This window comes from Sander vitreus, chromosome 5, assembly GCF_031162955.1.
Source record: "Sander vitreus isolate 19-12246 chromosome 5, sanVit1, whole genome shotgun sequence".
Classification (NCBI taxonomy): Eukaryota; Metazoa; Chordata; class Actinopteri; order Perciformes; family Percidae; genus Sander; species Sander vitreus.
This window is the reverse complement of record NC_135859.1, coordinates 27,234,649-27,306,248: the sequence shown is the minus strand read 5'-3', so window position 1 is coordinate 27,306,248 and position 71,600 is coordinate 27,234,649. Positions and strand designations below refer to the sequence as shown.

Sequence of the window (71,600 nt, the reverse complement as noted above, 5' to 3'; positions counted from 1 at the left end):
CTCTACTTGGTTTGGTTCAGGTAAAGATTATGGATTGGGTTAAAACAAATATATGTTACCTACATAAGTTAAAATATGTCTATGTTGACTTTTGTTTTTTCTCAGGACACAAACAGCAGCCTCCTGGGTGAAAGGGTTACCAAGGGGAACCAAGACTCGGATACCTCCGTTGGTCTGAGATGCTGCAGCATTTATTTATGCTCAAATTGCAGACTCTAGCTAGTGTACACTACATTGGCTGAAAGTAGACACGCATACCTACATTTTGATGTACAGTATGTTGTATGACAAGGAACAATTGTGGGTGTGAGAGCAAGTTATAGAGAAGGGACTAAGATGATTTTTTTAAGGCTCTGTGCTCTAGCGATGACATCACCCACTGTAAGTCATGCAATACACACCCATTATAAACTTCCTGAAAGGAACACTAAACTTAAACTTAATTTTCACAACAACTGTTAAAGATATCAAACTGATGAGATAGAGCCTAATAGCTGACGTTTTTGTGAATGTATGTATGTAGTATGATTGGTGTCTGTAGGTGAAATTATGAAGTAGGAGTAGCATTTTAAAGTAGAAGATGATTTGAAGCCTGCTCTCATTGACTTATTTAAAAAAAACAAAGTAAGTATAAATAGCAGAACAAATGTTGAAGAAGTCCCATCATATGCTTAAAGAGCTGAACATTTTGATATTTTAATGTTTTTTGTAGCTGAACGTATGCAGAAGTTAGAGGCGACCAAAGAAAGTTGAAGAATGAAGAATCGAATAACAATACTGTGAATGCTGCTGACTCAGCATTCACCCAATTAAGGTGCTCACAACAATAAAATACTTTGCAGAATGTCACAAATATTTTCTTTGTTTAAAAAAAAGAAGAGGAGTAAATTGTGCATTTTGGGTGGTTATTTTCAGCTGCAACGGTGTGGCTCACTGATGTGTTTTTAAAAGTTTTTGGTTAAGAATGGTGGTCTATGGCACAGATAAATAAACTATATAAGGCTTTGGCTATTTACAGGAAATACTTAGTAGGATCAATTCATAAGAAAAAATATAGAATATCACTAGCCTTGTACTTTAATTGAAAAAAGATTTTTATTGAGTGAACTAGTCCTTTAAACAATCATGATGTATTAGCTACTTGTCATCACAGCTTTTGAATGAAGCTGAACTGCAATCAATTTGTGAGCTCATTGTTTAGCCACCTGGGATTAAGGGGACAGGAACATATCCAGGCTCTTGGCAGGGCCAGCGAGCTTTCCACCATGAAAGATTACTGAAATAAGGGATGAGGATGTCACTGTGATGTCTTCGATATTTCTACCAGCTGGTGCTTAGCACATGCTCGTTGGTCACATTTTGTGATAACCTCTGAGCTGCACCAAATCATAATTAAGGTGACGACAGACTCACCGTACCCGAGCAGACGACAGGCTACGCTGCTGTATTGTGGAAAAGACGTGAAGAATAAAACTTCATCAGAATTCATTTTTAAAGGATGCTAAAAAACATGAGGGAAACAAATGTGTTTAGTGAGATAGAGAACATCCCCAGACTATCCAAGGCTATTATTCACCACACTCCACCAAAGAAAGGCAATTTGATGAGGCGAAAGGTGCGAGAACCTGCTTCAGATGTGACCACTGTGTCTCCAGAAGGAATTTCTATTCCCTTTTTCACCACCAGCTGGTTAACCTTCTTCCTCTCCTACAATAGAGTCCATACTCATTAAAACAGGATACAGGAGAAGCTGAATAAGTCAGAGCATCGTGGTGAACGTACAGTAGAGAGATTGGGGAGTGTAAAAGCAATAAATACAGAACATCAGTCAGACTAGTGTCACTTTAAAATAGCTATATATAAGCTTGGCATCAGGACTGTATCACTATATCTGTTGACCATAAATACTATACATATAGAGTTGTAAGAGAGAAGAGACGAAATATTGAACAATTCTCTGAGTAGCATTTAAAGCAAATCAATACAATAGGTATAGGATTAATTAGGATTCCTTGGTATAATTACTGCTAACTAATGAGAACAAGGTTGAGAAGATCATCACTTTAATGTTCACAGCTTTAGTAGAGCTAGTGTTTCTCACAATCGCCTCATTTTGTCAGTGTCTGTCTGCATACATTTGTTTTCTCTTAGGCTTTACTGGAGAGGATACACATGTTGAAAGTGACTTTTCCATGAGCACTTTGCTTGTCTCAACATCTGCCATTATGGGACAGCTTTACCTCTGTTTGCACAGAAAGACTAGTCAAAAAGACAAACCGTCACTTGGTACTCTTTCCTGTTGTGTGCTTTAAATCCCATTTTATGGAGTGTAAAGTAATCTTTAAAATCTGATCTGATTAAAAAAAACAGCATTTTCTCAATGTTGGAGAAGCCAAACCTAAACAAGATCTGCACTGTGATCTTTCAACCAAACCCTGCAAATGCTTCCACGGTTTATAATATATTATATGATGGTGATTATTAGTGAAGACATGAAAAGTGGCCTGAGCTGGCAACAAAAGAAGTGAAAGCAGCAGTAATAAGGCATCACAGGTACAGACAGACAACAAACAGACTGGGAAAACCACCCTGCATTTATAAACTGGGACAAGGTAATGAGGGACAAGGGCCAGCTGGGCAGGCAAATTAACAAGATCGTGGTGATTAACTAAGGAAGAAACCTCAAAGAGGGGAAAACGATAAGTGATGTCATGTTTCCTGCCAAATTATTACATCACAACTTTCAGATTTCAGAACATTTTTATGATAACCACATACACAGCAAATTACACACACACACACACACACACACACACACACACACACACACACACACACACACACACACACACACACACACACACACACTCAGTTACCTCTTTACATTACTTCTGTCTGGTCGCAGATACAAGACTAAATGAAACTCGCAATATGTGTGTGATGTGTGTCTACACAGATATTTAAGTACATCTGTAGATATATTTAGGGGCACAACTCTATACGTGTAAATGTGTGGTGTGTATCTGCATGCTTTTCAGAGAAGACCTAAAAGACTCAAGCATGTGCCAGCTGAGGAAATACATATGTCTGCTGTATTTCCCGATACCTCTTGTTTAGAACCACTTAGTAAACTGTTGTTTTGTTGTATTTTATCTTTGTGCTAAGCACCAAACCGAGCTGCCTCATCACCAGTAACTCCACAAGGTCACACAGGTAAAATTCATGATAGATTGAGCATTTTAAATTGAGGTTAAAGGGTAATGGCATCATGTAAGATCTTGTATGTGTTTGGTGCCACTTTGATGAAGGTACACTTGTTTCAACCCCTTTAGTGTTCAGATTTAAATATAAGAAAAGTAAATAGGTTTTCCATGTTTCTTTTTTGCAGCAATATGTGACCTCACGTTCCTTTTGAGCACCTACTTCCACATAAAGTGGTAAGCATAGGCCTGCATTACATCCTCCATTTTCTGTTCTCCATGAACAGTGCAGCAGCCACTGCAGCTTGTTGTTTTCTGAATGTAAAGTAGAGCAGAATAAGCATGTTGGATCACAGAAACTGTGACTCTCGCAGTTTGTTGACTACTTAGTGCACTACACGTTAAACCATTTCTCACCAGCAAAGGAATAATAGAGCACCAAACATTAGCTGTAAGCTTGTTGTGAAAACAAGTGTGACATCTATAGTGGCTTAAATTCTATCCAAACAGAGGGATAAGATGTGTAGACAACAAAATGTGAAATCGATTTCCATGTTGACACGACCAGGAGTTATAGATCATCAAATAATACATCATCATATTCAAGTGCGGACAGGCATAACCTTTATTATACTGCCAGAGGCTTTCCTGATCAGGACATGTGTAGCATTATAATCTGTTCTCATTGGACTTTGCAGCATGGTCAAATGCTCGCCATCCTTCTTTTGGTTGCTGACTGCCACTGTGTGGTCACACATATTCAACACAATTCTGCTGCAGTCAGACTTTAACTCTTTCACTTTGCTAGCCTTAAGAAATTTGATTTGTGCATCCCACTCATCAAACTGTAATGGTATCATATAGCCTACTGTAGGAACAACTTAAAGTTAAATTGGAAGAATTTAAAGTCTCACATTGTTCCTTCCAGGATCAAAACAACAGGTTACTCTACACGGGTAAACACTAATCTTGTATCATGGGCTGAAGAAAACCGAATCTACCTTGGTAAAAACAATTCTGTTCTACCAACACTCCAGCCTCCATTATCCATCATCATTAAAGAAGAGGAAAAAAAATGAAACCCTTTATAACAATGTTTGATAAAAGCAGCTACTGGCAATGTACTGCCTTGTATTTCTGAGGCCGTTTTTTTCTTTGATGGTGTGTTTTGCTGTGTTTTTATGTTGCAACATGACACTTTGGCTGACATGGTGTCAGGTTTTGACATTTAGAGTCGGGCTAAAACTGATGTTTTTCATCTTTTTAAAACATCAACAGCAAATGTCAGGATTTTTCTGTGTTCTTTCTAGAGCTGTCATTTTACACACATGATCAGAAGTCATACAGGAAGATATGGCACACATACAGTACATTTCTGCACAGTGGCCTCAAAAGACCAGAATGCAATGCAGTCACATATAGATTGACAGAACACAGTTTTTACAAATTAGTTGGATAATTGTATTTAAATGCTCACAATTTCAAATAACAAACTCACATTTGTTCTCCAGCAATTGCAGGGAGGCATTTGGGGAAGCACATAATGCAGTTTTCGAAACTATAAGTAGACAAACAGTACTGTAAATTAGAGAGACAAGTGTAAGGTTAATTGGAAAAGGAAATTTTGACTTTAATGGTACATATTATGGGTGGGTGACATGGGCAGCACACTGCGGTGGTAGGGCAGCCCGTAGACAGGGCTCAGCCCTGCGTGGCGAAAGCTCTCCACCTTGCCAAACTGGCGCAAATGGAAAAGCAGTGTGAGCTTTCGGGTCATGGTCCTGAGAGCCAGGAAGGAAGCCAGGATCTGGACGAGCAGGAAGAGGAGGTAGAGGGAGTGCACAGCTCTCTCTAGAGGCAGGATGATAATTCCTTCATCAGTCAGGAAAAACAGCAGCACTGGCAGCTGAAACATGAAAGACAGGAGCCAGAAGGCTGCCAGCTCTGGCACCTGATGACAGGGAGGGAAGGAGAATTTTGGGTTAGTGGATGGAGGCGATGCAAAGATAGAGCAGTCAGGCATCAAGTGCTTCGCTTGTATCCACACGAAAGCAAAGACACGCACACACACCTGAACACACACACACGCACACGCACACACACACGCGCACACACACACGCGCACACACACACACGCACACACACACACACACACACACACACACACACGCACACACACACACACACACACAAACTTAATAGACAGTTGTAGCCAAGAGCTGATTGTTTACACATGCAGACAGAATACTTAAGTAGCCCCTTCCTCCACTATGTTATTATGGAGACAAGTCTATTAAAGAGCTCTGCGTTGTGGTTGAAAGAGGATGTTGGTTTGAATTACCTTTTCCTTAAGGTTGCCAATGTAGCCCAGATAAAGTCTGACCGCTTCAGTGACTGTGAGGAGGATCATCCCGGTTATAAGCAGAGCCTGGTAGTACCCGGGAAGATAATAGAACTGGAAATAAAGCAGAGCTGGACTGTCAGGAAGGTATGACTTGCAGTTCAAAACACTTTAAACAGTATGCTATTTAGGGGGCAAACACACATAAAAACACTTATGAAAGTATGATGTGACTTTAACATCTTTCAAATGATTCTGATAGCATAAGTTTGGCTTTACAGAAAGATGAGACAATCCCGGTGAAAAGTGGTGCAGTCTTCTGTAGGCTGTGTTGCTTTCACTCCAGTGGTTTTTTGGTTTGATCTGAGGGAGTTACCATGGAGTCTTTTTTGCTACTACCACTAGATAGCGCCAAAGTCACTAGTTTTCCAATTTGACACAGTGGAAGTTGAATAGATTCAACACACCTCTGAATACATTAAATTATGACATTAGTGATGCAACATGCAGGTCATCCAAACTGTCCAATGAATTATCTATCAATTCTGGAAACACTAACCTTGCTATGGACCAAGAGTCTGTGAGTTGATTGAATGACTCCTCTTTTTAAAAGGATTTATCTAAGGTTTATCTTATGAATGGTATCGCTTCCCTACCACCCAACTGACCTTGACTTCCAACATGAAAACAGCAGAAAACCACCAACAGGGAAAATAAAACATGTTGAAGTAAAGAAGCATCTGCAGGGGAAGGTAAGAAACCAGCTCGTTGACCACTGCAAGACAAATACAAGTCTACTGTATAAACACTCATATTCATTACATCCAACGTTTTGCTATTATGAACACACACTTACGAAAATAACGTTTTCTTTGCACAATACAGACAGTTGCATCTAATACAATGTTCCACAATTTAGATTTCAGGGGTAGCCTATGATTTGTCTGTGTACAGAAGGTAGACACAATAATGTACACGTGAAAAGGGACTTAACTTTGAATCAAACATAAAGGTGCACTATGAGTTCCTGCATGGTCACTTCTGTTGACGTTCCAAGTAAATTTCAAACTAAACAGAGCAAGCTCGCCCCTCCCTCCATGTTTCCGTAACTGTCATGACTGACTGTCACTAACCCCCACCCCCTCCCCCAACCATCTTGTCTATGATTGGCTGGAGTGGTTTGTTGTATTTTGGTGCACAGCCTGTGCCTCTGGTGTTTGTTTGACATTTACGACCCCAGTGTTGTCTCCTGAGGCCGGGCTTTTTCACAGTGTATTCAGGGGGCAGGCACCTAGCGGATCAAGGAGAGATGCCTATGATTTGAGACAAAAATGAAATCGCGTTGAAACCATGCAGGAACTCATAGTGCAACTTTAATCAAAATAAGGGGCACTGCAAAGGTTGATTATAAGTTCAATAGCAGTAAGCAACATTTGTGAGCTATAAATGAGGTCCGGACAGCAAAACCTTGGCGTGTGACTTTTAGTGGCATAACACAGGTAACAAAAAATTCAAAACATACATCAATAATTGCAGGAGCATCATTTTATAAAAATATAACATAATATGGCAATAGAAACAGTATTAAAAATGTTGACAATGGTGATCTACCTTGAAGTTAAACGTAGTTGTTCTTAAGTGTTTACATTATTTTGTCTACCCCTCACATGAGTTATATATCAGAACTTGTTTCAGTTACATATACACATGTTTTCCATATACAGTATCACTATTATACTATAATGTATTCTAAAATGTGATCTTATATTGCAGTAAACTATAATTGTAAACAGTCTGTGGAAGCAGTAACCAACCAGACGCGTCCTCCTGCTCCCTGGTGAAGTCACTGTCTGCTGTCCTGTTGTTGGTGAACACAGAGCCTCCCATATAGGCCAGACCCATCTGCAGGTTCTCGGGAACAGGTGAGTAAAACACAGGCATTGTGGGTAGAGCTGGTGACCATGACGGAGCCAAGGAGTCAGGAAGTGTAACGGTTTAAAACTGTGTTTGTGTTCCTGCCAAATCTTGTTGTTTTAAGTCACACAAGTACACAAATGCATGAAGGCACAGATATAAATGAACACACTCAGGCGCATGCTGGCAGACTCCACTGCTAATCAGATTATAGTGAGGTAGGCGGGCTGAGGATTAGGCTGAGACAGCCGCATGGCAGTTTGTTACTAAGTAATCAAGCGGCCGTTCATGATGCCCAGTAAATTTGTTTATCTAATTAGAGAATGTAACATTCGTTAACGCTTTACAGAAATAAAGGGACCAAAATGAAAACCAGAACAATGCATGTTCATTTAGGAAAATACAAATCTTCCCTTTTTGCACACAAATACAATTGTTCTCCCAAATACATATAAAACTCATTCAAATGTCTGTTTTCAGTGTGTGCACATTTTCTGCATTATGTTTTAATGTATACCATTCCAAGTGACTAGTAGCTTAAATTAAATGGAGACATCAGGGACATTAAATGCATCAATCCATTCGTTGTGGTGTTTTATGGCCTTTTTTATTTAAAGCACATAAACAGAGTTACACAGCAATGCCTAACACACTGCACGCCGCACCCGGCCAGCGAGTCCTCAGAATGGTGCCTGGCTTATCGTTTTGGCCTTGGGGCCCCACTCGTCATTAATGTGACGGGGTGCAGCGGCAGAGTTCGGCCACAAGATGTCATCACAGCTCGTCCCTAGGGGTGCGCAGGGGAAAATGCTGGAACTCCTCTGGCACCTCTTCCCCTTTCTGGGACCTCTTGTAGAAACCTAGTGAGTCCAACAGGCTGCTGATCTCGTCTGCCTTCATTTTCTTCACAGGAACAGTCTGACGTGTCGGGAAGGAAACACACATGCATTTAGACACATGGATAAAGGCCTAAAATCAGTAATGCAGTGTAAGTTAGATGTAGGCAGAGAAGTATATGTTTTTTTTATTCTGATACATTAATTTGGTTGCCCAATAATGGATTTTTATTAAAACATGTTCAGTCACTGATATAGAGGTCCCTCCTTGCACATTTATTTTCATTTATTATTCAGTAATTTAGTCTCTGAAATACATCTTCATATGAAGTTAAATAACATTCTCAAAGGCCGCCCACATTATCCAATAAATGGAAACAAGAAACAATAAACCCTGAATGTGACAAAATAAAAACCCCTATATAAGCATTATGAGGGAAAATTGTGTGAAAAGGTGAAAACCCCCAAAAAGCAGTAAAGTATGTGAGAAGTTTACTTTTAAATCACAGCAGGGGCTCTTTGCGCATTTAGAAGAGGCTAACGCTAAATGAATTCATTAGTATTGGTTTCAATGGAGGGTTTAATTGTCTCCTACTGTCTTGATTGCAGATTCACAGGCTTTTTCTACTCTGACAAAAATAAAAGTCAGTGGGAAACACTGAACAGTTGTAATTTCAAGGCATAACAAACAATTTCAGTTCAAATTCATATCATTAGTCATACCAACTGTCCTATTTCAGTACAGAAAATATTGCTCAGCTGTCAGAAACCCTAATTTATATACTTTCTTACTGTCACTCTTTCTTTCCATCTGTTTTTTTTTGTAACTCTGTCTCGCTCTTTCAAACACACTCGGTCTGTGTGACTTGAAATCTGACAGATGATCCGATATCAGGTGCAGCAGTCATAAAACTTCCCTACATGAATCTGTCTTGACATCCTGGAGCTCCCTAGATAAGCCCCATCACAAGGCGGATGTGTAAAAGATCCCTGAACTCACATCTCACCTTTACAACCTCGTCCTTTTCGTTATAGAGTATCAGACGGGGATTCTTCTCCTCCGATGAATCGTATTCCAAGTTGTGGCTACACAGGAAAGAACGGATCAAGGGAAACAACAGGTAGGCAGTGAGGAATAAAGCACATTGCTATTTTAGGCTCACTCAACATGATTTCAACTTGGAAGAGCACATTTTTTTGGAAAGCTCACAGAGCTGGCACCGGACTTGGCAACTTGCTAAAAACATTGTTTTGTGTGTAAATGAGGTCGTGAGAAAGGTTTTTTTTCTTCTTCTTCTTTTTTTTGTAAAGGTCAGGTCTTAACAACCAGCCTGAGGAACAGAAGAGTAAAAGGATACTATAAAGCCCAGCGCTCCAGAAGAAAATGATGGAGCTCGGGCATTTTCTTTATGCCTCATCCCACCACACTGGGAGCCTGCGGGGAAAACGACAGACAGTTAAAACAGCATGACAAATAGCATTGTGCACGCTTTGTTATTTGTTGGATCAAAGGTGCAAGAAATAGGTTTCATATCTCAACATAAGGCATACTGACATGACAGCACATGGCTTATCCTCCCATCTTACTCATTTGCTTATTTACTTAGGCTACTGTGTTCCTATCACAAATTCCTAAACATTTTAAGGACATTACAAGATAGCCACATTGGAAGTTTGAAGTTAAAGTACGTAAATGATTTCAATCTGTACTCACCAGCAGTTTACCTCTGGCTATATCAAGCTTTTCTTCAGCCGCTGTGTCGTTGTTAGTGTCTGATGCTCTAACAGCGAGGGCAAAAGTGAGCACCAAGAAGGCCCACATTTTTTTCTGACAAATTAGTACCCTTGAGTGCTTTTGCCTAAGTTATTACCGGCAATATCTAACCCTTTAATCCACTTGGACAGTTTCTCAAGGTGGACAAGACCACGGCACATTCCTGTTGGGGGGCAGTGCCCTCCTGTGTTAGATCGTACTTACTTTTTCTTAGTGTTTTTCTATCACAAATTATTTGTAATCTGAAAAGCAGGTCAATGGTTAGACATATTGTTCTTTTGCTGTTAGCTCTTCTTTATTAGGCTATTTTTAATTTTCCAAAGGCCATGAAGAGGCCCCTGGCTTTATAGTTTATAGTTTCTTCCACATCAGATGTCATTGGGGGTCCACAGAACATCTGTTCTCTTATCATTTTTTCCCATACAATGTAACTTGCAGGTGGCTGAGGGCCACTAAGAACCAGCCACACTCTCATAGCTGCTGAAAAGCTAATTTTAGCTATACTGGTTTTGTACAGGTGTCCTTAAAGAAAGAAAAAAGGACTTGCAATAAAAATAATGATTTAGAAACTTTGTCGGAGAGTATCTGTATTAGGGGAACATATTACCTTCTCTAGCTTAAACTCTTAGATTTGTTTTGGACTAGTGGTGAAGACAACATCCTAAATGATGTCACTGGGTGAAATTTTTTTGTACTTTTTGTATCAGCAAAGTACCACAAATGGCCACTCATTTTGAAGTCTGAAACACATGTGAACATTATGCCCTGGTTAGTATAATCAGTTAAGTAGCCTACATTTTTAACTTGCTGAAATACACTTATTTCGTTTTATTTTTGAGAGTTAGATGAAAGGATTGATACTACTCTCATTTTTATTAAGGCTGTTAGCTTAACATAAAAACTGGAAACATGGGGAAAGAACCAGCCAGGCTCAGTTCAAAAATATGCTGACACCTCTAAATCTCTCTAATTAACATTCATATGTTGTTTATTCACACACAAACAGCAATGGAAAAAAAAATATATATTTTTTTTACGGGAAGTTACATTATGTAAGTAGCCTATGTCTTGCCAAACAGCCAGGCACAGTGATCCCCCCGAGACGCTGCACAGAAATGCAGCAAGAAAGCAAATAAACATATTTTCCAGAATATTAAACTACTCCTTTAACTCTAAACTCTGTATGCAGAACCTAATTTAATGACATCCCATTTTTCATGTTTTTGTCCAAAAATGTTTATCTTACGATACAGCTGTTACATTTTCATAATTGCATTCTGGATATTCTAAAGTAGTATTGCAAACAAAGTCAGCAACAGATACAAAATAACATTATGGCAAACCTCCAGTGCATTTCTTTCTCACTGTTTAGTTGCATTAGAAGTAATGTTTAATTCCATTGTGTACTCATGTATGAAATCAGACCTCATGACAGCACAGCACATTTGCACTTGTGTTAACACCCTGAAAAAGGAAAACATCTCTCGCCTCCAAGTTTACTCAACTCTGTTGTGAAAAAGCAAATACGTCAGGTCACCACAAGAGGGCAGCAACACCCACATGTACACTTTATGGCAGTTTGGCGGGTAAAATGTACTTCCAAAATCCAAGCCACAGACAATTATGTTTCCAACAAAAATAAGCCATTCCTGCCTGGAATGCTGAAGCAAAACCATCTCTCTGTCTCTATCTTTTCCAGACACAGAGCTCTGCAGCTCAGCCCTGCATTCTGCATGTACTGTCTGAGATTATGTGTCAAATGGCAGTAAAACAGTCCCCTTTTTTAACAGGGTTTCCTCCCCTTGGCAGCCATCGTAAATCCACGGGCCTGTACACTCCTCTTGCTGGGGTTTTACATTTGCATCTTTGAGTTTTAAAATTCCATTCCAGATTGGTTTCTCACAATGTATGTTTGGCCTGAAAGATCTTAAAAAGTTGATTGAGAGAAAGAAAGAGCTGATGAGAGAGGAGAGAAAACACAATGAGCAGTGGGGGTGGGGTGATCTCACTGTGGCTGATTCCTCAGTCTATATGTGTGAATGCATACCATATGTGTTCACATTCAGCATGTTTCAGCTTACATCATGTGGTGCAAGCCAAATAGGGGATGTTGTTATTATTAATGTGCTGATAAAGGGGAAAACGCAGTCATTTATAACTAGGGTTACGGAACAGAGACGTAGACGATGAAGACATTTACAAAATGTGTACTGAGCAACTTTTTCCAGTAGGATTTTGCAAATTGCAACATTCGCAGCTGGCAAAAGATCAAACACTTAAACACCTCACTGTAATCCTGCCTCCCTTGGAGAGCTTGTTATAAAGATACACACACTTCCTGTTTCTCCAAAGTACCGGATGCTGCCTACCAGCCAGTGGGACATTAGGTTGTGTGTCTGCATGGCCATTTGTGAGAAATATTTGGCTCTGGTGTCTATTTCTCTGTGCCTTAGAGGGGAAATGTATTTATATGTTTAAGGATGACCAAGGGAGATGAATAAAAAATGTAACTTTGGGTATAAACAGTTATCTCTGTGTGTGTGTGTGTGTGTGTGTGTGTGTGTGTGTGTGTGTGTGTGTGTGTGTGTGTGTGTGTGTGTGTGTGTGTGTGTGTGTGTGTGTGTGTGTGTGTGTGTGTCTGTGTGCTCATCTGTCTGGAGCCTCGGGGCAACTGGGGGGAAGCCTGCTGCCTGTCTGCCTGTCTGCCTGCTGCTTATAAAGAAGAGAGGCAGTGCTGAAAGAAGTGAGGGCCATGTGGAGGGCTTCATTCAATAAAAATACAATGCTAATGAGTGTGCTGCACTGTATACTGTATAGTAAGTGGCCATAACCTCGTGGAGGTTATGGTTTGTCAGCACAGTACATAATACAACATTGCATCTGGTTAAGGAAACTACAAGTGACTGTGTTTTCATTGTATTATTCTCTTATGGAGAGCTTATACATAGAACGATTAAATGAAGCAATAAAAACAGAGGAATGGAGTGAAATGTCTATGTGTGACACTAACCGTGAGCAAATTTACAGCTGATGTAGTAAATGAGAGTTTGATTTAGCTTGCGGTTGACTTGAACCTACGACCTAAAATAAGTGGCTCCAATTTTCCTCACACAGAAGGCTGCGAGATGCTGCTGGCCTTGGTAGAGTATCTGTGTTGTACAGGAACAGATGACAAGGATGGTTTGCTGCCAGTGACTTGTTTGCATGGTTTTTGTTATGTCGATGGTAAAGGTGAGAAAAGGCTGCTGCTTTTTACTGAGATTACGTCCTATAGGGAGGCTATAGTTAAAATTAGCTCCACCCTAACCAGTTACAACAATAATGAGTACCTTTCAATACATTTATACCTATAATGGCTCCAGTGTTGTTCTGTGAAGTATAACAGGGCTGTAAGGGTCGGGTACACACCAGCACACAGCCACAGTGACGGTAAATATACAGCCAACACTTTGACCATAATATATTCAGTACATAAGTACACATTTTGACTTTGTACACTGTGATATTACTTTACTTACAGAAGAAGTATACATTTTGGGAAATGCATTATTAGCTTTCTTGCCAAGAGTTAGATGAGAAGATTGATATAAAAAGGAATAGGAATTCACTGCACCGGGCAAGAAAAAGTCCTGCACACAATCCTACATAAAAACTATGAATTGCCATATTTACCTCCAGCTTTATACATAACAGTTATAAGGGTGGAATTAGTCTTCTCATCTAACCCTCAGGAAGAAAGTGTATAAACAAATTTCCAAAAATGTTGAACTATTCCTATCTAAAGATGTAAATACTTCTTTCACCACCCCATACAGTAGTGAAATTCACACCACGGTCCAACAGTTGGCACAAACTCACTATCCCAATAATTATAATCGCAGTTGGCATCCACAGGGCTGAAGCAATAAAGCTTTTACATAGTTGTTTTAAACACCATCTGGCTTGTTGTAGTGAACCACAGTGAGGTGTTGTGAACGCAACTCCAGTAGTCCAGCAAAACTCCTCCCTTAGCTCCTCCCCCTGCCCAGGTGAGGTATAGAAACCCTCAGCTGGGTCAGTTTAGCCTTTTGCTGGTCCCTGGTGGTGGTTGCCTGCTGAAGGTGGTGAGTAGGGTCCCCATTTTTAGTCTCTCTTGGTGATTTAAAGTTGTCCCCCCAACTAACATGTGCCTTTTTGTGTTTTAGGTTCACCTGTTGCTGTTCTGTTTACTTTGTTTTTGTTAGGTTTGCTTTTTCTTTTCTTTAGTTTATTTAATAAGTCTGTTTAGTTTGAATATATTTATTTCACTTGAGTATATGTTCTGAGATTTAGCTACCAATGGGGTTGTTGGTTTTTGTTAATTTTTGATTCTTTGTTTCAGGAGTGTCTTTCTTTTTGTTCTCTTGCTGTTTTGGTGTGGCCTGGGTGTCCTCAGGTGGGCGGCTAGGCACCGTGTCGAACATCGCTCCCGTTGCATGCAAGTAGGCACTGGGACTCTGTTAGTGCATGTTTTGTTGTGGTGTTACCCCCCAGACTAGGGAGACGGGGTATCCTTTCAGTAGTCTGCCCCCACTGAAGCCCCAGCCCACTAATTTGAGTTTATTTGTATTTCATTAGAGTTTTAGTATTGTTATAGTTGTCTGCTTTTAGATCATTTTTGTTAATAAAAACATTTGTTCTGTTTTTACCTACTGTCTCTGCCTCATCAGTTTTGACCCCGTGTCCTTATCAGAATTTGGTTTTCATATCACGGGGTGCAAGTCCCCAGGTGGCGTTGTCGGTTCCTAAGTTAGTTTCTCTCCTTGGTTATCTTTAGTTCCCCCTTCTAGTATTTATATCTAAATATTCCACTTCTCGCCACATTGTCATAAAGGGTGATGAGAAACTGGCTGCATTGACAATGATTATGACCACTTCTGAAAAGGCCACAAAAAACCCTGCAGCAACTTAAACTTTGACAGAAAATGCTAAATGCTGTAATATTCAAAAAGTATATGTAGTACAGTAAGGATTAGCACATTTTGACAATTGTAGGACACTGAATGTGAAGAAAGCTTTTTTTTTTTTTTTTTTGGGTGGCCGGTTGACCGCGGGTTAAGTGTCCCTTCAGTCCCACATAGTTACCCTGCAGAAGTGTCCTGCAAATCATTGATTCTTCACACTCTGTGATGCTGTTCTGACACTGACCTCTGACCTCCCTAGAGAGGGGGGGGGGAAATCAAAAGAGAATTTCCTTTTTGGAGTTCAAATAAGTATCACATGCTAAAGCAACAACAAACCCAATACGTCTCTTGTGCCAGAGCCACAACAGTGTTTATGATTTAGAAAGGAGTGCACTTTTTGTTAGGAATACAGCAGTGACAGCTTGGTGCTTTTGCCACGATATGTAGGTCAAGTAGGAATGCTTTCGCTGAGATTCCAGTGTTTGCATATTTAAATGGGGAACAGAATAAGTCGATAGTTAGGCTTGGTGGTGACATCGTGGCAGATGTGAAGGTTTGGCGCAGAGGTGGGAAGGGGGCGAGGGTGGTGGATGGATTTGCACTGATGGATGTCCAGTTGGTGGCCACATCAGAGGAGCCGGGGGGCAAGCAGACAGCAACCACTGCTCCCCTCCCTCTAATCTGTGTCTGGGTAATCAGAAACACATGGCTCCCTATAATGGCTCCAGTGTTGTTCTGTGAAGTATAACAGGGCTGTAAGGGTCGGGTACACACCAGCACACAGCCACAGTGACGGTAAATATACAGCCAACACTTCCCTTCACATGCCAGGGCACTGCAACCACATACAATAAAATACACCCTGGTATCCATATACGTACAAGTAAAGGCAACTGCTCTGCCTTTTTTAGGCTGTTATCAAAGTGTGTCTAACCAAAGAGGACATGGATAAGAATGGGGTGAATAATCCTGACCCGGCCTCTGAGTCACAAAGACGTGATAAAGCAAATCTGATGCCGTTTGAAAGACAGGGAAATGTTCCTGCAGGCTAAAGGCAAGTAACTCTGCATTGTAACTCTGTTTCTGTGACTGATTTTGGCAACAAATTTGGAGTGAAAATTTGCCTCTCAAACAACAAAGCTGTTGCAAGCTACAGTTTGTCAGTTGTAGACAGGACTGATTGTCGGGACAGTTGGGGTTCAGTGTATAAAAACATAAGCCATCTGCTTATTTTCCTTGGGTTTGGGCAGACACTTTTGGTCTTGTGATCATTTTCTATCCCAATATCTGGAATAAGGCCACAACTTTCTCGCTCTTTCTCTGCCTCTCCAGGTTGGAGTGAGTGAGAAGTAGAGAGGGGGGGAAAAAAACCATTGGATCAGCCTGTGGAATTATGTGAAAGCTGAAACCTCAAGCCACATTATGGAGTCTGAAGTCCCACTTTACTGCACAGATAGCGGATGGATGGGTATGTGAGGGAATATAGGACGGGGGAGGAGAAGAGCTAGGAATAAGTGAATGAGGGAGAAGGAAAATAGGCTACAGAGAAAAAACATGAGGGAAAGAGGGGTTTAAAAAAAAAAAAGAACAAGAATGAGAGAGAAAGGAAGAGCAGCTAACTGATCTGCTTTCTATTAGCCATCCAAATCGTCTCCACTAATACACTCATTGCATTGAATTATGCTGACAAAGGTGGAAAAATCCAGGGCAATTTGAAGCTCCTAGACAACTTTTTGCACACCCCTCCATGTGAAAGAAAAGGAAAAAAAGAGAGAGAAAAATCTCCATCCAGCTATAGAAAGAGCAACTGTGGCTTAATTACATTTCTGGCTATTCATATTCATTTGTATTTCCACATTTACAGAACTTTGGTATGTGTCTTCCAGATGCTCTATGTCCTAACACTGCTAGAATAATGATTCATGGCTCCAGTTCCATGTAGTTTGACATGTGATGGATAAAGCAAAGTGGGTTCAACTAAAGTAAATAGCAGTTTTAGTCTCATACATTGACTTTAAGCACAATATTGACAAGTTTATCCATCCTAAACTGACACTCCTTCAGTTTCAACTTTACTGACCTAGTTTCAGAACACCAGATTGTCTGGGCATGTGTTTGGGAGGTCGGCTTGTTGTGTGGTTGCTCTTAATTTGTGCATTAAGAGTTGCCTTTTTTTGCTCAGTGGCACTGCAAGGGAGTTTCGGGTCTATTATAATGATGGTCATAAATCGCGGAGTGATTAGATGTCACTGGAAATCTATAAACACACAGTTAATGCTGATGCTGTTCCTCTTCCCCATTCTGGTTGTGCGCTGACCTCAGTTCTCAGTGGTTTTGGCTCAAGAAAAGCACTAGCTCCATTTCCAGTAAATGTCATTTCGTAGTTACTGCATTTCCAAAGGGCTGAGAAACATTTAACGTGTGAGGAGGACTGCAATTAGACAGTGTTTCTTGCAGACAGCGCGTCGACAGGGATAAGAGACGAAAACAGCATTTTCAAATCTCCTCTGGCCGTGTCTGATGCAATGAATCAGCCAGGGATATGACTGCGCTTTAGGAAACCGTGCTGCAACAGATACATATCTATGTCAGACAGTGAAACAGTCGGTGGTTTGAACACAAGAACAAAAAGCTACTTTTCGATTGTAAACGTCAAAACCTCAGACTCTCTGTTACATTGAGGTTTTTCAAGAAATAACTTGAAAATTCATGAATAACGCAAGTATTTCAGCAATGGGTTTTCAAAACAAATAAGGGGATCGGCACAGTAAAAGGGCTCTCTATGACCACATGAAGTCTTGAATATATCTATCCATGCATGCTACTAGAAGTTACTTTCCACTGAATGCCTCTTACAAGATTTCAACTGAAATGGAGTAAAGCTTAGTCCTTTATCCTGAACTTACATGGGCATGAAAAACTGCTTGTGACTGAGTCCTCGGAAGAATTAATATTTTCAAGCCTTTTCAAGTGTAACTCAACTCCACTTTCTTTCTGCTTTGCATTGCAGAAAATATTTGTCTTTTTCCCCCTCACTCATAAATTTCTTTCTTCCTCTCCTTGCAGGGACTGAAATGGCTACCAGATGTGGTTCCAATCTGTTCCTGTTGCCATGGAACACAGGGACTGGAATAGGTTTTTTGAGTCCAGGGCTTTTGGCTGACTCATAGGGCCTGAGTTTTAAAGCCTCGCTGTTTCTATAGACTTGGCACACTGAGGACGCCCCTGCTCCAAGTCATGTTTAGACTGGAAGCCGACATGTCATTGGACCCCCTTCCCACACTCCTAACCCTGACTTTTTGACCAAGCTTTGCGTTATCCTGTACAGTCGCTCCTTTGTGTTCCTTAGTGTTGCAGTGCCAAAGGGAATTTATATTTCGCACGTCAACCTTCAATAGCAAGTCAATAAAACAAACAAAATATTTCTCTTAGCTAACTGCAAAGGGGATATAAAAAGGCAAAATTGTCATAATCATACAAAGGGCTCTCCCATTTAAATCCATATAAAAGCAGCAGGCAAAGAAATCCATCAAATGTTGTACACATGTTCAATCAACTGAAATGCTGTGACTTTCCCACAACATGTTTAGGATGAAAAGCCAGAGACCCTGTGTTGGTATGCTCAGCTGAGAATCTTCTCCATCTGCGAGTTGAGGACGGGCAGATGGAGGCAGTTGTGTCAACATTCCTTTCCATCCTGGCAAAGAATCAGACTTTGAGCCATTGTCAACTGAAAAATAAAAATTATTTGGGGGTTTATGGGGGTTTGGCTGACAGTCCGTATGGGAGTTAAAAGGAAGATTGATTTGGAGACATTAAGGCTGTGGTAGTTGAGTCAGACTTAAAGGGACAGTTTACCTCAAAATCTAAAATACATATTTTTTCTCTTACCTGTAGTGCTATTTATTAATCTAGGTTGTTTTGTTTTGGTGTGAGTTGCTTAGTGTTGGAGATATTGGCCGTAGAGATGTCAGCCATTTCTTAAATCTATCTATAAAAGGCAGGATTCTATGTCGTTCCAGTGGCGCTCCAGATGTCCGACCCGCATGCGCAAAAGAAAAGACGTCACACGCAGCACGCTGACGTACGAAAGTAAACATGGAGGCCACTGTGTACTATCGTTTGGTAGGACGTTCAGGGTAACAAAGACATTCACAAAAGTAAACAAGCAAAGTTAGTCCTCTGAGCTAATGCGTGCTAACTACTATAGGCAAGTATAATTTAACAAAAACTAGGAAGTTCGGTCATCACTTTTATTAATTCCCATAAAGTAGCGCATAACGCTACAGCTTCACTTCTTCAAAGTCTACCCTTCACAATAAAAGCCCAACTTAAATTCGCTCAGAGCATTTCGCTAAGAGGAAACTCAATAAATTAGCTTACACTACATACCAATCTGATGATGGGCTACATGAAAAGTTAAGGGATCAACAAAGTTATTACAAATCGGCCTGTGAGAACCATAAATGTGTAAACCAAATTTCATGGTAATTCATTCAATAGAAGTTGAGACATTTCATGACATAGTCAGGGGATCACAAAAGTCATAATGATACATCACCAGGGGACCTTGAATATCTATAACATTTCATGACAATCCATCCCACAACCCATAGCTATTGAAATACTTCCGTCTAGACCACAATGGTAGCACAACTGACATTGCCACCCCTTGAGCTATGGTGTTAGCATTGGGCCATAGTTAAAACAGCAACAAACAGTAGTTTATGTCTTTCAAAATGTGGAAATTGTTGATTAAATTGTTTGTACTGCTTTAGAGAAAACAGGAAAAGACAGTCCATCTTAAGCAAACTTTTCAAAAGTGTTTATCTTTTTAGATAAAAGTCAGATCCACATTTGTTGTCAGCATCAAGACAAGCCTTAATCAAAATAGGCAAGTCCCTGACAGGTCCAAAAGTGGATCATAATTCAGAATTGCAGACAGCTCTGAAAAATCCTAATACAACTCAACATTTTTGTATGAATTACACACATGTACACAGTAAGTAGAACACCATGGCAAAAGTGTAGAACCTAAACAAATCCCTTTCGCCTTCTGGTTCCAATTACCCATCACATGACCTATCCATCCATCCTTATAGCCATCCATTCATGCTCCTTCATTGCCTTGAGGCCCAGTCCTGCTATATTCCTCCGCCAAAAGAGGACATATGCAGCGCGTGATTAACTCCTTAGCACAGAGTTTCCACTGTTTTTCCCCTCATGAAAGGAGCTCTTGTCCCCCCCATCCTAAAGGAGCCAAATGAACAGTTCCCTGGTTCCCTCAGGCTCTTTGAAGAGCCGCTGTGACCGAATGACTCTGGAGAACTCCTGTCCCGTTCCTGGGACTCTGCAGCCCAGTAGCCCAGAGTCACAGGAAAGGGTCAAATATCAATCAGCATTCAAATGAATCTGTTTGAAGAATACAATAAGAGATTTATGTGGTTTATTACCCAATACATCCTTTTTCGCCATATTATTGTTGTACTTGATTGTACACTGGAATAAGACATTTGGAGAAGATGCCAAGAAGAGGCCAATTCCCGATTGAGAACAAATGGGGTGTTAGTGAATTAATATATGATGACTGTCATGTAAAGCGATTAAATAAGGACTGATTTTTAAGTTTGTGTTTGACTAGAGCTACATGTATTGCTTTTTTATTCCAAAGAAGTAAATGAGGAAATAACAAGTCAATGACCATACACAAATGGAAATCAATGTTGCTAAAAACAAAACCAGAAAAGACAAAATATACCTTACAGTTGGTAATGTTTTTGCAGCTTTTTCAGGCCCTTCTTTACAAAAATGCACTGTACACCTATAAAAACAGGCACGGGCCAGTCAGATAAACATTGCCACTTTATAATTACACAATGTTATGGTTTTAAGTATATGCAATTGTTTCAACAGTGGTATCAGAGTAGTATTGTACAATCCTTTCTGTATGAGTTAATCTTTTTTATGGGAGGCAATAACAACAACTGGAGGGAACAAGAAGGTTACAGATATCCGGTGCAGCTATTAATGCCATATAATTACACTCTGCGTCATGCAGTTAAGTGTTACACAAACAATAACATCAACAGAGAACAATTACAAAGCCAATGTAAACTTTACAAGATGGAAAGTACTCATACCGTAGGTTTGCTTCAGAGCTCAAAATAAGCAACATACCAAAAAAAAAGCAAATACAACATGAAAGCCAGTTCATTGACATCAAGGAAAAGAAAAGAACTTAAAGGGTCATATAAGCACAGCTTACAAAGATAATAAAAAGTACACTATGTATACAAGTAGAAAATGTTGAAAAAATAACCAAAGAAATGTGTTGTACCTTGATAAAAAAGACAATTTTTCAAATTAGCTGTAAATGTAAAATATTCTTCAGCCCAAAACATACCAATGGCATGTTAATATACATACACACACACATACATACATATCATGCATTGTTCATAGCTCTTGTTTTGAATGCTACTTTCAAAATAGCTATTCACCAATAACTTTAGTAAAAAGCTTTTTCCTCTTCAAACTGAATTAGTCCAGTTTAAGTATCCCACCTCACCACCTTTTTTGGTTTACTTGTTAGGATCAACACTTGAAATACATGTTGGCAACAACATTAAGGCAAACATGGCGTCTTTTGCTTAAACTGATCCACAGTTGAGGCACATTTTAACACCCAAGGCACAGTACCATTTAGCCCTACAGTCTTACTGTAAAACAAATGAAATTAAAGCACCATTTTACTTCAGCATGAGTCTACTAGCTTATGATAATATGTTCCTTAAGGGACAAACCATCCCTGACAAGATTTTTCCACACAATACCCCAATGGCATAAACAAATTCATGAGAAATGGAAGTAGCTCAATTGGCGATATTGACCTAGTTTCTCGACTAAACTGAAAGAACAGATAAAGACAAATGGCAGTCTCCTTCTGTAGTCTGATCTGTAGAGAATACTAGCAACAGTCATTACTACTTTTTACGGACATTAAAACACGCAATCATCTATTGTATCTGGTTTAAAGATGTATTGTCCTGCAGTATGTTTTCTTGAATACAGCATAGGGAAACTACAGATGTTGCTGAGAAAGTAAGTGAGTTTAAAGTGATTTATGAGCGTGACATAAAGTGAGGACATAGGATAGCTTGGGATTTCATTTTTGGTTTAGTGGTTTAGCTGACTGAATAAAACGTACAGTAAGAGCACATTCTGGTGATTTGGTGTTAGCCCAAGTATGAAAGAGGTTTAAAACAGCCCTTTTGCAGAAAGATCAAAGAGTTTGTTTGGGTTTCAACAAACCATGTCTGACAGAATTGGACAAATAGAGAGCTAAGTCTTTAAATCCAAAAATGCAACATTTCTGTAGGGAAGAGCCTTGAGACCAGCGAGGAATTTAAGGTGACTTACAAGCACATGGACAATTAAGTCCTAAATGTAGCATAACCTTTGTGCTTTGACGTGTGAGATATAGTTGTTTAAAAAAAAGCATTCTTTATAGCGTGGTATATCAACCTGAAACCTGTTCTAGTAGGAACTTAAAAAGGTGCTTTCTTTGCCAAACAAGTTCTCCAACAAAACACACTGGAATTGTAAAAGTGTGCCTAGACATACAAAATGAAGTGGGTGGCTTCAGGTATTGAACTGTATTTATGCATGTTGGTCCATGAACAAAACAAACACAAACAAAACTTGCAATCCTCAGAGGATCTAATTTCCTTGTTATTTTTAGTACCCTTAGTACCTTTGGAGAGCGTACATAAAACATAGCTATCTTTCCGACACCTGCATAGCAAATTACAGTTATGCAACCTCAAAAGCAATCCATATATAAATATAGTGGTGGACATACTGCAGAGGAATAGAGATGAATGAACTATGGATTATGTCTTTGCACCACTGTTCTCACAGTTGTGTCCGGCTTCGCCACAGGTTGTGGTGTGAGATTGAGACATAGTCGTTACACAAAAAAGGATTCTTGAAATGAAATACAATGGTGTATAGATGTCATTATAATAGAAACTCACCTATATGACTCAACTGCGTCCTCAATTTAAATGCAATTCTCACTCTTGACTGGTCCTGGAGTGGCAGCACACCCACACTGAACCTGTTAAAATTCCTTGATTTAAAAAACTATGTGATTCACCTTCCAACAAATCCATTTAGTCTCTTTGAAATCCATCACAAACATTGGTCATTTGTCTTTAAAAACACTTATTTCACTACTTGTGGTGGCATAATGGCTGTCTTTTGCTGGGGTGTTTTACTTTCCAATGTATCCAACGTACCCTCCTTGCCTTTCTTCCTGGGTGGCTTTTTTATGGGAGTCTTCTTTGGTGTAGGATCCAACATTGGGTCCCCTGGCCGTGAGCCGTTCAAGTCCTGCTTCTCCGGGCTCTTGGCTTCAGGGGTCCCGAGGTCGGTGGCGATGGGTGCCACCATCTTCTGGAGGCTGCTCGAGGTGGGCAGCAGGGGCTTGGTGGAGCCCTGCTGGCTAAATCCACTGGAGGGGGTCCTCTTGGCTTTTTGTGGAGGTGTTGGCTTCTCACGGTTTCCCTTGGGTGTGGAGAGGCCATTGGTCTTTGTCAGACCTGTCCCCTCATTCCTGTTGATGCTTTGGGTTTTCTCCTTGAGCTGAGCAGCCAGGAGTGTGGCAGCCTCAGAGTTCATATGATGGTGGATGACTTTGGGGCTCTTAGGTGGCTCCTTGGGGGTCTCCTTTGGACTGTCACCACTCTTTTTCTCAGATGAGGAGCTGTGGAAGCTACTTATCTTCTTGAGGGCATTCTGAACCACACCATTGATGTGCTCCATGTGACTGGGACTGCTGTGCTCGTCCCCAGACTTCTTACCTCGCAGAGGTTTGTGTTTGCTTGGGGAGCCATTGGCGTCTGCCTCCTTCCCCTCTTGTTTCTTCTGTTGCTCACGGCTCCTCTCCTTCATTTTCTGCCGCTCCTCGCTCTTGGCTGAGCCATCGCTGGAGCTCCTATTTTTCTCCTTTGGCACTGCAAGTGCCTTAATACCCCCATGCCCCTGTTGCTCTGGCTGGGGAGACCCTGTAGTATTTCCGTGTATCCACGATACTTTGGGCTTAGTAGATGGGTCTGGTGGCCGTGGTTTGGGTTTGCCAGGTGAAGGTGGTGGCTTTCCATTGCGCTTAGCCTCTGGTGTAGGAGTGCCATCCCCATCCTTGCCGCTGCCATCATCCTCCTTGGACTGCTTGGAGAGGCGGGCGATGCGAGCGTAGAGGTTTGCAGTAGTGGACTCAGAGCCACTGGTGGAGCCTTCACTGTCAGAGGACTTGAGCAGGGGCTGCTCACTGCCTTCTGGTTTTGTGACACTAGTGTCTTTCAGGGAGGTGTACTCCCCTGCATCATCCTCATTAGGGACAGCTTCTGGCTTCTCTGTTGCTGGGCTGGGGCTGCGCTTCTCTCTGCTTTCGTTCACAGATTCTGTGGATCATTGGAAGATCAACAGGTATTAGTCAAAATTTGTTATCCAATGTTCAAAATTAAAGTACATTTTAACTTCTTTTTAAACCAATACAGATGACTTGTTAAAGAGATCAGATCATTTAAATATTCATACACATTATACATTATATGGTATGGCAACTGGCTTATGAAGGCTTATCTTTGCTAATGTTAGCTAACTTTTCTCATTTGAATCAAGGGTCTAATGATAAAGGATGTCACATGCTATACAGACTGTAAAGTCCTTTGAGGCAAATATGTTATTTTGAGGTATGTAAATACATTTGGCAATACAGGGCAATCAAACAAAAATGAGACATTGTCTGTAGAAAACAGAATACACATCTTGTAAATCTGAAACTTAACAATGTGCTTTATCTGTGACCTTCACAAATAGCAGCAATTCATTGTTGGAGAATTTTTTTTTTTCCACCAGAAAAGCATGAACACACGTTATTTAAAGATATCTGTACCACTTCATTTCCTAATTTGTATACACATACTTGAGACTGGAGTGGCTCCAATGCAACAGATCCTATCGGTGCAACTCTAATTCAAAACCCTTTTGTGATGTTTGGAGCAATTATTTTGTGGCCGAGGCTTTTAACTCAAAATCAATTGTTTTAAAACCCTTGAACCATTTATTAGAAGAATGAGAACTAAACCAAAGTAGTAAGAGAGCACTGAAAACCCATCAATCACTAAGCACACTGAAAAGTCCCCCAAAACAAAACCTAACTCGCACAGTCAGACTTCTAGAATAGAAACTGATGGAATGGGTGTTTTCCATCAAACTTCAAGGAGTTAGTCACTGTTTGGATTTATGCCATGAGCTGACTTGGCCATTCCATTTCCTGTTTATACTCTCCTCGTCTCGGCGCAAAACCTGGGCCTAGATGGCATATGATAAAGAAACTATCTCCCTAATGAGATTTACAGAAGTGGGTGAGTCACTAAACGGTCACACTGGGGATCTTGACTTCTTCAGAAACCTTTGTCTATCAGCGTGTGTATGTGTAAAGTCTCCTACATGCCAAAGACAAATTAGGGATTTATGTGCGTCATTCGAGATAACTAAACTGTTTATTTATTCTTACGATGACTCACCTTCATGGGGCACACAGTAAACTGGCCCCTCGTCTCCGCTCTCAAAGGAAGAGAAAGACTCCTGGGACGACCAGGAGGAGGGGGAGGGTTGCTCGGCCACTGAGGGGGGCTCGATGAAGCTGCAGTTGAAGGTGTTCTCTGGGTCGTGGTGGGCTACTGAGAACAGAAAACAAACGCAGAAGCCAAAAGGTCAGCCAGAGGGTATTGTACCGTGTTACAAGAACAACAGTCTGTTCTCACTCTCTCTCACAACTGCTGCAGAGAGTGCTGTAGAAAGTGTTGGTTTAAGTGAGTCTACGGAAAAACTGTTTTTCTATTGGTTTTGGTTTTGGCTTTGAATTTGAGTTAACAAATGCTCCAACATTATGGGTTTTGGAAGCAAGTATAGATATTTTTGTAACCTGTTTAGTATTTGTACATGTTGTTGTCAAAAGCTGATTTAAGTTTTGCCTAAAGTGTTTTTCTCAGCAGGTTAAAAGGCAAACAAGAAAGCGCATTCTGACCATCATACGAGACAGAAATTCTGAATAAACCCATAACCACTGGCATTGTTTTTGGTGGGTCTGAAGCTCCTTAGTGACCCAAACAACTTATTCATTCATTTATGATGAATACATTATTTAGGAGTAAGTGAACTATTAGATGCATTCTAATTCAATGAAACAGAAGTTAGAATAAAGCAAAAAAAAGAAAAGAAAAACGCTTAAAAAGATACAATTTTCTAGAGATTGTTCAGCATTTTGGGAAATACAGCATTCAGCATATTCAGCATTCTCTGAGAGTGGGATGAAAATATTGATACTAATATCGTCGAATTAATTACAACGCTAATGAGTACATGCCTCACCTAGCTTAGCATAAATACTTGAAGCGAGGAGAAACAGGTGGTCTGTACAACCGCTAGCCTGTACACAATAAGCGTATTCCCAAAATGTGAACTATTCCTTTAACATGTATGGAGTGACAATTAAGAATCTGTAATTACAACAACAACAACTGATAAAGTATTGACCCTTAAACTGTAGTGATGATGATGTCATGCCATACCTTAATCTGGTCTTTTCTAGTATTAGGTGTTGAGCAAATGGATTCTTTCATCATCTTCCATAGAATTCTCTCCCTTAACATCATGTTTCTGTCTGTCTCTCTGTCTCTCTCTCTGTCTCTGTCTCTCAGTTTCCCTAGACACTGCAGCATTCTGCTGAGCCTTCAGTCTCAGGACAGCTGTGGTGTCTGAGGGATACTTGTGTGAGTTTTGGCTTAAACTTTACTGGGCGTTAACTCGACATGACCGACCACATCAGATGCGCCTGTTTACATGCCCGATGACACATGGGTCCATCCAGTTGTTTAGACCTCAGATAAACCCTAGGTGGAAGAAATCCCCTAACTGTACCAGGACCCTGGCCAGGAAACAAATCCAAGCTCCTTAGCATTGGTTGATTGACTGCAGTCTTGTATAAAGTACTTGAAAGCAATACTTGAGAAAAAATATATAAGTATCTTACAAGAAAATGACTTTGGTACAAGTTAAAGTCACCTTTTAGAATATTACTTGAGTAAAAGTCTTAAAAGTATCTGATATTTACTGTACTTAAGTATCAAAAGTAATTTTCTGATATTAAATGTACTTAATTTCTAGAAGTAAAAGTAAAGAAAAACTTTGATTACGAACTTTATTGTGGCTTCCTTATAGTAAAGTATAATATTCAGGGTTTTCACGCCTTCTTAAACATTAAATTCAAAGTCTGACAAAATAGAAAGAGAATTTTAATTTTTTGTTCACTCCAATGTACAAAATAATTGCAAGTAACGAGTAACGAAGACGCTTTGGGGGAAATGTAGTGAAGTAAAAGTATTCATTTAATTTAGGAGTAGTGGAGTAAAAGTGAAAGTTTCCAGAAATATAAATAACAAAGTAAAGTACAGATACGTAAAAATTCTACTTAAGTACAGTAACAAAGTATTTCTGATTGACACTGATTGTCTGTGAATAAAAAAGTGATCTACTGCTGGATTTGTACAGACTTGGTAACTTATAGAGGCACTATTAGAGGAAAAACTGCATTTTCTTTTAATTTGTAATATTAGAGTATGAGAAGCTATTTCACACATATTTGTTTTACATTCTCACTGCACTTGTTGGTGTTTGATAGGCAAGACAATCTTGATCCTAATAACATTCAAACTCATATAACTTTAGCAGATGGTCTGTTTAGAGGTTCCTCTCACAATAATGTGTAAACTGATCTGTCTGGTTTAGTTATTATAAACCGGTCTGATGTTTATTCTCTTGCTTCCGGTGTCTATCAGTTTTCCTCACATGTGTTGTGATTTTCTTGCGTTCAACATTTTCTCAAACGACAACCAGATTTAGTCATGGTCAAATTGGAACTGGCTCATAGGGGTTGTGTGTGTTTGTGTGTGCCACATCATTTTTTTGTGTACCATCATGTATGTGCAAAGCAATTTTCAAGGACCCTGATTTGTTTTGTTTTTCTTGAGGCTGCTGAGTTATCAGATAGAATATCTGTTTACAGTCTAGCTGAATCTTTAATGCTACATTCATCTAAAAACATTGTTATCAGTTAAAACTATTTCTTACATTTATCCAAAACAAGTCATCTAAACGTCTGAACTCCATGTTTTGAGTTTGGTAGGCTGATGTCTTTGTGTTACTCGTAGGGTGGATAATGTCAACACATGTGCAACATGCCTACAATAAGCAAGTACAGATGTGTGTAAAAAGGAGGAAAAAAAAGACAAAAAATAACAAGTGTTACTGCGTTGAGGGGACTTCCATCTGAGGGCACCCATTTATGTGATTATTTAAGGATATCATGTTTACTAGAATGATGTTACCCTGCACTCTCTACATGTGTAGTTAATGTTGGACTTTTGTTGCTACAAAAATGACTCCAAAGTCTTTCATGGCACTACTATTCTGAGTGGATTAACTGAAAGCAAATCAGCTACGTGTGGATGTGGTAGATTAATAATAATATGATGTATACAGAACCCAGCAAAAATATTTTACAGAGGTGTGGATGACTAATAATAGTTTGCCCAAATTCAACAACAGGAATAAATAAATGAATAAGACAGGGTATGTGCTCTGTCTTCTGCCCGTGTGCAGAGTCTTTACTGTGCAGCGGCAGGCAGATCAGCAGAGACTATGAGGGACTTAGGAATGTAGAGCAGCTAACCTATGCAAAGACTTCAGTTAAGTTAGTCAACAAGCTAACACATGGGTATTTTGCGACATTACTTGGATGCAGTGATGAACAACTGCTGCCCTTGAAAGCTGCTCCCTCCAGACTGTTGGTCTAGTGGGGCAGATTGTTCTCCAGACTGGACGCCACTGTGATCCCTGCCTACATGGAGGCCAACGCACAACAGGGCATTATTGACACATCCCAGCTGCAGAGCTCCGCCACCACAGTTGCTCAGTGGGGGGATGTGTTAACAGACCTGAGACAGAGGTGGTCTAAAGGCTAGAGAGCCAGGCTGGGACAAGCAGGTTGGTAGTTCAAATGCCTGGTCCAGCTATGGAAATCTGGGCATAGAACGGGGATTACTAGCCAATAATAACAAGAAACAAGGCTTCAGCCTGAAACAGGTTTACAGGATTGCATGCAGAGTCTAAAACAAATACAGTACACTGAGTGACATCCAACATGGCCAACTCAGAGCCTTTAAATCAATTAGTGATCACATTTATTTGCAAATATTCCTAAAACTCAAGCTGACATTTTCTCCTTTGTTCCATCTTAATTCATGCACTCAAGAGCAACTTTACAGTGTGAGAAAGTTTTCTTTTGGTACATCACAATAGCATGAATGTGAAGTTGAGTGTTGTTGCAAACATATTTGCAATCCCAGCCAACTTTCCCAGGATAAATAAAGACAAAAAAAGCAGGTGGAGCTGCTCTCAGCCCTTACCCGTGGGGAAGCATTTGCACACAGAGGATGCAAGGAATGCCGGACAGACGTGAATCTGTTGGGCGTGGAGTAAATATGCTTAGAATGGAATGCCAAACTACAAGCAAATAGCCTTAGTTTTGCCAAGAGGCAAAGAGGTGACAGTGTGTTCATGTATCTATTTCTCTGAGGCTAACTATGCTAACAGAGGTTGTTGTCTTCCTTCCCTACTTCCCCCTGTTCCTTTTTCATTTGGTCTTGCCACATCTGTTGCCACTGACTCTGGTGTGGATAAATCACAGTTCTGACACGGGCTGGGGTAAATTTGACCACTTCCTGTTTCCAGCCCCATTGGGCCCCCTCTGGAATGTGTGTGTGCGCAGGACTGTGTAGCCCCAGTCAGAGTTTGAGTTTCTAAATGTTGGCAGACCACGCTTCTGTGGGTAGACCAACAGAAAGCAGTGTAGCACACATTTGGATAGGACAAACCAGGAAGGGCACGAGAGACGCATACTCTCTGTAATAGATTTGACTGGGTATTGAGGTCTGTTCTTAAATTGAATTGGTACATGGTAGTCTTATCTGTTTTCTAACTTGTAGACTCTTGACAGTAAAAGCCTAAAAATTGATCTTTTTCCCTTTGCTTACAGTGTAAACACATCCCGGTATCTTTATGTACAGTAAAGATGTGAAAAAGATCTGTTGTTTAAAAAGGCATTTGGCTAAGATGACATTCCTTTTTATATGCCTCTGGCACATTGCTTCAGATGGTCAAGCTCTTCACAGACATCTGTATTAATGTCCCCCAATGTGATGACAAAGGCAACTCTGTCCCAGTGTTGTATTTTGACCAAGGCATAATAGAGACAGATTCTAGCTTAAAGAATCAGCTGGATAACTGAGGAGGCACATGCTGCTCAGACATGGAAAAGAAACCAGGTCATCAACTCCTTCCACAGCACGCTGAGTTCAGCAGAGCCCTTTTAAAGAATCAAATTACAGTTCTTCATAATTATGCTTAAGCTGAGGCAAAGTTAAGAAACTGCTGTGCAACACTGAACCCAACCCCCCACCCAATCAATCATTTGATCTATAAATCGAAAAAGATTCCCATTACACTTTCCCAGAGCCCACTTTCATGGCTTGTTTTGTCAGACCAACAGTCCAAAGATTCACAATGACAAACAGGCAAATGCAGCAAATGTGACAAGCTGGAGCCAGGGAATGTTTGGCCTTTTTTTCTTGATAAATGACTTTTAACAATAAACCGATTATGAAAATTGTTGTACATTAACTTTCTGTCAGTGGACTTGTACATAAGTTGACTAATTGCTTTAGCACTACTGCAAATGTCACCCCTATATTCTGTCAATGTTGTGCACCAAACATTATTAATCTACTTCAATTATTAAATAAAAATATTTGCACAATTAATACAAATGGGATCCTATGAAGATCTGTACAGTACGGAGAATATGTCCATGTTTTGAATATTGGAAATTCCATATATTGTGAAATGCAGAAAAATAATGCTGTTATGATATATTGAAATAATGTTATGATATATTGAAGTATTGCAGACAAAACACCCACTGCATCTGCATGTGTTGTCATAATGAAGAACAATACTTTGTACAGTGATATAAAATAGCTTATAGGGGGAAGACAGGGGGACAACAAGACAACTATCTCCTTGTACAAATGCTGACATTTTTAAAGAACTAGATAAATGTATATTTTCAAACTGTTAATCTTGTTTTAGAACCCTGAACAAAAACAGCCGTGTTAAACTCTGTGTGGCGGGGTTTAAAAGATCATCATATCGCCTATGTCTACTATAAAAAAAGACTGGGGTCACAGACAGATCTGTCACAGACCACGAGACCTCCGCATGGAGCAGCAGAGCTGCAGCATCCACCCAAACAGAGCGGCCTTTGATAGCGCGTCACTCACCACCACCCGGGCCCCCCGACAACCACTGGCCTTCTTTTAATAACACAGCCTCCTCCTCAGCCCAAGAAAAAAAATGGAAAAAAATGGAAACGATTAAAGAAAACGGGAAGAAAAAAAAAAAGCCCAGTTTAGGGTTGTAATAATATGAACACATGGCATTTGAGGGTGCCAAGAATAATAAGGGGCTCTAAAACCAGTGCATTCCTTTCAAATGAAACCCCATACTCGCCTGGCAGTCACCATACACTTTTCAACCCTATTCATCAACTAAGAGGAAGACTGAGGTAGCGCTGAAGGTACAGTAAAATGCTCACTCTGACTGCCATGCACGGTTGTCATTGTCCATGCTGTGTTAAGCTGAAGTTATATAAAAGCATTGATAGCGAGTGAAGCCACAGTTATCATATTATCTGACACCTCCATGTCAAAATCTGAATATCATTACATTAATGACCTGTGCTAATTATGCATTGGCTATTTATGATGCTATGAGTGATGCGGCTTTAGCAGAATGTGTTGTACGAGCAGCAGAGAGGATGATTACATAAAACACAGCAGCTTCTGGCAGCACTGCGGTGGGATATGAGAAAGAGTTTTGGGGCTTACCGACTACTTTGGGCAGTTTCTGTCGCCTCAGTGGAATACGGGGAAGTTTAGTGCTGATTCGGCTGAATCGTCCACACAGGATCCGCTTGGCTTTTTTGCTGTTGGTAGAGTTGTCTTGGTTAGGATTGAAAAGGGATGACGCCATGGAAATCCAAATGAATCATTCAAAAGAGGCATATTAAACCTGGCCCTATGCCTCTTTTGAGGGCTCAGGGGCCGCTCACATTGCTACTCGCACTGTAATGTCAATATATGAAAGTACTTAAAATACAATTGAAATGCATTTATTCATTTAACAACCTGGTACCTGTGAGAGAGAGTAGAAATAAAATATTTATCTCTATTTTCATAACCGGGGGCAAGCCTCCTACTAGGAACTCAAGCCCAATCGTGGACCATAGAGGTGAAGACACCTATCTGTCACTCACTTGTGGTCGTCTTTGTGCCGACACAGGCAGCAGCAGCACAGTAGCGAGAGCAGGACAATCAGTAAAAAGGAGACCAGGGTTCCAGCCGCGATCACACCCATCCGCTGGTTGGGCTCTGAAAGAAGAGATGCAGGGAATTCTGGGTGTGCCACATTGGCGCAGCAAAACTCTGAATGCCAGTTTCAACAAACCTCTCTCTCTGTCATCACTAACACTAGTGACCGTAGTGCATAGCAAATTATTATGATTTACTGTACACTTGAAAGCATATGACTTGAGTAGAGGGTTTAGCTAACTGTCTATAATCTTTATTAATGTGATGGTTAGCTTTGATGAGAAACAATTGATTTTCAATAGCTGCAAGCATCTCTGAGGAATATTGCAACAGGCTGAAATTCACTACAAATAATTCACTATTAACCTTATGTCACTTAAGACAAGGGACCGCTTACGCTTTCATTGTTGATTTCCTGCAAGCAACTTCCTGTCCTCACCTCCTTTTTACTAAACGTCACCATAACTCATCTATGATTTAGTAGCACCCCTCCCTCCTCAAGTGGGATACACCCCAAAGATAATAAATGCTGTATTGCGTAAGCATGGACAGCTTTGGCGCTTGCAAGGACAGATGACACCAGAAGAGAAGCAAACCATCAGTTAAGGGGTAAGTAGCTGCGGCCCTCAGGTCTTTACACTGTCACATAAGGCTGAGATGGATTGCTGGGCAGTCTGGGCGTGGCATGTTGTCATTTGCTCTGTGCTCACAGATGCATAAAGAATGGAAAAAGGTTTTGGTGTGGGGTAAGGTGAAAGTGACAAGGTCTTATGATATCACTGGCCAACATCTCGCCGCCCATCACATCCATTTGCCAAAATCCCTGCTAACTTTGTGTTCCAAACAACAATATTCTTCCTGCCTGCCTGCGGTCTACTTTTTCCTCTACTCTCTGTCTCCCTTCCAAGTTCTCTTTTTCTCTCATATTTTCTCCATCCCCCTCTTTATTTCTTCCTCCTTCCTCTCTCTCTCGCTCTCTCTCTCTCTCTCTCTCTCTCTGGCTGGACAGGAACTGAGCCAACAAACACAGCCATAAAAAGGACACCGGTCTGGGTCTGGAAACGCTATCAAGGCCTCGCTACGTTAACTCTCCCACTACACAAACTGAACTGAATAGATGTGTTTGTTGGTACTCAGTGTGTACAGCCAACTATTAGACATTCAATACACAGGCAGCACTAGTGGCATCTGGCTCTTTGAACAAACAGTTCAGGGGGTTATAATTCTTTGTGTATGTGTAGTTCAAATAAAAAATAGCTGTTGTTAATCTCAGAAAAGGTACATTATTTAGAAAAACACTAGTTTTTGACTACTGCTGGTCACAGAAACCCCTTTTAAAACATAACTACAAAGCATGTGGTTGCTCTTAAAAAAAAAAGATTTTCTTACGGAGATAGCAGGCACCAGACACAGGATCACAGTTCTTGTCATTGCAAGAGCAGGTTTGGTTGCAGTTCACTCCGTACTGGCCAGGTGTACAGGTCATATTGCAGCTTGAGTACAGACAAAAACAACATCTGTTTAATGTTCATTCCAAGTGACAGATGCATGAAATAGGACACAGAAAAAGAGAAACTGCATAAATGGGATCAGTGTTTTGTTTCAGGCAAAATCCTCTGTGATGGAAGTTTGTAGGAATTTTAACTCTTCTATTTCAAAAGTGTTCCTTATCAGTATCTGTAAAAAAAATATGCCTCAAAACACATGTTCACTCATTCATATTCCCAAGATATATAAGTGTATGAGAGAAAGCCATCAACCATTTCACTATGTATTGTTAAGCATAACCATGACTCTTTTTTTTTCTTATGACTTACTAGGTGCCATAAAATCCCGGGTCACATAAGCACTCGCCGGTGACAACATGACAAATGCCGTTAAAACAGTGACTGCAGTTGTTCTCACAGTTCTCGCCATATGTGCCGTTGGGGCAGCGCACCTCGCACCTAACACACACAAAAGGAAAGCCATGATTACAGTCAATTTCAAGCTTAGCAGTATGAGTCACACACATTATCACAGTATGGAACAACAACAACATATACTGTATTTTTTTTTAACATATGTACATTACATTTAACATATGCTTTTTTTTTTTTTTCTTATTTTACACATTTCTAAATTGTACTGTGCATGTTGTCTTACCTGTCCCCAATCCAGCCAGCGTTACAGTGAGAGCATTTGCCATGAATGGGGTCGCAGTGGTGGCCGTCTTTACAGGTGGGACACACGTCCTGGCAATTTTCACCAAAGAAGCCTTTGGAGCAGAGCTGGTCACACCGTGTTCCATTCCAGCCTCTGTCACAGGTGATGCAGCGTCCCTCTGTCACCTTACAGGGCTGCTGGCCCTTGCAGTGTCCACACCTATGGATGAAAACATAAAAAAATAAATCTCATTTTATCTTGTTTGCACAAAAACTCCTCCATCTCATCTAAATGTAGTAAAACGGTTGAAGGATCTGAAACCCATAATAATCTGTATTTGTATGTTTTAAATTGTTGCTTTAGTGATCATTTAAAGAGGCAGATACACAACATTGAACTCTAACTGTGTTCTTTTCAGTTTATAGCAACTGTATTGTGTGAGAATGTCACAGTCCATGGAAGGTAAAGCACTTAACCGGAATTGCTTTTACATGTTGGCTGATGATAATGGTATAATGTGAATACCAACTCCCAAATCTCACTTTATTATTGCTCCATTAAGTAACACGGTCAGATATTTTAAGGGTTATCAGCTGCAGCATATATCAAATCTTATTTCCTAATAAAACTACAAAACCGCATCATAATATGGATCAGACAAGGGAACTGAACATTAGGCATCGGTAAAACTGCATATTCCTGTGTTTTTTTATATGGTACGTCTGCTCTCTGCCAATATTTTTTCCCCACCTGTTTCTGCAGTTTTGACCATAGAACCCGGCAGGACATGGTTCCCGGCAAAACTTCCCACGGTACCCTGGTGTGCAGGTACATGAGCCGTCCACCTGATTGCACTTGCCGTGAATGCACTGGCAGTAACGGTCACACCGTGGACCCCACAGCCTCTCCCGGCACAGGCAGCGTCCAGTGAACTGTTCGCATGGTGAATTGTTACAGTTACACTGGATTGCACAGTTCCTCCCCGTCCAACCAGGGTTGCACATGCATCGCCCTGTCATTGCATCGCAGATAGAGTTGATGCTGCAGTAGCAGTTGTTGTTGCACTGGGGACCCCAGACGCCAGGGTGACATGTGCATTTGCCCGTCTCTTGGTCACACTTGCCCTTTTGGCATAAGCAAGCATTCTCGCAGTTAGGTCCCCAACGATTGTGGTTGCAGGTACACTCCCCGGTCAAGTCATCACACTGGCCGTTGGGGTAACAATTACATTTCCCTTTGCAGTCAGGGCCCCAGAACTGGGCAGGGCACTCTGTTAAAAGACAGTAATGGCAGTAATCAGGAAATGGGCAAATTTCTTCTGACTTGTCAACTATCCTTCAACAAGACTAAGAGTCTCTACAGCCATGCTAGTGGCTCTGTGAGGTTGCACAGCAGTGCTTTGTTCTAAACGCCAGCATGGCAACATAATCACGACAGCTGATGTTTTGCAGGTACAATGTTTACCGTGCTCACCGTCTTTGTTTAGCATGTCAGCTAACATCTGCTAATGTCATGCAATCTATCCAATAGTTATGAACAAAGAGGTGGACCTACAGATAGAACATTGCCATTCCCAGGTGGCATGGCTAAAAAAGTGCCATAATTTGAAATCATGCTGGTGGTTTAGATTTTAAATGAGAGCTAAAACTTGGTATTTAACAAGTGAAATATTTCTATTTGACCTTTAAAAACAGTAGACGAGAAGAAAAAGGTATGAATGATGATTAAAAAAAAATAAGCAATCCCTTACTAGTGTCACAGCTAGCTCCAAAGTATCCATGACGACAGCGACATTCATTCGGCCTGACACACACCTCATTTTCGTTGCAGGTGAAGTTGCCTTCGCAGAGAGCTTGGGTGAACAAGAACAGGCCGTATTATTCAATTGCCTTGAACAATAAGCTATATGACATGTACTAATAAATGATCTCTGTTTGGTACATACGTGTCAGGCATTCATCCCCTAGCTGCCCCCATCCACTGCAGCACACAAATCCTGATGATCTGGAAAAGAAGTTATGAGCTTGAGAATGAGGGATAAATGGTAAAGAACCTGGCTAAAATACAGTGAAACAAACACATATCAAAGCAGCAGCATCCACACCCAACGCATGCTTCTTTGATCTCACTGTTCTTATTGATGTGGCTGATGCCAAATTCTGCAAACGTATGAAGGGCATTGTACATGACGCACATGCTTAGAACATGGTTGTATAATGATCTGAATGTGGGTCATTCCCATCTGTATACAGTACTTTACATACACTCAAAAGCCCTTAACCTCTGTAGTTTGTCAGTTTCTTTAGGTTTCCTAAGCCTTTGGGGAAATGTGAATATTCAGAGACAATATTTTGCAGCCAAATTTTAGGCCTGTCAGGAAAGGGCGGATGTGTCTCCTCTTCCTCCCACGCCTGTGACCTCTTCGGGCCCCCTGCAACACGTCAGCTTCCCCTAAAGTGTTTGAAGATGGCAGTTTACTTTCAACCAATGAGCAGGGAGCCACGTTGATTTTGACGCTGCCAAAATAGGCGCGTGGTTGAGATCGCAGGTCTCAGATCTGTATGCTAACAATTGTAATGGAAGGAGGATCATTTCTTAATAAGCCTTTTGTGATTTTATGTACATTAATATGGCACTGGATTAAACTTGTTTTGCTTTGTGCTGCTCTAAATTTTGAGGAACCCCGGTGAACATGTATGGAGTTGACCCAATCCATGTCAGCACTAAAAACAAAGATTGCATTCACTGTTGTGTAGAATCAATTAGGTGTTTAGAAGCATAGCTGCACTCCTGTTTGCCTTTCATTATTACAGAAAGAATGCATCAACTAGCTTTGCCAAGAAATCCAATAGAAGCTCTTTAACTGATTCAAAAACCTATTTTTCTGCGTCAGTGCCGAAAGATTCGCGTTCAAGTCAGAAAAAATAAAAACACAATGGGCATAATAGGAAAAACAAGTGAGTGGTGAGTTTACTACAATGAATGTTGAATACTGGAAGGAGGGCAAAATGTCAAACTTGTAGAGCAGTAAATGTGAGTACTGTATATATCACACTAAAAAACTTCACAAAGCACTAAAATAGGCTCTGGTTAATGACAATTTGTTGCCCATGAAGCAAAGAACAATCTATGAGACGGCAGCACAACTTAAACTTTTGAAGAGCAGCTGTTGATTACTTCACATTTCATTGTGACTGCACGGAAATATGCAGCATGTGGCTTTTTAGATAAGCTATTTTCAGTTTTGCTCTAAAAACTTTGACTGCTTATGATACAAGAAACAAAAGACACTAAGCACATGATTTCTTATCACACATCTTGTATGACATATTGGAGAATGAGCCCTGGACTATAGCCTATTTGCTGTTTCTCTGCTACCACAATTTCAAAGACATCAGTGCATCAGTTTGGATGCTGTAGTCAGCAATTGTGGACATGGTTTGGGTTTTTCTTCTACACTTTACAGGCTCAGCTATAATCCTAGGGGTCATCAAGAAATGTTTTTTGGATACCTTATCTTTTGAGAAGGAGCTGTCTAGATATTTGTATTCCAAGAATAGTATTCTATTGCTTTTCACAAAATAGATTTTTATTCTTAAAATATCAATTGTCAACCAAAATGTGTTCGTTTAAACATTTTATAAACTTAAGTTTTGTTTTTTTTGCCACGAATCCTGCTCAGGTCATCGAGAGCGCCCCCTAAAGAGCAATGAAAACACTCCTGTTCCAGATGTACACATCTGTTTAGCTGCTTTCTTCAATTGACTCCTCCTTCTATACAGCAGACTGGGAACACGCTATACGTAGAAAAGAATGTGAAATAATCTAATCAGTGTAAATACGAATGCTTGATGTAAAAGTAAAATAAACGTTTAGAGAATGAAGTCAGTGGTGGATTTCAGATACAGGCTAGCGACTTTTCTACTTTAGTGAGTTATTCATGCATAAGTTATTATTCCAACACTAAGTTATGAATTGATTGTGCTCTTTGTTGAAAACGCAATTGTTCTTCAAGCAAATAAAAAAAAGACTTGAGGAATGTGATGATTCCACATGCTTTAGTGCAATTGAAACTCTGACTGGACTGTTTTGAAGAAAGTCACTCAATTGCCGAATGCTGAAGGGAGAATGAGGCAAACTATGTCACAAGCTGATATGCATTAACAACTAGTGAAAAAAAACAAACTATATGCTACATATTTTAACCTGTTTTCTTCTGCACTGGTGCTTACCCAGGTGCTTTGCATACATTCCTGCCTTTTGGGTTGAGTTCTTGGCTGAAACTGGAGCAAAAGAAGAGACAAACCACCGCAACAACAGCAAAAGAGTTCTTCACTTCCATTGTACAAGCAGCAGCATCCTTCTAGACGCCGTTTTCACACCGCATTTCCCTTCCCCCGAAATATGATTATGTCTGTTTTTCACTGTTTTTGTTAAACCCTCCGATTTGTTTAACGCATATAATCCATAGGTTATCTGCTTGGTAGATATCAAATCCTTGTCCAAAAAGATGCTTTTAAAACTCTCGCAACCACCTACGCCATCGAGAAACTCAGCAGCAAAAAAGTGACCACCGACAGCTGAAAAAAGCAGCTGAAAAAAAGTCATAAAACCAAAACTTGCAAATCACAGTAGGCTATTCTTGACGAACGCTGTTCTCCTGCAGTGCGCCGTTTATTCCATCAATGTTTCTGAAATAGGCAATCACGCAAAGCTCGTGGGTCCAGAGTCATAATGAAATTAAAACTTTCCACCAACGTAATGTCCTCAACGCGCGTCGAAACGTGTAGATGTGTTGATAGTCTTGCAAAAAATGAAGGCGAATTAGCTGCCTTTGGCGTTTTCCTCTCTGAGGACGAGCGCTTATAACTTTTGTCCTCTCTTGCGCTCTCAGGAGTGGTAGGAGGGAATATTTTTGGCTTTGTGTGCCATGCGTGCGCCACCAAATCTACATAGGCCTGTGTGCAACAGGGTCTGCTTTAATCGCCTAGGTTAAAACAATGTCTTGTGGCCCATTTCGTAATTATAACAAACAAAAGTTAATGTGGGCGATTAGGACGGAAAAGGTATAGCTTTTTAATAATGACAATTGCCACTAATATCATTATTATCATTCATAGTTGCGTACTGTAAGCATCTTTCAGTCGTCCAATTTAAATGACAGATTTGTAGAAATGATTTGTATTTGCAGTAAACTCCTTAGAAAACACTAATTAAGGTAGTGTTTTAATTGATGCATGGGGAAAGTGTGTGTGCCATTGTGTGTGTGTGTGTGTGTGTGTGTGTGGGGGGGGGGTGAAGGGGGCTGCAGTTTAATAACTACGTTAGACAATAGCTCCCCCATCTGTTAACACCAACGAAGTGATTTTGGCATGTGGCCCCTCCTGCACTAAATAAACAACAAGTGCAAGGTATCTTAACCATTGAAAGCAAAGCAAGTATTACATTATTACACCAGATGCATTGATGCAGTCCACCTTTCGCCATGAATGGTTGCACAATGCATGTGCCCTGATGGGTCTGTTTTTTTCTCACAGGAGCACATCACATTGTGGATTGTCAGGGGTCTTTGAAGGGGTTCAGGACCAAAATAAAGTTATTCTCTACTAAATGTTATGACATGTTTGTAATTCAGTTCTACTGACATGATCCCTCATCCATGTCAACAAGACCCACTGCCAAAATTCCAAAACAGAAAGCAGCTATGACCTCACATAGTTTGACAGGTCTTTTGTAAATGGCTAAACATTAGACAACTACTGACTTATAATGAATAATGTTTTCTGATGTTTTTGATTGTAATTCACATGGTCAAATATGATGTTTTTAAGTTATGTAATTCATGTAGGCCTGCATGTTCCAGAGGTGAATTGTTGGTCCTACAATTACTTAAATAGCATGAGATTATTTGTCTTGCGAATTACACTGAAAGGTAAAGTACTCAGTTGTCAGTTTTTACTTATGTGGCCACCATGTAAGGGCAAATTATGTGACTGATTTCAATATTGTATCAGGCAATCCCAGTAGTGAGGTACACTACCGGTCAAAAGTTTGGGGTCACTTCGAAATTTCCACTCCATTATAGACAGAATACCAGCTGAGATCAGTTGCATTGTTTTTTTTAACCAGGGCAGCAGTTTTCAGATTACATTATGTGCTTACATAATTGCAAAAGGGTTCTCCAATGTTTTCTCAATTAGCCTTTTAAAATGATATCAGATTAGTAAACAGAATGTGCCTTTGGAACATTGGATGAATGGTTGCTGATAATGGGCAATGTAGATATTGCATTAAAGATCATCCACTTCTTTGTACTCGAGTCGACAGTCGAGAACCATGTAATCTGAAAACTGCTGCCCTAATTAAAAAAACAATGCAACTGATCTCAGCTGGTATTCTGTCTGTAATGTGGAATGGAAATTTCTAAGTGACCCCAAACTTTTGACCGGTAGTGTATATGTTTCAAGCTTTCTGAAATGATTGTGTCAAAACAATCAGTTGTGTAATTTAGGTCCTAAATAACACAAGGTAGCCTCATATGTATACATCCATGGTATGCCTACAATTACCCAATGTAGCTCTACTTTACAAGAGTAGAAGCCTGCTCGTCATACAAAATGCCCCATTTGTAAAATATATCATTACGTTACTATAATGCAGTGTATTGACCTTACCTGTAGCTATAGAACAAAGCTTTAGGCCTACTTCTGCACTAATACAGTTTGTTATGGGTAGCCTAGATTGTAAAGTATTCAGTCCAGTCTATATTCCCATTTATGTTATCATAGAAGTTAATTTATTAGGCTATTTAACGATACCTTATCTCGTTTGTTTTTGTGATTTATACACTGCTGTAGCCATGCATGTGGCTGTAGCCTATAACACTGCAATTTCCCATCACCCCGTATCCATCCATCCAATTATAGGCCTACCTTAAGCCTAAAACTGAGCCATTCTAGGGAAGCTGAGCAACGGGATGCGTGTTTAAAATGTAGACACGCAAAAAGTAGGCTACACCAACAAACAATTGTTTATAACTAGGAGTATACCTACTTATAGTTAACCACCACTGCAATCTGCGGAAACTGGGAAGAGGAAAAAACGGCGTGCTTTTCCTACGTATGATGTAAACAACTCTTTGCGTCACAATCTTTCCACCAACCAAGTGATGCTAATGTGACTGCTTGGCTTCCTATCTTTCACACTGTAGCGTGTGCAGCTGGCCTCGCCTCGCACGGGCATATGGTCTGCGTACCCTCACCGCTCCGCTGACATCTTCCTCCTCCACGGTGATGTTTCATGTAAAAACCATGCCAGCCCTGAGACGGGCAGGGGCGGACATTCCCTTTAAGCGGTTACTCTCCAGCCGAAGACTCCGGTCCTCGACCTCTGCGACCCAGACGAAGCCGCAGGACGACGGTGCTCAACATGACTCGGTCAACATGGAGTTTCCCGGACAGCCTGGGAGAGGAGGGAGAGACGGAACCACCACCACCGCTGCTGCTAATGAGGTCTCCGTAGACTTTGACCAGGCACAGGGGGCTTACAAGAGCAAAGACTCATTAGAGCTGCTCAGAAGTTTGGTGGTTTTCAAACTTTGCTCCTATGACTTCCTGGTTGATAAGAATAAAGAGGTAACGTTAATGGTGATATCTTACCTTGCAACCCGGCCAATAACGATGAATGTTGTTTAGGTGACTTAATGACGACAATATAGTAAAGGTTAGCGTTTAGTTTACTCCTATATGACCTTTGGCATAGCATAGGCGGGAAAAAGTAGTCTCCATCAAAACCTGTGAGTACAAAAGGCACGAGACGCCAGAAAAATTGGCATAGTGGTGGGTACATTTAAGTTGTTAAACCTGTCTTATTTCATATGCAAAGAGGTCAAACTCCTTTGACAAAGGCCCACAGATAGCCTATTTGTGAGAGTTTTGGTGATAACAAGCAAACGCTATAATAGCCATAAATTTACGAAAGGTGTTCAAGTTAAAACCAAACTTAGCTATGTCAAAATTGAACCTATAGACCTACAGTATATGTCTGCCCCTCATGCTTATAACCCCTAGGCTTAAATAACCCCTACTTCTTAAATTACACCCTGTTTTTCCAAGCATGCAACCTCTCCATGCTAGCTGTAGGCTTGATGTCAGTTAATTTATATCCATCTGGTCATGTCAATACACAGTAAACGGATTAGCCACAAGACACACTTTCCCTTCAAACAAGGCAGTTTTTTTTCAGCCCATGTTGTGATGCATGGTGGTATAGTGCCTTAATATAATTCAAGCACTGCAGGTTTATTCCTTTCACACTCACATCTTCATTGGAATCAATGGGAAGCTTGGCTCTGGTTTTAAAAGCAAGTTACACCAAATGTGAAGCAGTAATAATCTGGCATAACTCTGATTTTCAGTGAACCTACAATGTTTCATACTTTTTCCCTGTTTTAGTCTTTCATGCAGTAGTTAGCTTGAGGGTAAGACCATAATTTGAATTATTTAGTTTGTGAAAGATCAACACATGCTACTTTTTGTAGTCTGTAGGTAAACATTTTGCCTTCAAAACCCGCCTACAGCCTGTCTTGTCTGGGATTGTATTATTCACATAAAATATGATAAATGACATGTAGAATACATGATAGGCACATTATACAGTATACCTGCTGTTATGTACTATTTCCTCTCCCTTCCTGCTCAGATAATGGATCTAGGTAAGAAGATCCTGGGCCAGAGAGCCTTCGACCAGTTCATGAAGATGACATTTTATGGCCAGTTTGTCGCTGGTGAGGACCACATGGCCATCAGGCCGCTGATCCAGAAGAATCAGGCGTTCGGCGTCGGCTCTGTCCTGGACTACAGCGTGGAGGAAGACATCAGCCAGGAGGAGGCCGAGCAGAAAGAGATGGAGTATGAAAGTTGCAGTATTAACACAAATTTCAGATTCCATACAAAAATATGATTTCAAGTAATATTTTTGAGTTTATATTGTCAGTGTTTCAAGTGTGTTTGTCAACAGGAATGCAGGAATCATTGGTGTACAAACATACAGTCAGTTATGGATCAGTAGTATGCCTCACAACCAGGAAGTAAACACACTTTACAGCATGATTTGCTGGCTATGACATGGCCCCTCGTTCTGGATTGGCTGGCTGGAGAGAATTTCTCACTCATTAGGAATTCTGTCACATGGGTAGCACAAGGCAGTGGCTATTTGATCTGTGAGCTAACTTGGATGACATTACAGACCTTATGCAAGCAGTCTCTCTGGGCAGAGGCAGCAGCAATGTTATTTAAGTTGTAGCTCTGGGCATTCATGCATTATGAGTAATTAGGACATCTCGTAGTCCAAAATAAAATGTGGACTTTTTGGCCCATTTAGGAATTGCTTCAATGTCAAATCAGTCAACAAAATGAATATTTTATGCTTGTTTCATTGAAGGGAAAAATAGAAACACAATTGTCAGATTTACTTAGCATCAACATAATACTCAAAAATAACTGACCTTTTTTTAAGACTGAGCTTTTTTATCTCACACATCTGTTTTCAAAGGTCAGGCCTTGTGAATAGGGCTGTTAGGCAGTATGTTTAAGTATCCGGTGTTTAAGTCTGTTGACATAGAGTGACAGCTGACTGCAATGTCAGCCTGTGCCAGACAGAATGGCCTTTATTGATTTAATGTGTTATCACATTCTGTAAGGCGATAAAGCTCCCAGGCAAGCCCTTTGCGATGCCTTTTTCCACCCCTTTATATTTCTCAGTGTGGTTTTTATACCATATTACCAGTAACAAGATTTTTATATATATATACTTATTTTTTTTGTTCTTTCTAGAAAAGCTTTCTAGAAAGCTTTTGTTTGAACATACATCTCGAACTATAAAGGAGTACAAGGTACTTTAAGCCAGCTTGATCTCAGACAGTAGGGTTTGACAGGCACTCCAACGATCTGTCGAGATACTGTAGCAACAACATTAGTTCATTGCAACAGAAGATGTAAGGAACAGAGGCCTGGCTTATTGTTTGGAGCAATGCCAGGCTACAGTTGCGTGGGCTAATTGAAGTTAAAATACATACCTGATTTTACAGTTAGGATTTTATTAATGCATGGTTTTGAAGGCCAGAATGTTTCTAATGAAGCTGGCTAAAACTAATAAGTTGTGACAGTAATCAAATTGTATTAAAATGTCCCGTTTCATGCCAAAAGATTACCAATAATCTGTGCTCCTAGCACAATTTGAATATTTGGCAGTATTACACAGAAAGCATTTGAAACAGAATTTATAAATCTCAACTGGAACCAGTACTGACAACACGGTTACTTAACCAAAATGATCAATGCTACTTAAAACTCTGAGATTGGTTTCATTTTTAGGGCTGTATGGAACAGTTACTTTCATTATAGACACATTTGTCTGTTTATTTTGGCCTAAAATATGTCAGAAATCAGTGGGAAATGACCATCACAAGTTCCCAGTGTTCCCAAGTTCTGATCAATGGTCCAAAACCTCAGAAGATTTCATTTAACTATACTACTACTACTACTACTATTATTATACTCATCTAACTATACAAAACAGAGAAAAGCAGCAAATCCTCACATTGTGAGAGGCAGCTGTCCTTAATAAATGACAAATGATTATTCAATTATCAAAACTGTTGACAATACATTTTTCCTTCAATAGACTAATCGATTATTTGACTGATGGTTTCTGCACTACTCTTTTTAACATAAAGAAAACAGTACTGAACGTGTGTAAGACAATACAATTTCAGAGTCAAAGTCGGTGTCAATGCATATGTTGTAGTTAAATGCAGATTTCTACAATAGAAGGGCCTGCTAAATGCCATGTCATGTTATATAACTCCCTTCAGTTTCCTGGCTTTGAATTCTATTGATGTCCCTGATGTCAAGCATGCTTAGTGTTTAGTCATCCATTTGGTAAAATGAGCTCCCCAGTTCCCTATGAAGTGTGGCGTGACGCTACAACTGCCCTATCTGGAGGGTCAGCAGTAGGGCTGAACGATTTTTGAAAATAATTGCGATTGTTTTTGAAAAATATTTGATTGCGATTCAATATGCAATTGTTTTTTAAAGCGCCCATATTATGCTCATTTGCAGGTTCATAATTGTATTTTAAGGTTGTACCAGAATAGGTTTACATGGTTTAATTTTCAAAAAACACCATATTTTTGTTGTACTGCACAGCTCTCTCACACTGCTGCAGATCCTCTTTTCAGCTGGTCTCTGTTTTAGCTACAGAATGAGACCTCTTTTCTTCTTCTTCTTCTTCTTCTTCTGTACTATCTTTGATTGCACTCACACATGCGCAGTAGCTCAGATGTAGATCATGTCAGCTAGCTAGCTCCATAGACAGTAAAAGAGAGGCTGTTTCTCCAACTTCGGTCAGTTACAAGGCAGGATTAGCTGGGAGACTTCTAAATGAGGGCGCACATGTAAGTAGTTCTTTTGTTGATTATGGTGAACTTGTGTGTGTTGTAGCCAGTGCTTTGCTATTGAGAACGAGGTAGCATGCTAACGCTACGAGCTAACGGTTGCGGTTAGCCAGCTCGTTTTGGCTTGTGACGTCACAAGCCGTGTCAATTTTGAACAGCTCACCCAGAGACTGAAGGCAGGACACATTCAGAAACCGTATCTCACTCGAAACAGCATGGATGGATTTTTTTCAATGTTTGTATGTGTTTGACACAAAAGAACACCCCAAATCCCAGAAAAAGTGTTTTATTTTCATAATATGGGAACTTTAAGCTCTTTGTCTTCTGTATTATTCAACAAAGACAAGCAATAAATCATTGTATAGTATGAACAACACAAGATTAGATAGATTAAACAAACTATTCTTTCCTGGAGGCCAGGCCTGTATGTGATGATGAAATTAGGTGATGCATGAATTTATATGAATGACATCTTTTATTTAACTACTTCAATCACAGTAGTATATTGAGCACTGACCAAGCCTGGTGTAAACATTCATATGAAAGTCAAAAACAAATCACACAAACTAAAGTGCAGATTGCATAAATATAAAAACAAATCTGTGGCTTTACCACACTTGGTAGTCTAAAACTGAATTAGACAGTTAAATACAGTTAAATAAGTAAAAAAGTATTTTTTTTACAGCGCACACAGAGGAGCTGCCTCCGGCCCCTCCCTCCCCTCATGAAGTTGCGTGCTGTGTGCATGACAGCATCACAACGTTGCACTTGCTCAGAGAGGCTATCGTTACGTTAGTAGTAGCATGCTGCTGCTGGTCTTGCCGTGGGATTAACTGTACTAATAAAACCATTGAAACAACGCAGCCACGCTGCTGTGAAAACTCCCCGAACGTCATTTATCAGAGTCTGGTTGTTACCCCTCTCCTCCACTCCATATCTTTATAACGGAGCTAGCTAACTGCTAATCAGAGCTAATTGTTGCTAACCGAGCCTTCAGTTCTGCGTGCCTATATCCATTAACTGCATGTATGGACTCAAGCCCGAATAAAACCCTTAATTTTATTAAAATGGCTGTAAAAGTTTTAAACTACAACTAAAAGTTGTTTGAATGACAGAAATCTGCTCAAGGTACGGCGTAGCGTTAGTGTGCAAAGTTGATGCTTTCTCTGCGGAGTGCAGACTGATTTGCTCTAGCGAGTCATGTGACCAAATCGCAGCCTTTGCGTTTAGGAAATAGCGTTTTAACATATCGCGATATAATTGCAAATGCAATTAATCGTTCAGCCCTAGTCAGCAGGCTGACAACAGGACAGTTCAGTATATAGAGGGTCACTAAACACAACAAAGGCCACACTGTTCACATAAAGAGCGCTCAGTTCCCAAATTGAACAAAAGACATTTGATGTATTTCTGATAAAACTAATATCTGTAATGTTTACTTCACACTATTTTATTATTATTTTTTTATTTTATTTTTTTATAAATCTTTTTGTATTTCTTCTAATTTAGTTCATGTGTATCCGCTGCAGAGAAAGAGAGCATAGGTAAGATGCCTTGTTTTGTTCTCATTTATGGATACAGTATATGATGTAATTAGAAGTAATAGACAAGCAAATTTGTTTTCTGCCCCAGGCGAGGACCACAGAGAGAAAAAATACAAAGCACACAAACAGTTCGGGGACCGTCGCGAGGGTGTAACCGGAGCACGCACGTATTTTTACGCCGACGAGGCCAAATGTGACCAGCATATGGAGACCTTCATCAGATGTATCAAAGCATCTGGTAAGTAAATTAAACTACCATCATGTTAATACTACTACTCTTTACACCATTTGTCTTTATACAATTTGATTTATTTAAAGACTTGAAGTATGTTGGACCTTTTAGGTGGGAGTTCAATGGATGGTTTTTCTGCCATCAAAATGACTGCTCTAGGACGACCTCAGTTTCTGGTAGGCAGTAAGGGGTGATTGAGAGGTCAATGCACTCATTTAGCAGTTACTCTTGTGGAAGTGGACTGACATCAGGCTTTTTTTAAAAGCTCCAGTTCTCAGAGGTCCTGGTTAAATGGAGGCGATTTTTCACCTTCCTGGCCTCACAGCAGGGGAAAGACGGCATGGAGGCGTTAGAGCAGAGGCTGGAGCTGACACAACTGCAGGTTGAATGTTTCCTCCTCTTTTCTCCTGGTGGACGTATTTCATACACAATATGAGGCTAAAGCTACACTATGCCTTGCAGTACTTGATATCTTTATGTCCATCTAGGAATTCCTGACCAAACTGGGTGCAAAAGGTGACTTGTATGGCTGGTTTACTGGAAGTAAAGAGAAATCTTTAGGGTAAGCATGAACACATGCAGATTACCGATATAAACAGTAAATATCCCTGACATATCTGTAAAACAATGTCAGTGTTGCTTTTTTTGCAGTTTGTAATACTTCCCAAACTCTTTCATTGTATTTACTCGCAACATTAAATCACAAAACAATCACCACTGTTTCACCAACATGCAAAATAAATATATTCAAATCACTTTACAGTTACATGCACAGTATTGTACAATATATTTGTCTGGCTATTTTTTGTTCCACAAATTATTTGTTTGAAATTAATATGTGAATATACAATGACAATACAGATGGAATAAGAAGTCACACCATTTTGTGAAAAAAATGTGATTTTTTTTTTGAGGACATGCTCAGCTTCAGTAATATTTTACTCTCACTAATACACTGTTGCCATAACACTGTACTTTTCTATTTTCTGCCTTGACAGAACCATTGACATGCTCGACTGGAACAGCCTAATAGACGACAGAACAAAGATATCAGACCTGTTGGTTGTCCCAAATGTAGAGGTCAGTAGAGTAAAACATTGAAAGACCAATGTACTGTCAGTAAATGGAGTTAAAATAATATCCCAGAACGTTTCAATATAATTCAAGACCCAAACTCACTGGACACAATAATTGAGGGACTTCTTGCTTTTCCAAATGTAATGTGTATACAGCAGGCAGGAGACTTGAACTGGTTTTGAAATGTAAGCAATTCAGTGAAATGCACTGCCACTGTCTACGTCTGTCTTATATTGGGATTGTACCTAAATGTAGCGTTAATGTGTTTGTTTCCGCTTATGTGAACAAGCTTGTGACACATTCATGACAAATACATTTCAGAAAAATCTGGCAGTAACTAAAGTAAAAGGTTGATGTTATCTAAAAAATTTTACTAATTTATACCTCGCTGTCGATGTTTTGTCCGTACAGTTTAGTTTTTCAGTTTTTTTGTAATTCATTTGTTTATTTGAGCTCCTTTTGCCTTAACCACACCTTAAACCTAATTAGGTCAGTGGTAGCTCTAGAAACACCACAGCTATTTAGTACTTTTATCAGCCCCCAAATTTGCCATTTTAGATTGTTGTAGGGTTACACCCATAGCTATAAAACTATAAACTGTTTCATATATATGGTTACACCCAATTTGGAGTACATTTAAAGTAAACGGTCTCTGTTTTAAAACTGGGATAATGGAGATTTCAAGTGTGAATCACTTGGCTCTGAGTTGAGGAAAGGCATGGTTTAATTGCATGTTTACAACATCTGGGCATGTTACCCTCGACATATCAGTTGAGCTTGGAATAAAGACAGCTGAAGGATGGATTAAGTAAGAAGCCCTAATAGGGGTCATGCTGTATGATATTTGGTTAATTAGCATCTCCTGGTGCACACTCTCCTGGGTTGTTTGTCCAGCTAGGTGATCTGGAGCCTCTGCTGGAGAAGTTCACTACAGAGGAGGAGAAACAAATGAAGAGGATGTTACAGCGCATGGACATCTTAGTCAAGGTAAACTCACACTGATCACTGTAAGCAAATATACACCCACTTAGTAGTAATTTGTTGTTAGCGTGCAAGGAGCAAGCACTTGTAGTTTAACCAAATGTGTAGTAACATTGTGGCATCTTTATTAGTTAAACCGTATTGTACAACAGTACCATTTTTAATATGACTAAGGCCACTGCAGTGCTGCTGACCTTGGAGGCATATAATGAAGGCAATAACAAAGCTAGGGTTTTGTATTGAAAGTCACAATGTATGTTTTAGAAAGAAACAGTAATGACATTCATTGAATGATTCATTCATGCAACTATTTTAATCACATTAGTGTGCACATCAGCATAATACACACTGTTAGGTGATGTTATACTAAGTAAATTACATCATTTTTCTATTCCAGCATGCAATTGAAAATGGTGTTCGCTTGATGGTGGATGCAGAGCAAACCTACTTCCAGCCGGCTATCAGCAGACTGACGGTAGAGATGCAGAGGATCTACAACAAAGAAAAGCCCGTCATCTTCAACACCTACCAGTGTTATCTCAAGGTTAGAATCCACAATTGGCGAAAAAGACCAGAGATTGGAATGTGTAAACAATTTGTCTGCACACAAAGCATGCAGACACAACTGTTCTAATTCTAATGATAGAAGAACATGCTGTGACAAATCTTGTAACTCCAAATGTCAACGTGTAAAGAGATTACTGAATCAGCTGGGTTGAGGATGAAACAGTGACATGGCCAAGAAGAGGATAAGGAGGGAATTTGGGGGCTTCATTTTGATTTTCTTTAAATACACCATTTCAAATAAAAAGCTGTTTAAGTCACAGTTGCAGTTTCAGTCATGTGATTAACATCCTGTTTCAACTCATCTCTGGTTTTGTCGTCCATAGCTTCTTTGATTTTGCTTGCAAGTAGCACTGATGGTGTCTGGTTGGTTATGCTAGGTGGCCTAGGCCACGTCAGGTAGAATAGGTAGACCCATATATGATGTAAGAATAATTTAACTGTACTGCGCTGTAAGTGAACACATCATTTGGCTCTGTAATAGCTGTCTAGTTAGGTCTACAGTAATTATAAAATAATTATTGCACATTTCTGTATCTGAACTTTAAGGACTTGTTTTGATTTTTATCTTTGCTATAGAGTGAATCATTCTCTTCTTTTGTTCTGCAGGAGGCCTTCGACAATGTAACCATGGATGTAGAATTGTCTCGACGTGAGGGTTGGCATTTTGCTTCCAAGCTGGTGCGTGGGGCCTACATGTATCAGGAGCGAGAGAGGGCCAAAGACATTGGTTATGAGGACCCTATTAACCCCGACTATGAGTCTACCAATATAATGTACCACAGGTAAGAGTCAAGGCTTGTTTCTTTGTTTATTAACTGTTGACAGCTGCCCAAATCTGCATCTGCAAGGTTTGATCTGTTTTAGCCAAGCTTTAATTTCTTCATATTTACACAGAGTAGCAGTCTGCCACTATAGCCTTTTGCTATTAGATAGCAGACAGTTTTGAGTTGAGGTGTCTTGCACAAAGACGCCACAGGAAAAAAAAATAAATAAATAAAAAAACTTTTTTTTAAAACTTTTGCTACCCTGATTTTCCCATGTGGTTCACAGATTTAAAATGGCCACCTTCAAGGCACAAATCTGCTGCAATGGACAGCACAAGGATTTCATTTTAAAGGAAGTGGTCCTTCAATTGGAGTTTCTGGGTTTAACATCTTGTGTCAGCAAGCTTTCCACCCTGTTGAGTTGTCCTTGTGCAAGTTACAGAATACCATCCAGCTCCAAGGGTACTGTGTAACATTTTTCTGACATTCCTGGATTAAGGCAAGCTCCGAGAACTCACCCTGTGGAGATCAATTTGTTTTGCACAAAAAGAGCAAAGGCCACCCTCAAGCACTCAATTGGATTTTGAGGTAAACATCAACATATTAGAGACACAAAGTTTAGCTGATGGGCTACAGCACAGCATGAGGTGGGATTCAAGATATGCAGATGGTGATAAAGCACATGCATATTAACACGCCTACACTAGCAGGAAAGCAGAATGCAGAGGTTCTCCCCGAATGGATTGGTTAAGATTTATGGTAAATATTTTGAGTATTTAGGGACAATTTTACTGTTTAGTTGTGTGAAGATAGTCCTGCACCACACAATAAATCTTACATACGAATGAGAAATATTTGTTTGGATGAGTTATGAAACAATGTATATACATATTACATATTTTTAATATTTTGTAGTGAGTAGTTTAGGAGAAAATAAAGTTAAATCGCTGTACTTGTGTATTTGTGTAAGGTGTCTGGACTATGTGCTGGATGAGATTGCGCTTAACAGAAATGCCAACGTTATGGTGGCTTCCCATAATGAGGACACGGTGAAACACACCTTGGGGAGGTACGGTCCTAATTATATCCAAAGACACTTTTGACAAAACCCATTTACAATTAATTTTCTTTATTCAGCTTTGCATCTGTAAAAACAAAAGTTATTTTAATAAGTCTCTCTCTCTCTCTCTCTCTCTCTCTCTCTCTCTTACTCTTACTCTCACTCTCTCAGAATGAATGAGCTGGGTCTCTTACCCACAGAGAACAAGGTGTACTTTGGTCAACTACTGGGCATGTGCGATCAGATCAGCTTTCCACTGGGTGAGAAAAACTCACACAAAACACACTCCCTCACACAACCAACAATGCCAAGGCATGATCTTTCCTACCTGAGGATGATTTGACAGTTTAAGTTTAGCCTTTGCAGGATCTGTATCCGCTACCTTCTCCTATAACTCTCAACTGTGTCACACAAGACCTTTCAGCTACACATATATACCCCACAGGCCACATGGACTGCATGAAGTGCACATGTAAAGTCAGTCTGCAGCCCATTACGTGACATATGAACTGAGACACCTCAGTATCGACAAGCTGTCTTAACGAAGCGCTGGTGCCGGCTCGCACCACTTTGTTTGTCAGTCAAAGACAGACAGAGCGGTGGCAGGGAGTCGTCTTTGAGGCTCAACTTGAAACGCTTTTGACCGGTATTGATGTAAACAGACACGCGTTTCTTTGCTGTTTTCTCGAGGGATAGAGCAGTCGGTGCTGTGTCTTTGAATCTTGAAACAATAAAGAAGTTGTTTTATGAAATAAAGCAGATCGGCGTTGAGATCTTTATTATTTACAATCACTGACTTCAGTTTTCATGCTATTGTTTTCAGATATGCTGTGGCCAGTGGTGGAAAAGTATTTAGATCCTTTTCTTAAAGTGCTCATATTATGGGCATTATTATCATATTTTCAGGTTCACAATTGTATTTAGAAGTTATATCAGAATAGGTTCACATGGTTTAATTTTCAAAAAACACCATATTTTTGTTGTACTGCACATTGCTGCAGCTCCTCTTTTCACCCTGTGTGTTGAGCTCTCTGTTTTAGCTACAGAGTGAGACATCTCACTTCTGTTCCATCTTTGTTGGGAGTTGCACATGCGCAGTAGCTAGGTGCCAGTCAGAAGCAGAGTATGAGGGCGTGCAACACTAGCAGCTAGGCCAGCATTATAACGTGTGTTACAAAGTAACGCACGTTCGTCACGGAAGTAAAGGCTGGACTACAACAGAGATTACGGGTGCACGATTCAGAGACTGTCATGATTCAATATCAATTTTTAGGCTCAAGATTCGATTCTCGATTAAACGATTCACAGTATGTAAATGTAGTTACTTTTCCCATGTGATTGCAGTAGACATGCAATTAAAATTAATTTTTTTGGAATTCTATGAATCGATTTTGAATCAGTAGAGCTTGAATCGCGATTCGAATGTGAATCGATTTTTTTGCACACCCCTAATAGAGCGGTTTGTGAACAGTGTTTTCTCTGGAAGACAGTAAGTCCCTTTGGGGCGGACTTTGGGCTTTTTTCACTTTGTAAATCTATTACATTCACAAAGATATATATATATAACACAATAAAGGAAAGGGAAAAAGTAAAAAGCATAATATGAGCACTTTAAGTAAAAGTACTAATACCACACTGTAAAAATACTCGGTTTCAAGTAAAAGTCCTGCATTGAAAATGTTACTTAAGTAAAAGTATCATCGGGAACATGTTCTTAAAGTATTAAAAATAAAAGTACTCAATGCAGAAAAATCCTCACATTGTAGAAACTTGGAAACGATCAAAACAGTTGTGTTAAATTGTCTAACGGTTATAATTTCAGCTGTACTTGTAGGCCTTTATATTGTTGGGTAGTTTAATTTATAATAAAACACAATTTTATAAACCATGTGTTTTGTGTGCAACAATCTTAATTTGTAAAGTAACTAGTAATTAAAGCTGTCAGATGAATGTAGTGGAGTAAAAAGTACAATATTTCCCTCTGAAATGTAGTTGAGTAAAAGTAGAAAGTAGCATGAAAAGACTCAAGTAAAGTACAAGTACCTCAAATTTGTACTTAAGTACAGTACTTGAGTAAATGTACTTAGTTGCATTCCACCACTGGCTGTAGCTCAGAATGTTCTGTTGATGACTTTGTTTTATTGTATCATGTTTTGATGCTTTGCTAGTAATTGTGGATTAGATGAAAGGACATTTATTTCAATGAGTAAGCCCTGGCAAAACAGTCACAGTATGTGAGCCTGACTGGCAGACAGCCACAAAAGTAACCTGTACAAATTATGTTCACCTGAAACTGTAACAACTGAAATTGTAACAATCAATCAAACATCACATTTGAAAAATCACAGACAGTATTTGCACCGGAATAGAGAAATATCACAAAAAATTCTAAATATCTACAGTTATCTCAATCCATATCATGCTACAAAGCCCATTTTTCTGTTTTCTCCCATACCACTTCAACCACAGGCCAGGCAGGCTTCCCTGTCTATAAGTACGTCCCCTATGGGCCGGTGAATGAGGTAATGCCCTACCTGTCTCGGAGAGCCCAGGAGAACAGAGGCTTCATGAAGGGTGCCCAAAAGGAGAGGGAGCTGCTGTGGAAGGAGCTGAAACGCAGACTTGCCTCTGGGGAGCTTCTCTACAGACCAGTGTACTGAAAACACAGAAAAAGAGACAAAGAGTGTGTCAATGTGTCATGTTTTTTTTATTTTATTTTGTATCTTCTCTAGTTGAAGCCTGTTGCTGTGGCTGTCTGTTCTGTCTCTCCCTCTGTAAAGCTCTCCCTGGATGTACATCTCCTGTTCTACCCTGTCCTGGAGTTTTAATACTGATGGACTGTTTTGGCATGTCACTCTGTTATTCTGTCTTTGCACTGCTGTTTTTCTCCATTCTGTTCCTCGCTGATGTAACCAACCTTCACCCCCATCCTTTCTTTTGTGTACTGCCCATGTTCTCTCTATTTCTTTTCCTTATCCGCCTCTGCATCCATAAGCATTCCTCATTTTGTCTTCCCGTTGTCTATAGAGCTCTGGTATCCATCAAGTGGGCATCTTTACTGCTACAAAAGGACTCCCTAAAATGTCGACGAGACCTGGGCGGGCATCTCTTTTTATCACCCTATTCATCTTGGAGAGGGACAACAATAATAAAACAAAACAGCCTTGATTTAAATGGTAGTAAAGGAAACATCAATATTCCCCTCCTATAGCGTGATTTTTTTTAAAACTTGGACAGCCACTGAGTCCCCCGTGGAGGCTTCTTTGCACTGTATATTTGTGTGCTGTATTTGAGGTTGTATTGCTTGTTTGAAAATGATGCCTGTTTATGAATCAATATGAAAGTATAAATGGCTCCTCACAGTACATCCCTCTTCTTCTGAGAGTGCAATGCTTTTGTTATTGTATTTACTGGAGGAAGCTATATTCTGGGTCACTGAGGTGTTACAAGAGAACATACAGTTCAGTTTAGTATTCAGCAAGTGAATCTCCTTTTAATAAAGATGCCTGCAAGTCTGGCAGCCTGGTTTTATTTTTTCATGACAAGATAATATGCAAGGGAATAATAAGTTAAGTAAGTTGCCGTTTGGTGTTATTGCATTTTGATGGATTAACACTGCAGTTTTTATCTTTGACAATGTAAATATGTTTTTAAAGCAGGTAATTCTATTTTTTGGTTTGACATGTCTTACTTTATGGACCTGTGAAATTGTAAAATGAATAAATATGCACTGTATGAATAGCAAAAATCTACTTCAAATTTGTGTTAAAAGGAGAACTGGATGTTATTGACTGCTGTATTGTAGCTGTGAGATATTTACACAGCTTGATATGTTTTGGGTTTTAATCTTCCACTTGGTTATTGATACACAATTAGTATTTTTCAGTCAGAGGGTAACCAAGCATAATGGTAATTATGGCCTTGTCATTTTATGAGAGCAGTCAGTGCTCTGTAGACCATGATTTAATTACCCATGATGCTGCGCTCAATACAGATCAATTAAATTGGATGCATTAATCATTACTCAGAAGAAACTTTAGTGGCTGTTAGGTTTTTACTGAGGCAAAGCGCCACAGAGCTGTCACTGCTGCTGTATTCTATCGGTTTAATTAAGAATCAAGTCTACTTTTGATGCAAGGTGTGCCTTTGGGTATACATTTGCCAACAAATACTTTCTTACAGGACACTGGAGTTTTCCTGGTTAGCTACAGTTTCAAAGATGATTTAGAGGACACATTATAGTGTGAAAAATTCTACACACAGTTCCAAGTCAATCAAAACAAGCATAGACTCAGCATATTCTTTAGGACTTATCATTACGTCTCCCTACTTTAAAGCACACAGGCATGTAATAGAATCAGCCAGGGCTAATTTACTTTACGTAATGAATGTTGACATTGTATTATGCAAGATGTGAAGGATGGCATACGTAACCGATTTCTTTGGGCTCCTCGGCCATTGGCCCCCCATGGACGTCTTGGATTGTTGCCCTCTAAGAGCTGTTGCTATTGGGTTTATCCCTCGCGCATGCGCAGTCGTGAAGATGTCTTTCGCGCCCTTGCGCCCTGCACGGGCCTCTCTTACGTCCGCAGTTACTCAGTCCCTCCAGGATTTCACGGCCTTTTTTTGAGATTGTTGCGGCCCAAAATGCCTGATTTCGCGGGAGCTTTTGTAAAAAATTGCGATAAAAGTTGCGATGTCTTTTTTATGTTTGCTGCAATGAAGTTGCGGGAGACAGTGAAAGTTGCAAAAAAGTTGTGATTTTTTTATCTTTCAAAATAAAAAGGAAACTTGTTTTGGGGAGAATAAAATTACTCTGGGCTGAGTTTTCCTAGTAACCTTACCAAAAAAGCTCAGGATACTGTAAATGTTGGTATAATATGAAAATGGCTAGTGGATTTAAGACAAAAAATAATAATTTATTGAATGAATCAAATTTGAACATATGTGTCAGTGGCTTGTTGATGTTTACATTGTTAGTTATTTTCCTATGCTGGCCTGGGACACACATTCATACGGTTTGATAATACTGACTTTAACTTATCATTGCACTTACAATAACGAGCGTAGCTGTCCTCAATTTAGGTCATCGTGTCGTCTCATCTCCTTTTTCTCCTGCATCCACCGTGTGTGTTGTTTGTGTGTGTGCAAGCATCAGTCGCAGAGGGTACGGAGCAGTAGCCCCTCCCTTTGCAGAGAGCCGACAGCCAGGATGGAAACGACAGCAACTTCAGCGACTTTTAAATCGTTATCGTTAAAAAGTCTACATTGATGTTAAAATGTATCGCACGGTCTGAAATGTTTTGCATGGTCTTTCGCTGTACGTTTTGTTGGTAAATGAGTCACACACAAGTCTCGTCTTCATATAAAAAATGATCAATGATCAACCCGTTCTCACTCCCGATTGGTCATTGGCTCTCAGAGTGCACGTGGGACTGCTGTGATTGGTTGAAGTCGCGGGAAACTTCAGGTTATTGGTCAAAAGTGCGCAAAATTGCAAGTTGCACCAAATTCGCGGTGGTTGGTTGAATTCGCGTGAATTGGCGCGATCGCAAAATCCTGGTTGGACTTGTTACTGTATATTACAGCTGCGAGACCAGAGATCTGCTCCCTATTTTTCTTCAGCGACAAGCAGTTTGAGGACTTCGAAGAACAGCGTTGTCCGCCTGTGTACCGATTGACGGACCGGCTACATCCTGCCGCCAGATCTCCACCCAAGCTGCGAGGCGTGCCTCGGGTGTTCCAGGGCTTTTTAAAGCACAGCTACATACAGTATGCTGTGACAGGCCCTGATTTGAAAACATACTGAGAATTGTTTTTCAGGTCTAGAAATTTGAAAAGATTTTGCTTTTCTGTAGCACAATGGATGGATTGGCTTGCTGCTGCATATTCCAACAAGCACTAAAAGTCTGGGTATAGCAAATATAAATGTGTTTGTCACACCACAGAAAAATGTGTTTTTAACCAACCAGCCAAATTTGAATGATTAAAAAAGTATTTAAAATTAGGTTTCATTCATTCATTCAATCATGAAAAAATAAGCATTCTCTGCTCTGAGACGCTGGTGGCGTGTCCACTGAAGGTGCTGAGCCGCGGACACAAAACAAAACTGTGGAAACGAGGCGGAAGAACGAGCAGAAGTGCAAAAACAGACTCTCATAGCTGCTAACCCAGTAGCACACAGTCTATGGTAGTACAGCACACAGCTCCTGAACCAAAGAACAAGTGTCGCTCCGCGCGTTAGCAGCTAACCCAGTAGCATACGTTAGCACAAAGCACACACCCACAGCAGTGAGCAGTAAATCGGCCTGTGTAGGCGATTGGTTGGCTATTTTGCATGTGTTTATGTGATTTTGGCAATTGAGTTGTTTCTTCATGTATTTCTTAGAGTTAAAGAGCTAAGAGAGCTTGTGAAATGCAGCAAACTCGCCACTCACACTGGTGACCTGGCGGTGCAACAGGGCCCGCTCCCTATTTATAGACCTGATGGACTCATTCTAAGCTAATGAAAACACGATTCTTAGTTTCCGGTGACTAATGAAAACACCAATGGATCCCCCTAAAATTCTACTCACCGGTCCATAAATCTCTTGAGCATTTGTGTGCCGAACTGATAGAAAAGGAGCGCTAACGCTTTGAGCTGCCCCAGAGTATTGGGTATTTGTATCAAACTGAGAGTTTAATGGCTCACAGTGCACAAAACAGAAAACTGTGCCCATGCTTATTCAATTCAATAGCTGCAATCATACCCTCAGCAATTAGATGATGTTAAAACGTAATTTCCCTTTTGAAGGGCTGAGAAAGGTTAGTGGAATTATCTTTGCAATATACAGTAGAAGCCTGATTCATAAAAAGAAAATCTTGCGAAAGTGGAGAGTCAGCACAATGCTTACCCTGTAACCCCACCTTAATATTTACATCAGCAAGTGCATCTTCTCACTTCAGCACAGATGATTAATCAGCGATAGTCCATCAGTGTACTCCTATAAAATAACTGTAGCAATGGTAGTAATACTCACTAAGTGCTTGCTTTTAAGTATTCTGCGTGATGACAGGTTGGGTGAGATGTTTGAATCATTTGGTTCCAACTTCTTTTGTACAAATATAACTGCAATACAGTGGAGATGAAGGGAAAATCCAAAAGACAACTAGCAGTAGACAGTATTTCCCAACATTGCAACATAATCACAACATTATTTCTACATGGCCAGTCCAGAATGACAAGCACAGTATAACTCAGTATATTGGCATCAGTGAAAATGCTGCAAGAAACGTTGTCAATATTTTATAACAACATCTGAGGCTAACTTGGCTCACATGTCTAACAAGGAGACACAAGGAGAATGGAGGTTGTTAATGTTCTGCAAGACACTGACATTTTCCCAGTAAGATAGGCCTAATTCACAGCACTTTACTATAAGGAACACAAAAAATCCCAAGTAATCCGAACAAACGAGGAACAAACCAGGCACTGGGTGCTAATTATTGAATATACCACAAATAGTTGTCATAGTAGTTATTATAGATAGATTCATACTCTCATGTCTGTACAATACATATGAAGCAAAAAGTAAATGAGATATAAAAATGTCTCTGAGATTCCAAAGTTCCTAGTTTGTGTGCATATGTATATGTATATTTGTGTACATATTGCTGGTGTTGTTGCAGTCCAGCGTCACACCAACAAAAGATTGTTTATGCATTTATGTAAGTCTTTAACATTAGTTGTGCATGTATACTAGTTTGCTTTCACTCATTTTCAAGCTTTGACTGTTTTGCACAGAATGTTACCTTTGACCGAGGATTAGCTCTTTACTATTGATATTTCAGGCTATAAAACTTTTAAAAGCAAGATGAACTAATATAACAAAATTAATGGTTATTATAAGTGTCCTGTGATCCAGACTTAGTACAAGCGGGGAATAAAAAATGGATGCAGGGATGGATGGACAAATCATGAGATTATTTTTTCTATTTTTTATTTGACTGTGAATTACTCCAGTTGTATGGAGGAAATATTTATTCATAATTCAAATTTAAAGTCCAAAGAGAAATTGAAAGTCCAAACAGAAAACGAAGCAAATAAATTTTCCATTTGGCTTTTCTATTTGGATTTAATATTTGGCTTTTCAATTTCAATTTAACATTGGCTTTTCCATTTGGATTTAATATTTGGCTTTTCAATTTCAATTTAACATTGGATTTTCCATTTGGATTTAATATTTGGCTTTTGAATTTCCATTTAACATTGGCTTTTCATTTGGACTTGACACATGTCAATGTAACTGAGGAGGCATGGCCCAAAGGCTGGTGGGAGGGTCTGAAACGAAAGGGGTGCAGAGGCACCTTTATGAACAGCAGGGGGAGCTGACTGCTGGGGAGCACACGGTTGAGCATCTGTCTGCAGCTTCACCACCAGGCTGGCTTAGCCTCTTATTTCACATGATAGAAACTGATGATGTAGGCTAAACACAAACGACATTTCATGCAACAACAGTGAAGTTTTCATGTAGTTACTATAATTGGGCCCGTGTTAGTGAGGACTAGATTAGGACTGTATTTAAAGCTGATTCTGGTTTCCAACTTCGCCCCAGGTGTGTCTGTTTAAAACACGGACGGCGACAACTTCTCTCTTTTGATGTTTTATTTAATTAAGCAACAGTACAGACATGGGTGTGGGTAGCTCTGCTACGTGTGTTTGTGTGTTGTCAGATCTCGAGGACACACACACACACAATCTCAACCGGGTAGTCATCGTGTGAACTGCGACCTCTCCTTTTTCTTTCTCTCACTTTTTTCTCCGGGTGGTGCACGCGGTGTGAGGTGCATGTCCGCGCTATTTTCCGACATGTACTCACAATAATCACTCCTGATTGACGGCCTTTTGTACAGCCCGTGTAGGCTACTTTTTCGTTCATTTGATTTCCAATTTTGAAACGATATCCAAATTTGATATCGAAACTTCAGTGTTGCATGAAATGTCGTTTGTGTTTAGCCTACATTATCAGTTTCTATCATGTGAAATAACAGGCTAAGCCAGCCTGGTGGCAAAGCTGCAGACAGATGCTCAACAGTGTGCTCCCCAGCAGTCAGCTCCCCCTGCTGTTCATAAGGTGCCTCTGCACCCCTTTCATTTCAGACCCTCCCACCAGCCTTTGGGCCAAGCCTCCTCATTTACATTGACATGTGTCAAGTCCAAATGAAAAGACAATGTTAAATGGAAATTGAAAAGCCAAATATTAAATCCAAATGGAAAAGCCAAATGGAAAATTTAAAAAAATAATAATATTTTTTAATTTGATCTCACTTCATTTTCTCTTTGGACTTTCAATTTCTCTTTGGACTTTACATTTCAATTATGAATAAATATTTCCTCCATACAGTTGTGTCTGTACTGCTCATCTACATAATATGAAACTGTTGCAGGCTTGTTTCACATCACCACCTGTCCTGTCAAGTTCATGTTTGCAACTTTTGTGTAGTAGAAAATAACCACAAGAAAACAGTTTGACTTGTCAAACCGCATCTGGTAAATTAGCACTTGCAAGTTCTGGGTAACAACATAGCAGATCACACAAGTAGTGAAATAGTTGGTTAATATGACAAAACAGCAATGTCAAAACTTTTTGGCTCTCTCACGTGGCATTTTCCCAATACTTTGCTTTTCATTATGGTCAGAAATGAATGGAATATGTGTAGTTCATCACAGCTACTTAGTGAGAAATGTCATGAATCATTGAACTAAGTTGACCTCAGAGCCTTGACCCAGTCCTGCACTGAAGAAATCCCCCTGACCGCAGTACACTCTGATGTGAACCAGTGAGTTAACAAATGAGTCGTAAACACAACAGATGGGACAGACGATGACTGATCTCATTGGCCCAAATAGAGTGGCAGAACGAAGCACAAATGATCAAAAGCCGAGGGAGAGTGTGTGTGTGTGGAAGGGGGGGGGGGGTGGGGTGGGGTGGGGTGGGGGGTGTGGAAGATGGAAAGTTTGTTTTCCGTCCTGCATGCTGTCAAGTGTGCAGGACGGAAAACACTTTTATTTCACACACCAAAGCGTCACATCGCCTCCGTCGGTGTCATCAATGTGCTATCAAACACAACTCGCTGAAATAATCTGCCAAATCTCTTGAGTGGATGTGTGTGGCAGAGAGTTGTCACTTATCACAGGTTTTGTGACAGAGAGGGCTGAAAAAATACAAATTACATATCACACGCCTCACACATCCTTACAATTAATAAAAAAAAATCTCTTCCAGTCAGTCTGTCATCAATGACTGGTTTGTGTTTTTAGTAATATCATTTGGAGGCGAGTAAAGCGCTCCAGGGAGAATTAAAAACACAATGGCTATGGCAGCAGCCTCCCAATCCTCTCCCTCAAAGTCACCAGTAAAGGTGGATTACACAAAATTAATCTTGTCTCAACTTCTTACAGCCTGCCGATTCTCCCCAACACCTAAACCTCTTGATCTGTGCCAATGAATGGCCCCCATGTATAATAGATCATTTAATTGCTTTAATCTCTTCTCTTTGAGATGCACATTTTCCCTTTAATAGTGATAAGCAAAGTGTAGCACAAATTAGCCATGACATGAAAAAGCCTAAAAAAATAAGAAGAAAAGGATGTGTGTGTGTGTGTGTGTGTGTGTGTGTGTGTGTGTGTGTGTGTGTGTGTTTGTGTGTGTGTGTCTGGGTATTTGGAGAATACCACCAGTATGGAAAAGGAGAAAAGCAAGCCATCCGTCACAGCCGCTGGCCAAACAACCTTGTTCCAATGCTTGAATTCAACCCTCAAGGCCTAGATTTGCCATGTTTGCCCCCACACAACAACATGAAGGCACCCATGCATAACCACATGTGCACATGCAAACACAGAAAACATATAGATGTGGAAGCATGCATACACACATTTGCGCACTGGCTTAAATATAAGCTCACACAAACACACCTGCACCCACACACACTCTTCCTCCCATCAGTTCCCATATCTATCAGTCTGGTGTGAGAGATGATTTGGAGCGGTTCAATGTTTTGATCATTAGTTTGAACTCATGGAGTGTAGCAGTGGTGAGAAATGAGACTACTATCTCATGGCCACCTGTTCTTTTAATAAGAAAAAGAACAATTACCCATCACAGAATGGATTGGCTACCTAATGCCTAGGGAAGAAAACCATGTTGGTGTGTGTGTGTGTGTGTGTGTGTGTGTGTGTGTGTGTGTGTGTGTGTGTGTGTGTGTGTGTGTGTGTGTGTGTGTGTGTGTGTGTGTGTGTGTGTGTGTGTGTGTGTGTGTGTGTGTGTGTGTGCACCCTTGGTTGAGTGTTTATTTGCGCCTGCCTGCAGATACATCTGAATTCAATTCTGCCTGTATGTGTCTGTGGGTATATCGTATGCACAATAAAGCCAGGATAAAGGTAACATAAATCTCCTTGAACTACAAAAACATACAGTACAGTAGATATGTGTGAATATATCAGGTCGTAGAGTGTGCAAGCCGCTATTTCTTTGCCACATATCCTCCAAGTTTTCCTATTTTCATAGAGTTACAACTGAGAGGACATTTTTGCCCCATGGTGAGGAATGTTTGTTAATTGAATTGAAGTCAGACATGTCCCAGTAGCATTCTTGCTTAGAAAATAATCTAGAGTTAGCACAGGAACAAAATTAGCACTGTGGCTGGTTTATAACAAAAAGTCCCATTTGAGGATTGGAACCATCACAAACATTTAATAAATTACTGCTTTAAGGTTAATAAAAAATACAAAACATGCAAGGTGGTGTGTAATCTACCAATAAGAACTGTGTATTCAAAAAAATAACAGCCCAGAGACAAATCAGCACTTTAAATAAATGTCAGTGAGAAAGAGAAAGGGAAGATGGAACTGGGACAGGTTCAGTTTAACATGGTTTACTTTAGTTTAGCTCAGCTGCCTTCCTCAGTAATATCTACAACTAATCTAAACACCAATCTAGTCGATTGTTGTGAGAAAACCAGCCTGACTGCTCTAGTCTCTCTGCTATCATCTCAGCATCACTGGTCTGGTAAATGTTCCTCCTACTGTTCTGGCATGACAAATGGATCCCCAAACCAAGGAGCACCATGCTGCGTTTGCCTGGTCGCATGCTGCCTTCTATAGTCATACACACACATATCCAATTACACACATGCAGAGAAACAGACAGAGAGCCACAAACGCCCACACGTATGCACAGCAGTGTGTGGATGTTTCTGTGTGTATAAATAGTATTAGGAAATACCTTTTTAATTTTAATGTAATTTACAGAAAGCACAATAAACGAAAATCTGATAGAACAAATCCAAGTCCTCATAATTTAGAGGGTAACAACATTTGTTTTTAACCTGGACCCTATTTCCCTATGTTTTTGTGTCTAAGTGACTGATGGGAACAACAATCTTTGAAATTGGTCCATTATTAAGCAAGATAGCTGCAGTCGGCAGCGGCGAAACAAGCTACAATGTAAGTTAAGGGGCAATTGTCCAGCTTGTATTTACCTTCACAAAAGTGCTCGTTTTGCCACTGACAGGCTCAGATGTGTCTGACAACACAAGGATTTCTAAGGAGGTCGACCTCTCTGTTAAAGAGTAAGATCTTTTTTTTAAACATAAAAACATCCACGATATTGCGTTCGCTAAACCCACCAGACTCCATGGAAATAAACAGTAAGTAAGTAAGTAACCCTGGATTTCCACCAAATGCGGAACGGCTGGGGACAGGCACCGCTGCATATCAGCTCTGTGCTCCACCGTCCGTCAATACCCACTAGGTCCGGATTTGTTGTGTAACGGCTGCGGCCATGACTGACAGCTGAAGTCATGAGGACCCACGAGATCTCGCGAATTCAGGTAGAATAGAACCACAAAACCAACAACATTTGTTTGTTTCCATCCAGAGGAGTAGAGGGGAAACAACTCTGTGCTGTGTTTTCAAGGTGTAGTGCAGAAAATATGATCCGCCATGAGCACGGTGTATTTTATTTAGAAAATTAACCAGATGTTTTATTTTGCTTCTGTGCTCGACTTCCTGTCTCGCACTATCTGCCCTGTGCTGAATTGCTGCGGAGCTCTCCGGCGTCTGGCAAAAATAGAAGCTCTGCGTATCTGCTCTGGAGGGCTGCAGATCGCTGGAGCTGTGCCGGAGTCGGAACCCTTCCATTGCTTTTTAAAAGATTTGACAAAATTCAGTAATTTTAGCATCGTAAAATACACTTCATTCAAAGTCGACAGAAACAAAATAAAACTATGAAAAGCCGTTTTGGGTCGTCTTTCCATTTTTCCATCCATCACAACTCTAGTGTTGGTTGAAATAAACACATAGTTTACCGTTTTACATGTGAAAATATGTTGACTCTACACATGCTAAAGTATTGCTTTTTTTAAATGGACTCTGGTAAATGGGTTTAGTGCTAGCGACTTCAGAGCTGTTTCTACCAAATACATTTGATTTTACATACATGTTAATCATGCTGAGTAAACAGTAATTTAACCAAGAGCAAAGATGTCAGCTCTTGCAACTGCCAGGTTATGTCAAGTAACAAATTTGCATGTTTTACTACCACAAGCCTACAATAAAAACTGTAATAATTTATCTTTCTTTAAAGTGCCCATATTATGAAAAAAACAAATTTTCTGGGATTTGGGGTGTTATTTTGTGTCTCTGGTGCTTCCACACGCATACAAACTTTGAAAAAAAAAAAACATCCATGCTGTTTTGAGTGAGATACAGTTTCTGAATGTGTCCTGCCTTCAGTCTCTGGGTGAGCTGTTCAAAATCTGCACGGCTTTCTATGTAACTAATCTACAAAATAAATTGTATAGAACTACTTACATGTTCCTGTTCTGCAGGTATTCCACACAAAGTTTGAAGTGCGCCCTCATTTAGAAGAAGTCTCCTGGCTAATCGTGCCTTGTACAGGCTGAAGTTGCAGAAATAGCTAGCTAGCTCCTTACCTAGCTACTGCGCATGTGCGACAGACAACAAAGATGTTACAGAAGTTGAGAGGTCTCACTCTGTAGCTAAAACAGAGATCTGACAAAGGGTGAAAAGAGGAGCTGCAGCAATGTGCAGTACAACAAAAATATGGTGTTTTTTGAAAATTAAACCATGTAAACCTATTCTGATACAATCTCAAATTACAATTATGAACATCTCTCCATCCCATGGGCCCACCACCTGTGGGAGGAACCGCTGGGGTCGGGTGCGCTGCCACATGGGTGGCAGTGAAGGTCAGGGGCCTCGACGGACCAGACCCGGGCAGCAGACACTGGCTCTGGGGACGAGGAATGTCACCTCTCTGTGGGGGAAGGAGCCGGAACTTGTGCGGGAGGTGGAGCGCTACCGGTTAGATCTGGTGGGGCTTACCTCTACGCACAGTCTCGGTTCTGGAACCATACTCCTGGATAGGGTTTGGACTCTTTTCTTCTCCGGAGTTGCCCAGGGTGTGAGGCGCCGGGCGGGTGTGGGGATACTCACAAGCCCCCGGCTGAGCGCCGCTACGTTGGAGTTTAACCCGGTGGACGAGAGGGTCGCCTCCCTACGCCTGCGGGTTGTGGGGGGGAAAACTGTTGTTTGTGCATATGCACCAAACAAGAGTTCGGAGTATTCGGCCTTCTTGGAGACCTTGAGTGGAGTCCTGCATGGGGCTCCAGTGGGGGACTTCAACGCGCATGTGGGCAATGATGGAGACACATGGAGAGGCGTGATTGGGAGGAACGGCCTCCCTGATCTAAACCAGAGTGGTTGTTTGTTGTTGGACTTCTGTGCTAGTCATGGATTGTCTATAACGAACACCATGTTCGAACATAGGGATGCTCATAAGTGTACTTGGTACCAGAGCACCCTAGGCCAAAGGTCAATGATCGATTTTATAATCGTTTCATCTGATCTGAGACCGTATGTTTTGGACACTAGGGTGAAGAGAGGGGTGGAGCTGTCAACCGATCACCATCTGGTGGTGAGTTGGGTCAGGGGGTGGGGAAAGACTCTGGACAGACCTGGTAAGCCCAAACGGGTAGTGCGGGTAAATTGGGAACGTCTGGAGAAGGCCCCTGTCCGACAAACTTTCAACTCACACCTCCGGCGGAGCTTTTCGTGCATCCCTGTGGAGGCTGGGGGCATTGAAGCCGAGTGGACAATGTTCAAAGTTTCCATTGCTGAAGCTGCGGCGAGGAGCTGTGGTCTTAGGTGAACACCGTGGTGGACACCGGTGGTCAGGGAAGCTGTCCGACTGAAGAAGGAGTCTTTCCGGGATATCCCAGAGGACTCCGGAGGCAGTTGCAAGGTACCGAAGGGCCCGAAGGGCTGCAGCCTCTGCCGTGAAAGAGGCAAAGCAGCGGGTGTGGGAGAAGTTCGGAGAAGACATGGAGAAGGACTTTCAGTCGGCACCAAGGTACTTCTGGAAAACTGTTCGCCACCTCAGGAGGGGGAAGTGGGGAACCATCCAAGCTGTGTACAGTAAGGATGGGACGCTGTTGACCTCAACTGAGGAGGTAATAGGGCGGTGGAAGGAGCACTTTGAGGAACTCCTAAATCCAACTAATAGGCCCTCTATGGTAGAGCAGAGCTGGAGGATGATGGGGGATTGTCGTCAATTTCCCTGGTGGAAGTTGCTGAGCTAGTTAAACAACTCCACGGTGGCAAAGCCCCAGGGATTGATGAGATCCGTCCAGAAATGCTTAAAGCTCTGGGTGTGGAGGGGTTGTCTTGGTTGACACGCCTCTTCAACATTGCGTGGAAGTCTGGGACGGTGCCTAAGGAGTGGCAGACCGGGGTGGTGGTTCCCCTTTTTAAAAAAGGGGGGGACCAGAGGGTGTGTGCCAATTACAGGGGTATCACACTTCTCAGCCTCCCCGGTAAAGTCTACTCCAAGGTGCTGGAAAGGAGGGTTCGGTCGATAGTCGAACCTCAGGTTGAAGAGGAACAATGCGGATTCCGTCCTGGTCGTGGAACAACGGACCAGATCTTTACTCTCGCAAGGATCCTGGAGGGAGCCTGGGAGTATGCCCAACCGGTCTACATGTGTTTTGTGGATCTGGAGAAGGCGTATGACCGGGTGCCCCGGGAGATACTGTGGGAGGTGCTGCGGGAGTACGGGGTGAGGGGGGTCCCTTCTCAGGGCCATCCAATCTCTGTACGACCAAAGCGAGAGCTGTGTCCGGGTTCTCGGCAGTAAGTCGGACTCGTTTCAGGTGAGAGTTGGCCTCCGCCAGGGCTGCGCTTTGTCACCAATCCTGTTTGTAGTATTTATGGACAGGATATCGAGGCGTAGTCGGGGTGGAGAGGGGTTGCAGTTCGGTGGGCTGGGGATCTCATCGCTGCTTTTTGCAGATGATGTGGTCCTGATGGCATCATCGGCCTGTGACCTTCAGCACTCACTGGATCGGTTCGCAGCCGAGTGTGAAGCGGCTGGGATGAGGATCAGCACCTCTAAATCGGAGGCCATGGTTCTCAGCAGGAAACCGATGGAGTGCCTTCTCCAGGTAGGGAATGAGTCCTTACCCCAAGTGAAGGAGTTCAAGTACCTTGGGGTCTTGTTCGCGAGTGAGGGGACAATGGAGCGGGAGATTGGTCGGAGAATCGGCGCAGCGGGTGCGGTATTACATTCAATTTATCGCACCGTTGTGACGAAAAGAGAGCTGAGCCAGAAGGCAAAGCTCTCAATCTACCATTCAGTTTTTGTTCCTACCCTCACCTATGGTCATGAAGGCTGGGTCATGACCGAAAGAACAAGATCCAGGGTACAAGCGGCCGAAATGGGTTTCCTCAGGAGGGTAGCTGGCGTCTCCCTTAGAGATAGGGTGAGAAGCTCAGTTATCCGTGAGGAGCTCGGAGTAGAGCCGCTGCTCCTTCGCATCGAAAGGAGCCAGTTGAGGTGGTTCGGGCATCTGGTAAGGATGCCCCCTGGGCGCCTCCCTAGGGAGGTGTTCCAGGCACGTCCAGCTGGGAGGAGGCCTCGGGGAAGACCCAGGACTAGGTGGAGGGATTATATCTCCAACCTGGCCTGGGAACGCCTCGGGATCCCGAGCTGGTTAATGTGGTTCGGGAAAGGGAAGTTTGGGGTCCCCTGCTGGAGGTGCTACCCCCGCAACCCGATACTGGATAAGCGGATGAAGATGGATGGATGGAAACTGAAAATGAGCATAATATGGCCACTTTAAATGTCCCATGGCATGAAAACTTCACTTTATGAGGTTTTTTTAACATTAATGTGAGTTCCCCTAGCCTGCCTATGGTCCCCCAGTGGCTAGAAATGGTGATAGATGTATCCTGCTCTGCCTTTGAGAAAATGAAAGCTCATAGCGATTTCTTTTGACTTTTGCGTGCCCTGACGACTAGCGTTATAAGCTAATTAGCGGTTTGCGCTAAAACTGGTCACATTCGACTAGCATGAAAACATATCCCAGAGAACGGTCGACTCTGTACCCATGTGTTATTAACCCCTAGGTTCATTTTGCACTGGATTTCTTCTTTAAGATCAGGAAAGTGCTGTGATCATGACAAATAAACTATGGTTGAGGTATGATTAGCTTTTTATAACAAAAACACTTAAAGTTCGGGAAAGATCGTGGTTATGGTCAATAAAGGCAAATAAAATTTGCAATCTAATCCACCTCTCCAACTCCCACATCCTTGCTTTTCACCTTGCTACATATAAAGAACACTACTATCTGCATTGGCACTTGACATACAGCTTCTTCAGCCTCATATATGTTTTAGACTCCAATTATTTTCAGTGTCTTCAAAGGTTTGGTTCACCCATATCATAATTCTTTCTCTCACTAACCTCAGTGACTGGCTGCACACAGTTTGGGTTTTATTTGTCCAGGTTTGTACCTTTGTGAATTTGTTCCTCCACCTCGATAGAATGGAGGTGCATTTGTGCTTTTAAAAAATATGTCAGAAATTTCACAGACAGGTATCTCAAAAAGCCTGGACAAAATCTGCATGGCTAGATACTACTAGAGGAAAGTCGGGAAATATGTATTTAAATTGGGTTGAACCGGCCACTTAATGCAATAATATATACTTGAAATCAACATGTTGATATTTTTAAGTATGCAAAAATATCTTGCAATATTATGCGTTACAGCAAACAAAACCCTTCACATGCATACATCAGAAACTTAAATGACACATTTTTTTTAAATTCTTTAAACCTAACTGATTTATTTGCAGATATGGAGCCACATTAGCATTAATTCACAGTTTTGTATCTCACCACTTGATGATTGTGTAAGTCCAATTTTCACTCTCTTCTTAGCATTCTTTTCGGTCCAACTATTTTGCCTGTCTGCTGTTTAGTGCTGGGCAGGTAGCAGGTACAGGGATTTTAGAGCTTTTCCCGCTGAAAACAGCTTCATGCTGTGAATGGAAATGACTCTATGAAGGCAATGAGAGTGAACAAAAACAGTGAAGTAGTGGAGCGTAAAACCAAAACAATAAGTTCAACGATGCTAAAATACTACATAGAGCTGAGGGAAGTGCACAGTCAGGCGATAATTCCATGTGGATTAATCACAATGATGATGAACTTGTATGTACAGGAAGTCAAGTGATCCACTGTCAATATAAAACTATTGATAATAGCCACTTTAATTATATTGTTCCCTTCGAGTTAAATATAAATGCTTAACTGGACACATATTTTCAGTAGAATAGCTTAAAAAAGAAGAGCTTGAATAAAAATCGTTCAGAACACGATAAATATGAAGTAATTAAATAGGCGTCTTGAATGAATGAAACTGATTTGACACTTAAATTACAGGTTTGATTTCCCATTATGATAAGATTTTAATATGAAGAGAAATGCTATATACAGTAGAAACATTGAATAGAGTTAAAAAGAAGAGCAATTGGAGGTGAGCTAAGAGCCGTGTCAGCAGTATTAACTTAGTTGATTCTTCTCCAAACAGGATATGAATAATTGCTTGTTTTATTTCAGGATGATGAGTCAGAGAGCGCCTCCCTATTCTTACACAACCTCAGGCTTAGCGGGATGCGGCAGCCTGTAAGAGCACTGATTTTCTGGATAAGAGAGCCAAATGTGGCACATCCTCATTGATTTCTCCCTCTCCCCTGTGCTTGTGTAGGCTCCGATTCTGGAAGCTGCAGAAAGAGGGCGTGTGAAGGGGAAACAAATGGACATCTCATCCATTTTGGACACCCACATCTTCATTGAAGCTGTGATCATAATGGCCATATGAGGAAGA

General features: G+C 40.7%; 4 protein-coding genes across 6 annotated transcripts; 1 reads left to right on the top strand and 3 right to left on the bottom strand.

The window, feature by feature from the left end:
• Positions 1-4,646: 4,646 nt before the first annotated feature.
• Positions 4,647-7,482, bottom strand: LOC144517677 (transmembrane protein 17A). The gene is made up of 4 exons (XM_078249805.1): positions 7,356-7,482; positions 6,210-6,316; positions 5,542-5,655; positions 4,647-5,151 (listed from the first exon to the last, which is right to left on the bottom strand). The coding sequence occupies exons 1-4, from the start codon at positions 7,480-7,482 to the stop codon at positions 4,831-4,833; spliced, it is 669 nt and encodes a 222-aa protein (XP_078105931.1). The 3' UTR covers positions 4,647-4,830.
• A 577-nt stretch (positions 7,483-8,059) lies between these two features.
• Positions 8,060-10,359, bottom strand: selenoe (selenoprotein e). The gene is made up of 4 exons (XM_078249804.1): positions 10,006-10,359; positions 9,650-9,726; positions 9,299-9,377; positions 8,060-8,373 (listed from the first exon to the last, which is right to left on the bottom strand). The coding sequence occupies exons 1-4, from the start codon at positions 10,111-10,113 to the stop codon at positions 8,230-8,232; spliced, it is 408 nt and encodes a 135-aa protein (XP_078105930.1). The 5' UTR covers positions 10,114-10,359; the 3' UTR covers positions 8,060-8,229.
• A 10,272-nt stretch (positions 10,360-20,631) lies between these two features.
• scarf2 (scavenger receptor class F, member 2) lies at positions 20,632-39,596 on the bottom strand. The gene is made up of 11 exons (XM_078251316.1): positions 38,920-39,596; positions 36,633-36,691; positions 36,438-36,539; positions 35,438-35,957; positions 34,688-34,906; positions 34,360-34,488; positions 33,932-34,035; positions 32,488-32,602; positions 32,060-32,157; positions 25,580-25,735; positions 20,632-24,451 (listed from the first exon to the last, which is right to left on the bottom strand). Exons 1-11 carry the CDS (start codon positions 39,027-39,029, stop codon positions 23,214-23,216), a joined length of 2,850 nt encoding a protein of 949 aa, XP_078107442.1. The 5' UTR covers positions 39,030-39,596; the 3' UTR covers positions 20,632-23,213.
• Positions 39,597-41,851: 2,255 nt separating this feature from the next.
• On the top strand, positions 41,852-56,115 carry prodhb (proline dehydrogenase (oxidase) 1b). Of its 3 annotated transcripts, XM_078251318.1 has the most exons (15): positions 41,860-42,321; positions 43,388-43,596; positions 47,652-47,686; positions 47,775-47,924; positions 48,030-48,094; positions 48,184-48,300; positions 48,407-48,480; positions 48,917-48,998; positions 49,890-49,982; positions 50,374-50,520; positions 51,150-51,325; positions 52,278-52,376; positions 52,539-52,627; positions 54,837-55,050; positions 55,395-56,115. In XM_078251318.1, exons 1-14 carry the CDS (start codon positions 41,980-41,982, stop codon positions 55,025-55,027), a joined length of 1,869 nt encoding a protein of 622 aa, XP_078107444.1. In that variant the 5' UTR covers positions 41,860-41,979; the 3' UTR covers positions 55,028-55,050; positions 55,395-56,115. The 3 variants fall into 3 exon arrangements, with proteins under 3 accessions (XP_078107446.1, XP_078107444.1, XP_078107443.1); XM_078251317.1 differs by having other exon boundaries at positions 41,861-42,321; positions 54,837-56,115; XM_078251320.1 differs by lacking the exons at positions 52,278-52,376; positions 52,539-52,627; positions 54,837-55,050; positions 55,395-56,115 and adding an exon at positions 51,594-52,251 and having other exon boundaries at positions 41,852-42,321.
• The last annotated feature ends 15,485 nt before the right edge of the window (positions 56,116-71,600 follow it).

What these genes read in the sequence shown, in the direction of transcription:
- LOC144517677 (XM_078249805.1), bottom strand. Translation starts at nt 7,482, where the DNA reads ATGCCTGTGTTTTACTCACCTGTTCCCGAGAACCTGCAGATGGGTCTG. An exon ending in GGAGCAGGAGGACGCGTCTG is followed by an intron (nt 6,317 to 7,355) that starts GTTGGTTACTGC and finishes TTTGTCTTGCAG; the next exon opens with TGGTCAACGAGCTGGTTTCT. An exon ending in TTGGCAACCTTAAGGAAAAG is followed by an intron (nt 5,152 to 5,541) that starts GTAATTCAAACC and finishes CCCTGTCATCAG; the next exon opens with GTGCCAGAGCTGGCAGCCTT.
- scarf2 (XM_078251316.1), bottom strand. Translation starts at nt 39,029, where the DNA reads ATGGAAGTGAAGAACTCTTTTGCTGTTGTTGCGGTGGTTTGTCTCTTC. An exon ending in GAAACTGCCCAAAGTAGTCG is followed by an intron (nt 25,736 to 32,059) that starts GTAAGCCCCAAA and finishes TTCTGTTCTCAG; the next exon opens with TAGCCCACCACGACCCAGAG. An exon ending in TTACTGTGTGCCCCATGAAG is followed by an intron (nt 24,452 to 25,579) that starts GTGAGTCATCGT and finishes AATGATCCACAG; the next exon opens with AATCTGTGAACGAAAGCAGA.
- prodhb (XM_078251318.1), top strand. Translation starts at nt 41,980, where the DNA reads ATGTTTCATGTAAAAACCATGCCAGCCCTGAGACGGGCAGGGGCGGAC. An exon ending in TAGGACGACCTCAGTTTCTG is followed by an intron (nt 48,095 to 48,183) that starts GTAGGCAGTAAG and finishes TTTTTTTAAAAG; the next exon opens with CTCCAGTTCTCAGAGGTCCT. An exon ending in TGGTTGTCCCAAATGTAGAG is followed by an intron (nt 48,999 to 49,889) that starts GTCAGTAGAGTA and finishes TTGTTTGTCCAG; the next exon opens with CTAGGTGATCTGGAGCCTCT.